The 72,089-nt window shown below is 44.1% G+C and overlaps 2 protein-coding genes, 3 long non-coding RNA genes and 1 other non-coding gene across 7 annotated transcripts; 4 read left to right on the top strand and 2 right to left on the bottom strand.

Annotated features, from left to right (window-relative positions):
- Window positions 1-3,157: 3,157 nt before the first annotated feature.
- Window positions 3,158-3,999, bottom strand: LOC139838229 (cis-zeatin O-glucosyltransferase 2-like). Its single transcript, XM_071827612.1, has 2 exons — window positions 3,682-3,999; window positions 3,158-3,574 (listed from the first exon to the last, which is right to left on the bottom strand). The coding sequence occupies exons 1-2, from the start codon at window positions 3,997-3,999 to the stop codon at window positions 3,158-3,160; spliced, it is 735 nt and encodes a 244-aa protein (XP_071683713.1).
- Window positions 4,000-10,562: 6,563 nt separating this feature from the next.
- Window positions 10,563-13,558, top strand: LOC127345267 (uncharacterized). Its single transcript, XM_051371712.2, has 9 exons — window positions 10,563-10,717; window positions 10,794-10,886; window positions 11,299-11,403; window positions 11,526-11,678; window positions 12,187-12,285; window positions 12,359-12,487; window positions 12,625-12,804; window positions 13,034-13,150; window positions 13,234-13,558. The coding sequence occupies exons 1-9, from the start codon at window positions 10,631-10,633 to the stop codon at window positions 13,381-13,383; spliced, it is 1,113 nt and encodes a 370-aa protein (XP_051227672.1). The 5' UTR covers window positions 10,563-10,630; the 3' UTR covers window positions 13,384-13,558.
- A 617-nt stretch (window positions 13,559-14,175) lies between these two features.
- Window positions 14,176-14,335, top strand: LOC127346381 (U1 spliceosomal RNA). Its single transcript, XR_007879546.1, has one exon. It is a non-coding gene; the product is annotated as a U1 spliceosomal RNA (small nuclear RNA).
- A 1,026-nt stretch (window positions 14,336-15,361) lies between these two features.
- On the bottom strand, window positions 15,362-28,873 carry LOC127345268 (uncharacterized). Of its 2 annotated transcripts, none has more exons than XR_007878607.1 (3): window positions 28,572-28,873; window positions 16,896-16,984; window positions 15,362-15,764 (listed from the first exon to the last, which is right to left on the bottom strand). It is a non-coding gene; the product is annotated as an uncharacterized lncRNA (long non-coding RNA). The 2 variants fall into 2 exon arrangements; XR_007878606.1 differs by having other exon boundaries at window positions 16,883-16,984.
- On the top strand, window positions 18,387-21,413 carry LOC139838619 (uncharacterized). The gene is made up of 4 exons (XR_011756188.1): window positions 18,387-18,991; window positions 19,096-19,185; window positions 19,268-19,364; window positions 19,432-21,413. It is a non-coding gene; the product is annotated as an uncharacterized lncRNA (long non-coding RNA).
- Window positions 28,874-35,985: 7,112 nt separating the features above from the next.
- LOC127338809 (uncharacterized) lies at window positions 35,986-36,679 on the top strand. Its single transcript, XR_007874514.2, has 2 exons — window positions 35,986-36,153; window positions 36,260-36,679. It is a non-coding gene; the product is annotated as an uncharacterized lncRNA (long non-coding RNA).
- Window positions 36,680-72,089: the final 35,410 nt, after the last annotated feature.

Raw genomic sequence — 72,089 nt, forward strand, 5'->3', positions numbered from 1 at the left:
CTTCTGTGGAAAATGTTCGAGTACCCATTGTGAAGCTATGTGCGTTCCTCAATGCAATTTCTCGAGAAGGTGATCAATCCACTTACTCTACAAAATTACGAAGGATGTGGTCCAATGTCTAGTCGGCTTCGAGTTGGTGTTCCCACCATCCTTCTTCAATATTATGACACATCTCCTAGTTCACACAGTCGAAGAGATTGGCGTTCTCGGTCTGTATTTCTACACAACATGTTCCCCTTTGAGAGATTCATGGGAGTCTTAAAGAAGTACGTCCATAACCGTGCTAGGCCCCGAGAAGGAAGCATCTCCAAGGGCTATGGAACAGAGGAGGTCATTGAGTTTTGTGTTGACTTTATTCCTGACCTTAAGCCGATCGGTGTTCTGAATCGCGCTATGAGGGAGGCTGCGTGGAAAAGGCACGCTAGGAAAGAAATCAGCAACGTGTATGGACGGACATTCTTTCACTCAAGCACACTACACAGTTCTACATAATTCCATCTTGGTGGCTCCGTACAAAGAGGAACACAAGGAGATCTTACGCTCTAAATACCCGGAGCAACGTGAAGATTGGATTGATGGAGAACACATGAAGACTTTCGGCGGTTGGTTGCAAACACGTCTCATGAATGTCACCGATGACGAGCAGCTGTACTTGTTGGCCAAGCAACCATCTTCTACTATATCGACTTTTCAAGGGTACGAGATTAATGGGAACACATTTTACACTTTCGCCCAAGACAAAAAGAGCACCAACCAAAACAGTGGTGTCCGCTTTGATGCAGAAGATGGCAATGGGAACAAGGTCACATATTATGGGTACATAGAGGAGATATGGGAACTTGACTATGGACCTAATTTCAAGGTCCCTTTGTTCCGGTGCAAATGGTCCAACTTTGAAAGACGAGTGCATGTAGACCCGCAGTACGGAATGACTATAGTGGATTTCAAGAATCTAGGGTACGACACCGAACCATTCGTCCTAGCCAGTGAAGTGGCTCAGGTTTTTTATGTGAAGGATATGTCTAGCAAACCGAAAAAAAGAAAAGAAAGGCAAGAGGACACATCATACGATGAGCCAAAGCGGCACATAGTTCTTTCAGGAAAAAGAAACATCGTGGGAGTAGAGGACAAGACAGACATGTCAGAAGATTATAATAAGTTTGACGATATTCCACCCTTCAAGGTAAAAATTGACCCAAGCATCATCTTAAACAATGAAGTTTGTCCATGGTTGCGTCGCGATGAAGAAGAAAGGGAAACGGGCGAAGAAAACTCAGAAGAATAGCTAGCTAAATATAGGGATCATAACTTGTGTATCTCAATATGGAAATCACTTTTGTGTAATGATGTTACTGTATGTAAGATATTAACAATGGAGATGGTTGGCTTGTTTTACTAGTTAAGTCACGGGCGTCGTGCGCTACATACTTTATCTCATCGAGCAGAGCGTCCTTATCCCGCCGACAGCTTTAGTACCGGTTGCACCCACCAACCGGTACTAAAGGTTACCCACGCGTCCTTATCCCACCGACAGGGCGTCGTGCGCTACATACTTTATCTCATCGAGCAGGGCGTCCTTATCCTGCCGACAGCTTTAGTACCGGTTGCACCCACCAACCGGTACTAAAGGTTTGCCTCTGTCTTCCCGCCTATTTTCTTCCCGCGCTTTCCACCGGTTCCCGCCTCTGTCTTCCCGCCATTTTTTCACTATATATATGTAGGCTTGGCCACCATTTACATATCACATCTAGACTCATATCTGCAAACCTCATCATTCTCTCCCATGGCTTCCATCGCATCTCTAACCCCCCGGGAGGCGGAGGCGCTTTGCGCCTCGAACTACCCCTGCCCGCCGGGCTACCGCGTCCCGACCGGCTGGTTGCTAAGCGTCGGAGGCGTACCGGTCCCTCCAGTCCCTCTAGGTGTGGCGCGCGAGATGGCCATCACGAACCACTACTACTTCGAGCTCACGCCAGAGCAGCGGAGGAATCCCCAGTGGCATCCCGACTACAGCCCGACTTGGGAAAGCTTCTTCATCAATCGGCGTGAGAGGGCGCTTGCCAGGCATGAGGAGGGCGGCCCGCCTCCTTCGAACTTCAACGAGGCCGGCCGTCGGCTGTGGTGGCGCGGCCGGACTCTCCAGGGCGTCATGGCCTACCGTGGCCCCCGCCTGCGCTACCCTCAGTCCCAGCCCACGCGTGCTCTCCCGCCGAGGTTCGACTACCGCGACCCCGATGCCAGCGACGATGATGACGGCGACTACGACGACTACAGTGGCGAGTACTATAGGGCTAGGCACGAGTATGACTGAATCTTAAGGTGGCGGTCGGCTATGTGTACCCAAATCTGGCCATGTATCTTAATTTTCAGTTGAGCTATGTACTTTTAATTCGAGTTCAATCGTAATAAATTTTTATTCCCGCCTTTTTTCTCCCACGCGCGGCGTCGTGGCGGGAAACTTAAAAGAGAAGGAACATAAAAAGAAAAAAGAAAAGAAACATACAAGAAAATAAAAAAAAGAAAAGAAAAAGAAACAGAAAAAAAGAAAAGAAAGAGAAAGAGAAAAGAAAAAAGAAATAGAAAAGGAAAAGCAAAAGAAAAGAAAAAAAGAGAAATAGAAAGAAATAGAAAATAATAAATAGAAAAGAAAAGAAACATAAAGGAAACGAAAAAAGAAAAGAAAAAGAAACAGAAAAGAAAGAAGAAACAGAATAGAAAAAAGAAATAGAAAAGAAACATCAAAAGAAAAGAAAACAGTAAAAGAAAACAAAAAACAAAAAAAACCCTTTGGTACCGGTTGGTACCACCAACCGGTACGAAAGACCTTTCGTACGGTTGGTGGTACCAACCGGTACCAAAGGGGTTCGCCTCGTTCCCTTAGCCGCGCAGCACCAATTTTGGTGCCAGAACACCACACATCCCACACACCGAAGCCGCACGCGCCGCCGTGTCCGCCGTCGTCGCCAAGGACCCCGAAGCCTCGCCATCGCCGCCGTGTCCACCGTCGTCGCCACGCGCTCACCGTCGCCACGAGGACCACGCCGTCGTCACCCGCCGCTCCCCCCTCCGCCGGCAACCAGGTGAGCGTTTCCCCCACTCGATCCCCTTCTTCTCCCCTCCTCCGGCCGGCGGCGCCTCCCGCCACAGCGGCCACCGCCTACGCCGCAGCGCCTCCCTGCTCCAACCGCCGCCGACGCCGCAGCAATGGAGCAGCTAGCGCCCGTCTGCGTGCAGTGGCGCGTGCCGCGGCGCCCTCAACCGCGGCCGCCCACCAGTTGTTCGACGAAATGGCCGGCTGCCCCTCACCTTGCCGTCGACGCGCCCCCGAGACGTACAACACCGAAGAGACCGGCTGCTTGTCAAGCCAGTCCATGCACTCGTGCCGCGGCTGCGCCGACGGGGCGGGTCTGGTCGCGTCGAGGTCAAGGTCCATCTCGGTGAAGAAGAATTCTGGCGGCGGGACGGGTAGGCCGAGCGCGCGCACCAGGCAGTGCCCGGGGTCCTTGAACCCCGCGGCGAACGACTGCGCCCCGCACTGGAAGGCGTACGCCTCGCAGTTGGGCAGCCGCGACGCCTAGGACGCCGGGAAGGCCGTGATGCCGTCGTGCACGACCACGACGCCGCGGTTTGTCGCGGCCAGCTCCTGGAGGAGTCGCCCGAGTAGGGCAGCGGCGTGGTCGCAGAAGGCGTCGAAGAGCGGCTGCAGGTGGACGGGCCGGGGTACGCGATCGGGTTCTCGGGGTCAGGCGGCGGCATCTCGTAAGGCGGGATGCCGAGGGCGGTGAAGTGGAGGTGGAGCGAGCGGACGGTGCGCGCGTCCCAGCCCGCGCGCACCTGGCAGACGTGCGCGGCCGTCGCTGCGTAGTGCACGTCCAGGCCACGGGAGGCAAGCAGCAGCGACAGGTGCAGCATCTGGTTCAGGTGGCCTTGCGCCGGGAACGGCACCGCCACGATGGCCACAGCCGCTGCTGGTGCAACCTCCGTTGCCGCCGGAGCCATGCTGCAGAAGAGTCCCGTTTCGAAGTTGTTATCCATAATGTTCATATATTGCCGACGTGCCCCTCACCAGTTGTTATCCATAATGTTCATATATTGCTAAAACGCATCCATTCTACATTATTTGAGCACTGAATTTCGAAGTTGATTTTGTCTCTGCAAATGAACTGCAAGATTGTTAGGAGGTATGGTCGTGCCGAGTTCTTTTATCATGAATATTAAACTAAATAAAAAAAAATGTAGGGAAACAGAGCAAAGTGTTCTATTTGTTGGCATGGATTGGAATTGATAGTTCTTGAAGTACATAAACATATGAACATCACAAGGTGAAATCTGGATAAATAGAAAGTACCACAACTAAGTTTTTTTAAGGGCATGCTTGTGTTTTTGTTTGGCATATTCATTTCAAAAGGAGGGCATATGTGTTTGTATTTCACAGGATTATGCTATTAATTGCTTTCTTCATTTTGCAGTGACATTGAGGTATGGAGGACGGCACCTTCGTCCGAGATGAGGAGGGGGAAGAAGCAGTGCAGAAATTGATCTATGAGAGTGCCCGTGGTCCGGAACCCGACGATGGAGATGACAACGAGTTCCAAGACTTTCTGAATGATTTTGGCGAGGGACTTGAGTCTGAACAAGTTAGAAAAGACAATGAAGTGTCCATCACAAACTCCGGCGAGGTGTATATCTATGTATCAATTAGTCTGTGTTCATCCCTAGATGCATTCATTTATTTGTATTGCACTTATTAACGAATAATTTTTTCTTTTAGCCTTCTGGATCATCGAGCAAGTCTGTTAGAACAAAACGAGGCCCGACGCGGGTGCTAAAGGGCGAGGGCAGGTTAGCCCTCACGGCATTCAAGGATAATGGTGAACCAGTTCATCCTAAGGAGTTTTGCCGCAAATTTACAAGTCAATCCGGAGTTATTGTTAGGGACCATGTACCGATCAGCATTCAAGAGTGGCATAAGCCGAAGAACCCGGAGAGTGGTGCTAGTTATGTCAACGACACGATGAAAAAATTTCTTTGGGACACGCTACTGACAAAGTTCAGCCTACCGGAAGACATGACGGAAGGCCAGAAGAATAAAGTCAAGGAATGGACATTGAAGAAGATGGCCATACAATTCCAGAGCTTCAAGAAAAATTTATGGGACAAATATAAGAATGAAGATCCAGTATTCGATGATAATCTAGTGAAGATAAAAGATCACTGGGCCGCATTTAAGGAGTATAAGAAATTGTCTACTTTTGTGTCCCGATCGAAGAAAAATACCGAAAATGCTGCAAAGAAGAAACTTCCGCATCATTTGGGGTCAGGTGGCTACAAGAGTGCCATTCCGAAGTGGACAGCGTTTGAGAATAAACTGATGGATCATGGAATCACTCCACAGACATGGGACTGGCCCGAACGGTCCAAGTTATGGTTGTTCGCTCATGGGGCAGGGTTGGACCCAAAGACAGGGCTGATCGTTGCGAAGGGAAAATAGAAGGAAAAAATTGAGGCAATTGTACCGAAGCTTGTAGATGCAATTGAAAAGGTCAGAAAGGGAGAGTACATTCCCGATCGAGAGAATGACGAGCCGACACTCGCTACGGGAACCACTGAACATGTTGGACGGGTACGAGCTCGCCTGGTCTCACCATGAAGGAAGCGTGGCCGGACAGCCGACACTTATAGAAGCCGTTCGCGAAAGAAGAAGAAGGACGCCGACATTGTAACGGAATTGTTAACTAGGGTGGAGGCTCTTGAGAGAAATCAGAGGGCACCTGATCAGCCGCTGTTTCTACAGGATCCACAAGCCGATGCTGCTCCATCTCGCCGAAGAAGCCGTGTCGGTTCCTCGCATCTTGACGGATGTGGAGGAAGCTACCCCGTGGATTATGTCACGGAGAAGACAGATTACGAGCTACATATGTTATTCAGGACCGCGTCCGTTAAGGTGTGATCGGCTATGTGTACCCAAGTGAAGATGGAGCAATGCACCATCATATGCCCATTCCACCTGGCTGTGTTCATGTCGGGGTGGATGAAGTTGTTCGGGTTTTGAAACAAGTGGAGCTTGATATTCCTAGAGGAGAAGATGAGAGGACACGGGCCGATGTCAAGCACGGTTTCGCCCTATGGCCGAAGAAGTACGTCGTCCTTTTGCAAAGGCCACCGACTCCTACACATGAGCAGCAAATGCCATCGACTCCTCCTGGTGGCAGTCCTGGTGAGCAGCCAAGTCCACACCTACCTGAGAGGGACCCCAGCGTGAGTCCACCATCTCGAGATCCTCCGCGACGTAAGACAGCGTCCGTTAAGCGGAACGGTACGCCGCCTAGGAAGAAAGCTAGAAAGGAGAAACAGCGCCGCCTGCGAGAAGTTACCTTGGGAAAAAACTCCGGAGGAAAACGCGGAGGCCGTTCAGGCCGAGTTGAAGAAATGGTTTGCACCGAAAGTGCAGAGATACCTTTCGAGAAGACACTAGATCCGGTGAAAGTTGTGCGTACCGTTGACAATCTATATGACCCTGTACCATCGTCGCCATCTGACTATGCGCGTTCTATTGAAAGGTCGTATGACAAGATGATCGAGGCGACAAAACCCGTTCAATCGGGTATCAGGGAGATAAAAGGGATACACAGTGTCTACCAGCTCGGACAACAACCCGTTCAATCGGTCGCCCCTCTCAAGGTGTTTGACGGGAAGACCGTTCAAAGTTCTCGACAAGACGCAACTGATTACGCCTTCGCTGAACGAGGCATATCGGTTTGTTCAAGGGAAAGATTTGGTCGAGAATCTCAGGAAGGTACCAACATGTATGCGTAACTTGCATTCGTGGTACCTTAAGGCCTCAAAGGAAGGGATCGAGACTATCATGGTGCGAGTTAGGGAAGAGCACTACTTCCAGAGTACTGTGTGAACGTTGACTTCGCCGAACTCTTTCGGTTATACAATCTCCGGGCCCTCGACAAATCAATCATCGGTTGCTATTGTCTCAGTAAGTGATTTATTTATTTAATTTGAGAAGTCTTTAGCTCAGCTCGTTCATTGTCTGCAGATTATAATCTTTTGTGCGCTATATTATGCAGATCGAAGATGCTCGAATGCAAAAGGGACGATATCACAGACATTGGGTTCATTGACCCGCACACAATGCATGTTAAAACCATAGAGAATCCCCTCTATAACAAGGATACACCGCAGACTTTGCTAAGGTTTTTGAAGCGACAACGTGACAAAAAGCTAATAATTTGGCCTTACAACTTCGAGTGAGTCTTCTTGTCTTATAACACATTATATTTTGCTCACCGTATGTCAAAATTTTAACTAATGACTTATATATATGACACTACATATTGAAACGTGCGTAGGTTTCACTTTATTCTTCTCGTCATCAATTTGGAAATTGGAGAAGTTGAAGTCTTTGACTCACTAAGCAAAAAATCGGAACTATACGTGTCTTGTTTTTTAATGCTCAGAAGGTAATTTTAATTCTTATCAGTTTGTTTCGTTAATTTCCTGCTTTGAACTAATTGATGACTCTTTTATGCATTTTCTTTTGTCGAACAGCGTATGGCAAACTTTCATCAAGGAAGATACGTCCCGTGAATGGACACCGAAGCTGCGATGGCGTGCGAAAGTAAGTAGTACTACCTAGGTCCACACACCTTTTAATTATCATACTTGACTATTGTTTGATTGAATTATATTCTTGTAAAGAAATGCCCGCAACAACCTCCGGGGACCGATCTCTGTGGATTCTTCGTTTTGCAGTACATCCCAGAATTGTCACGAGAGAACGAATAATGAAAGAAATAAAGAGGTACAAAAACAATCTTCACAAATTTGTTTTGTTATCATAAGTTGTGCTGAGTTTCAGTAATAGTTGTTTCATGTATTCATTTGTATCTTATTCTTTTATAGTTGGCAAGAAAGCGGAACAACCTCTCAATCGATGACCGCTTCATAGCAATAGGCGAGGAATTGGCGGGATTTTTCCTTCGGGACGTCATACCACCACTCGCAGAGTACCACTATGAATGAAGATGTACATGTTACATATATAGTTGGCTCGAAGAGTACCACTATGCTACATGTAATAGACATATATAGAGTACGCCTCGGAGAGTACCACTATGCATGAAGATCGATCTTCATGCATAGTGCTACTTAATTTGCGATCTTATGTAATAACATGTGTGTTATATTATATGCACCAACTTGCTATGCATCATCTTGATCTTCATGTACTACCTAAACCCAAACGCGTTTCTGGTGCATCGACGCGATATGAAACAAACCGATATCCCTAAACCCCTCCAAAAACCCTAAAAAACCAATTCTCTGCCGCGGCAGAGATTTGGGCAAATTCCCTGCCGCGGGTGGGAACCTTTGGTACCGGTTCGTATTACCAACCGGTACGAAAGCTCCTTGGCCCTGAGCTCCTTTTATACTGGTTCGTAAGCAACCGGTACGAAAGGGGGGGGGGGCCTTTAGTGCTGGATAATTAGTACCGGTTGCTCAACCGGTACTAATGCCCCTCTGGAACCGGTACTGATGAGAGATTTTCTACTAGTGTGAGAAGCATGTCAACTATTCCATATGTTGGTCATATGAAAACCTGACAAGCAAACCGCTACCCTAGGACTTTGAGAAGCATGTGGACTACAAATATGATTTGCCTCCTCATATAAGGGATGTCCTATCAAAAAATCCTAAGCATGTCGATTAGTCCATCTATTGGTCATAAGAAAACATGAGAAGCAAACCGCCGTTGTAGGACTCTGAGAAGTATGTGGACTAGTTTACATATGGACCGTAACAAAATGTGAGAATCAAGTTGCCACCGCAGCAATGAACCTTTTTTCTCGGTCTCGCATATCATTTTTGTCTTTCATGGGCTATCAAGGAAAATCATGGGTGAATTTTTCAGTCGTAATAGTCCAGTCATTTTTTACAATGTTGTGTTTTGAGGTATTGGTGCTATGTCACACGAAATAAAAGTTGCAGAACTGCTTTTCAGTCCTATTTGGTGGGCATGGCCGAACATTTAGCACAAATAGCTTTGTTGTTTCAATCCTACCAATCTACGGTACTTATCCCATAGATCCTCATCAAGTAGTTCGTCATCGTCTTGGATGCGATGGTAGCCTCGATCAAGTGTGTTTTGGTATGGACTCCTCTGTGTCGATATTTTGTGCTACCAACTTCGTTCATGTTTACAACAAGGAAACACTACAATAAAAGATGTGTTTCCATAATTGTTGAACCTAGTCGTTTCACTTACTTAAGTGGGAATTTGATGGATCCTTAAAACTTTGGAAATTAGTTAAGATTGGGCAATTTTGTTCTCCTACAATTTTGTTCCTTTACCGAGGCATAACCTAAGAGGAGATGCAAAAAAAGGCGATTCTAGAGATGCGACCTTCAAAAGCATTTATTTAAATTTTAGTTTTTTCCACTGATCTATGTCGTTTGAATTTTTTCTGGGTTCATGCCGTTTCAGTAGATGTATTCTATTACGTTTACTAAGACAACAAAGTTCGACTGATCAATCCAAACGAAGAATGTGGGTCCTTGTTTAGTAGTTGAGAGAATAGACACAATATACCACTATTGAAAATCTAGAGTTCCAAAATACCACTGGAAAAACCAAAGTAGCCAAAATAGCACTGTCGTTAACGTTTCGTTACCAAAATACCATTCACATGAGAGTTTAAACCATTTACGTTAGTCAACCTGAAAAGTTCTTGTCAATTATTTTAGAATGGCAAAAATACTCCTGTGTTACTGTGTAGACCCCCAAAACAACAGGAATCAAATCGACCTCCCTACCGGACATGGTCTTCTCTAATCCAGATGTGCCATGGCGGCATACCCGACCGCGCATCCCACGCGCCTGAGGTCCCTCATCCCTGCTAGCCGTTGTTGATTGTAAGGTCCGTCATGCCCTACCTTGCTCCGTCGCCGCGACTTGCTCCTCCGTGGCGTCTTATCCCGCTTTTCCGCCCCGTCCTCCGCCGTGTCTGAGGTCGCTCCACCGCTGCGACCTGCTCCTCTGTGGCGTCCCGTTCTGCTCGGCCGCCTAGTCCTCCGTCGTGTCTCAGGTCGCTCCGCCGCTGCTCGTATGTGGCGTCATGTCCTTCTCGATCGCCCCCGTCCTCCGCCATACTTGATCCTATGTGGCGTCATGTCCTGCTCTGTCGCCTCGCCTGCCGTCCCTGCACGCCCCCGACATCGACAGGCCAACGCGCCACCCCTGCCTAGCTCACAGCTTTTCAGTGTAAATGAGAAATTTGTGGTGTGAAGAGATAAGGGCATATAACTCTTCTTTGCAGGTGCTAGTCCCAGTTAGTGCATAGTGGTATTTTAGCATGAAAAGCTGAATTGTAATGGTATTTTAGCAACATTTGTTTTTTGAGTGGTATTTTGGAACTCTTGATTTTTACTAGTGGTATTGTGGCTTTTCTCTCTTATTAGTTGTTCTACAGCATGGTAACTCTTCGGATTATCTGGGACGTTCATTAAGATGATCCGACAAATCGACGGTCATGGGAAGATTGCAATACATGTCCAAAAGTGTCCCAAACAGTTCCGAAACCAAGGACGAGTGTGCCCCTATCTTGTGGAACCCAAATCCATGGCGAGCTCGCCGCGATCCCCGCAGCCGGCGGCTCCGGCGCAGGCGGAGCTCGAGATCTCGCGGCAGTCCCGTATACTCGCGGCGGTGAGTTCACATCCTGCTTTCGCACTCCTTAGGTTTTGCTTCTTGGTCTTTTGTCCATCTTGTCGTTCTGATGCAGTTGTCGAAGAAGGTGATAGATCTCGATGAGCTGAGGATGCTTTCAGCTCAGGGCGTCCCTGACGGTACCGGCGTCCGGTCGACTGTGTGGAAGGTACCCCATTAATAGCAGGCTCTTCGTTTTGTTATTTCTAGATGTGTTCTGTAGTCTCAAAGCTGAAGATTTAGGAACTTCTAAGGAAGTGCCTGTGCAAAACTGCAAATGAGATCTTCTTTTGATGTAGGCCGGCCTTAATTTAGACTCACAATTGTTCTACCGTACTGATGTTTTTGATTAATGTCACAATATGCATACATGTCCTTAGTCTATATCCTTTTGCCTTTTCATGCCAATGTCAGGTCAAAAATCGTCTGCATTTTTGTCCCTTTGTGTTCATTCACTTGCTACTACTATCAGTCCTTTTTTAGCAATTGTCTAGATATGGTCAGTATGAGGAAAAAGATGCTGTCAAAAGTGTATTGCCTGTTCTGGTCACAGACTCACTGTACATGTTTTGGTTGCTCAGCTGCTACTGGGTTATTTGCCCAGTGATCGTGAACTGTGGGAGCAGGAGTTAACAAAAAAGAGATCACAATATGAAGCCTTCAAAGACGAGTTCCTTGGCAACACTGTATGTCATTACACATTCAGATTATCAATCTTGATTGCCAATTAATAGTTACACATATCACACATGATACCTAGTGTAGATCCTTACTAGGAAACAAAGATCCTGAATCCTAGCTCTGCTAGGTAGGTGGAAATAGCGCAACTAGAGGATCAGAAGACCATAGCGACGGAAATGCAGAGCATGTCGAGAGTGGGTTTCTTGATAGGTCGGTGATAGCCCAAGATGAGCATCCTCTGAGCCTTGGGAAGACCAAAGAATGGGATCAGTTTGTTGAGGTATGCTCTAGTGCCTCTGAATGTTACATTTTAGCTGTGTTGCGTGTGTTATTTTTGTACTTAGATATTCTGCTCACATATTGCAGCTAGTTTCATTTGTTGGTATTGCATGAATTCTATGCCGGTGACACTGGTGGTTGTGCTTACATTTTTTTCAGAGATCCACACTGACATTAGCATGAATTCAGAGCAGTTATGCTTTGACAACAAAGGGCAAGTGTAATTATGTCAATTTAAACCACACATCTCAGTATATCTGCGTTAAATTTATGCTCGTTTCATTTCAATTATTTGTATCTATCGGTGTGTTTTGAGAAATCGAATTGCAAAAAATCCTGGTGAACTGTTGAAGCAATTGTTGTCAACTTCAAACATGTAGATTTACCTTTTTGTTCCAGAAGCACGCACATTTTCTATGGGTCGAGTTAGTGTACGGGTGAGTCATTTCACCACTTGGCATCACTCTAATATTGATACTTTTTTTTCTTTAACTATATCTTTCATACAGAATTCAGAGATGATTGAGCAGGTTGACCGTGATGTGAAACGCACTCACCCTGACATGCATTTTTTCTGTGGAGACTCGTCTTTTGCAAAGTCAAATCAGGTAAATCTGTAGTATCGAAATCTAAACATTGTTCTGGTTGGTTACATGGCTGATTATTTGTGATTCTCACCAGGAATCACTGAAAAATATTTTAATTATCTTTGCCAAGCTGAATGCTGGAATAAGATATGTGCAAGGAATGAACGAAATTTTGGCGCCGCTCTTCTTTGTATTTCGAGATGATCCGGATTATAAAAATGCTGTATGGAGTAAGCAATTGTTATACTGCTTCCAATCGTTTGCTGTACAGCAGATTGTACAAAAAGTTCATAATTTTTACTCACGAGTCATGACTTTGCGGCTATATATCATGATATTGCTAGCTGGATTCCCTTGCAGAACTTCGCAGAAGCCGATTCTTTCTTTTGCTTTGTGGAGTTACTTAGCGGGCTTAGAGACAACTTCTGCCAGAAGCTAGACAACAGCGCTGTTGGCATTCAAGGGACGCTCTCCAAATTAATGCAACTCCTAAGGAAGTATGATGGAGAGCTTCAGCACCACTTGGAAATAACGACAGAAGTAAGTTTCTGTGTAGTAAACTGCTCAATCTTTAATGCTGTACTTTACGGTTGTCCTTTGACTTGCGAAGTTTCGATGTGAACTGACCTTGTGCTGTTTCAAGTTCTTACAGTAGCTCCGTTATAATACTTGGAAGCATTATATAAGGTTCCGCATAGTGCAGATCCGCCATGCTTATAGTAGTGAAGAAGTGGTTGCAGTATTATTAACAGAAGCATGGTTTCTGCAGGTTAATCCCCAGTTCTACGCATTCAGGTGGATAACACTGCTGCTAACCCAGGAATTCAACTTCGCTGATACCATTCACATATGGGACACGCTATTAAGTGACCCAGATGGTCCTCAGGTAACAAATGAACGCACTATGGTTTGTTCTGCAAACCTTTGGTTTGAGCTTGATGACTGAAGATCTGTCTGACGAAAACGCAGGAAACCTTGCTGAGAATATGCTGTGCAATGCTTATCCTCGTCCGGAAACGCCTCCTTGCTGGGGATTTCACATCCAACCTAAAGCTCCTGCAGAGCTACCCCCCGACGAACATCGGCCACCTCCTCTACGTCGCTAACAAGTTGCAGTGAACAAACCGGTTCACTAGGGAACAAATTGCTGTGAACATATCTGTTGGCTTACAAACTGTAACTGTAATACCAGCATACTATTACTTCACCGCAATCTGTAACTTTATTACCAACGGTTCAGAAATAAGCTACTGTTATGATTTTTTTATCAAATATCCAAGTTCATAGTATGAAATTCCCGTCTGCTGTAACTGAAAATACCATCACGGCCACTACTTGTCCAAAGTTACTTTTTTTTTGTTTGACCCAAGGGCGGTTCTACTGCCTAGGCGGCCACCCATCCTGCTTCGCAGATCTAGCTCCGTGGAGCTGTCCTGTTAGGAATCGGATTTCTGGGAAGCTGGATTGATATTGAGCACGGCCTAAGATGCATCTGATGAAAATACTTGTGTGTTACATGAAGATACAAGCAATATTTTCTCAACTTTCTGCACAAATACCGACACTAAAATCTCTGTCTTCTGTGTATGTTGGGATTTCTCACTCCTGTAGCTGCGTGTTGTTTTATAACATTTTTTTTTCCGAGATAATTTTAGAACTTGTTATGTGGCTGCGTGTGGCTTCACATTGCTTACACAGCGATGGTTCTTCTATGGGCCATAAAACTGATGGCGCGTTCTGAGGAACTTGACTTCGTTGGCTCCTAACATGGGCTGCGAACTAATGACGCTCCTGAATCCGGATGCAGTGCTAACGATGCGCGGTCATCGTACTGTTTAGTCCCACCTCGATGCTGCAAGCTGATTACCAGGGGCAAGCCTACATATACAGCGTCCCCGCCAACGATGAAAATTACTTACCTGGATGGGGTCAACGGACGATCAATAAGGTCCGTGGCCTAGGCCAATGATCCACATTGCACTTTGTAGGGTGTGTTGGCTTACCATCTCCTCTAGGGGAGAGTGGACATCATAATTTGTGATAGAGGGGGTACGCGTCCGCGCGGCCCCTGCTAATTCAAATTAAAATTTTGAATTTGAATTTAGTTTGCTGGTTTTATCTGTCGTGTCTATTCATCAAATTTCTTTTGCAAATACTAGCATTGCCCAGTTTCTTAGAACTGGGCCTCAATGCGGCATTGCCCACATGTCTTTGTTATTAAATTGGGCCTTTTCTAGTTAAATGGGCCTGTGCTAGTCATCTCCGGTTTAATCACATGTGCCAGACCATGGAAAAAATTCATAAACTACTTTTTGGGAGATTTGCAGTTTCCTTTAGGGAACGTCAATCTGTGATTTCTGCATGCACAATGCCAACATGGCAATTGACGCTATAATTAGGAAAAATGGGCAGCCCAGAAGAGTATAGCGTTGGTTTGGTACGGGCGTAGCCGCGTAGGGGAGGGGAGAAAGGATTCATCTCGAGAAGACGCCAGGTGCAGGAATTCGTGATCTCTATCTGGGGCAAAATATACAGAGAGATACTGTGAAGGGACGTACCGTGGGCGTAGGCTGTAGCTAAGCTAGGACTAGTTGTTACCTAGGGCGCTTCGTGATCGGTAGATGTCAATCCCGCGTAATCCCAAGGCTGGAGCAAGGATGATCATAGAGGTAGCTTTCTCAAGTAGTAGATCCCTTAAAAATGCCCGATCCTCAAAACGACCACCATTTTTAGGTTTTCCTACGAGGATCTCCTAAACTTCTTTAAAAACTAGTTAAATGCCCGTGCGTTGCCACGGAAAAACAAAATATGTTGAAAGGTGAATTTATTTTGTTGGACGTATGGAAATATGGTGACTTATAGTTTTTAAAACACATTTTTATCTTCTTACTAATCCTTTGAGGACCAACAACTATACTTTTTTCCCTTTTTAACATGTTATGTTTCTTCTTCTATAGCACACAATCTAGCAATTTTCACCATATTGGCCATTTTTCCGTAGGACAATTATTGGTATTTTCATTACCTAAGTGTGTAAGAAAAACTTTGTTGATCCTAATTCATTGTATAAATCGATTACAAAAGTGCAACATGACACTGAATGTGAAGCATACTACTTTTTTTATACATTGACAACAATTCTTTTATAAGAATAAGTTACAAAGTAACGTATACAAAAATACGTATAAAATTTCTTGCAATGCATACTACGTAGTAAAAACCCATCCTCATTTTTCTATCCTCCAAGGAAGAATTTGGTTCGCATATTTTCACCGATTACATTGTTACCTCTTTCCGTTAATCGTGTTTGATTTAGTTCCTCCAAAAACAAGTATCGTGTAATCGAGTCCCAGCGCAGCTCAAAACTGTTACCGGCCAGTCCCCACCGAAAACGAAACATGTTACCAGAGCTAGCCGGGTTGAGCGTCCGCTTCTGATCTCGACCCAGCCGGCCAGCCGCTACCGATATCGGTCCTCCTCGGCGTCCTCTGTTTCGGTACCTAAAGTAGCATAGACTAAAGAGCATAAGAGCATCTGCGCCTCAAGGGCAAGAGAAGCACGAGGATCCCTCATATGGCAAATACCAAATATTCTTGATCTTTTAAAGACTGTAAAGAAATATAGATTTATAATATTCTTTTCTGTTCCTCTTAGATTGTAAAGTTAAGATGTACATAAGGTAGGATAATTTCCTCTTGTTTCCAGCACCGAAAAAATAATCGATCACAACTACAATTCACAGCCATGTTTCTGCAAAATACCAAATGAAGAAGCAGCAACTATACTACGAACTATGACAACGCAATAACCAACATAGCTATGAGTAGGCATACTAAAACATATGTACCGTGCTCTTCTTAAAATCATGTATTCAATAAGAAGCACCAAAGAACACGGCAATCATCACAATGGGATGCAAAATCTGTTCAATAGCTATGAGTACTAAAAGATGTGTACAGTGCTCTCTTGAAAATCATGTATTCAGTAAGCAGCACCAAAGAACACGACAAGCATCACAATGGGATGCAAAATCTGTTCAATAGCTATGAGTAGGCATACTAAAAGATGTGTACGGTGCTCTCCTTAAGAAGAAGAAAAGACTTAATACCTAGGTAGAGAGGCCAGAGGAGGATTTGAACCTTTGTTTGTGGTTAGTGGAGTTTACTTTGATCTGAAGACATATTCTACCAACCTACCCCGATGTTGTTTGTTAAAACCTCCAGCTCCATATATTAGAAAAGCAAGAGGAACTTTTTTAAGTTGTATTATTCAAGAAGAAAGCAGAATAAAGATATCCTTAATAAAAAAACAAAAAGAAATTTGCATCAGACTTAATACATTGTTCAACAAAATCCAATGTCCATAAGAAAAAATTTATACTGCCTTATTCACAATCCACCTTTGGTTTCACTTCATTTAAATGTTCGTGACATGCTCACAATGAACAAAAGTAACCACATCAAGTTTCTCCTATTCCGAGACCAATTCATAAGAACAGAATGTCAGAATAACAAGAGCAGGCTTTGGAGGCCCTGAATAGTGATATTCTATCACACATTGGAACTTAACACCTCTTTATGCTAAAAAAAAAGTATGATTATATACTGAGTATACTTACCAATGAGATTTACCTGTTGTCTCAATAACCGCATGATCAACCTTGACCCTCTTTTCATTCACCAACTTCAGAAGCATCATATGGTGAGTCGTCTTTTCTTTACTGCAATTTATGATAGCATAGGATGTCAGTGAAATAGACTGGAAATTCACGAGACCTAAAGTTGCACGGTTTTGCATCAGGGAGTAGAAATTCAGCGGGAAGCATCATGGGGTCTAGCTTCATTGCCTTTAGATTGAAGGCCGCATGAACTGTCTACGGCAGTGTCGGGGGTTCTAGATACGGCGGTGCTTCCTTCTGTCGTCGCGGCCACGACGGGCATCGTCGGCAGCGGATTCCTAGAGGATCTCGCGTGCTGCCGTTCCCCTACTCGCGTCAGGCCTTCCAGCCGACGTGCCATCGGAGGGGCTCGCCGTGCACGTGCTCGTACGCTGCTGCGGGAATATGATCAACTTATCGTGTTGGTGCCACTGCCCTTTTGATTCACCAACTTCAGAAGTAGCAGCACAAACACGTCGAGCGACGCCCATGTGGGGCGGTACGGATGCCGGAAAGCTTGGAACATAGGTTGACCGAGGAGCCGACGGAGTGAGGCGACGGGGGAGGCGGCCAGAGTAGGCTGTGGCGGCGGCGATGGGTGCCGCACGCCCGCGCCGCAGGCTGTTGACATCCTCCCCGTAGATCACGAGATCGTCAGGAGGGTCGGCGGCGGCAACAGTCAAGACTCAAGAGCGGCCGAGTGGGTCGTGGAATCCACGGAGGGGAGCAGGATTTCTAGGGGGGCGAGGGTTTCAGGTATTGGGTTTCCGTTCCTGTCACACGAGATAGTTGGGCTTGGCCCAGTTGGCCGCGTGCGGGACGACGGAATCGATCGACGAAACGAAACGATTTGCGGACGAAGGACCAGACGCGACGACGAAAGGGTAAGACGTATTGGCAGAATTTGGAACATGTTCCTTCTTTTTAAGTAGTGTAGATGTAGAAACAAACCTCATGGGCAAGTTTGGTTGCCTGCATGGATTTTTCCCCAACAGTAAAACATAGCCCGCTAAAAGTTGTATGAGTGAAAATTTAATTTAGGAATATTTATGGATTACGATTGGACGGCAATAAGCACATTTGCGCACCATGGCAGAAAAACATGCATGAGGATTTGTTACCGGTATGTAGCATTATATTATTATTATACCCTATATCAAAGCCGAAGGACTTTGCTGAAACCACGTTTTTTTGAGCAATTTTTGGGTATTAATTTCATTACAGATTTGTTACTGTACATAGCGCCTGGTACTGTAGATCTGGGAGAGGTAATTCAACTGCCTTTTTTTCTTGCATGCAAAACATTTAATAACCGGAAGTTTCCGGTTGTGTCTTCCGGTTATCTCTCCTCTCCACACATTTTTTTTTTTTTTGCGTTACTGCTTTTTCCTTGAGTTACCGGCTGCCTCCCATGGACTCCTTAATTCACGCCCGTTCCCATTGGTCAAAGCGGTGCGGAGGCCTCGAACAGTCTGGACTCCACGACTCCACTTCTTCCTCTCTAATTTCCACCGCCCCGGTGAAAGAAAACTGGCCGTTGCCGCTCACGTCCTCCGCGGCGCACTCCTCTCCCTCCCTTCCGCACCTCCCGAGCGAGCTCCCGAAGCCGGTGATGGCATCGCGGCGATGCGTGCCGGTCGAGGCGCTGCGCGAGGGAGTTGGGTGGCGGCGGCTCCACCGGCGTCGAGGCGGAACGGCGAACAGGGATCACCGAGGACGGAGACACCCACGTCGACCAGAGGCTAAGCGCGGCGGTGCGTACGTACGCCGCCTGACCTCTCCCTCCTCTACTCTCCTCTCCCTTTGTCCGGCCTCACTTCTTCTTTCTCTGTTAGCGAGCGCAGCGGCGGGCGCACTGGAGGATCTCGACCTACGCCGGCGCGTCCTTTACTCCACTGCTTCTGCCAGCGGTGTACTTTGTCCGCCGCCGCGATCTTGGATCCACTATCACATACGAATGGTGAAAGGATCGGCAGGGATCCGGGACAAGCAGCACGGCAACTCGCCATGCCCGTGCTGGCTTCTTCAAATGAGACTCGAGATCCTCAGCCTGTTTTGTTGCAGAGATAGGTATGAACCTATACATCCGATTACTCATTGGATCCTTCCATTACTTTAAGCATCACTAACTTTTTTCCTCTTTAACCAATCTGACAACTACTCATCAATTACAGGCAAGTGATGGACTTGCAGAGAGCCGAATGAGGAAATGTTGCTGCTTGGAAAAAACACAAAGTGCGGGATGTGCATCTCAATACACCAAGGTTCCCTAATTAATATGGAGCATCTCTTCACAAAGCATGGATGTATTTGGTTTTGTTTGGTTGATTTATTTTAAACTTGCAGTTAAAATCTTGGGAAAATATCTTCTTACATGACCTGCAGGCCATACCATGGAAGCAAGAAATGACACCATGTGTAGGTATTTGCAAAAAACCTTAAGGTAATTCGTCTGTTTTTCTAATTTTGGATTTGCTGTTGTTGTCATTAGGCTTTTTCAATGCTTGCAGGAAACTGTGCCTTAGAGGGGTTTGAATTGCAAGGTTGCTTCTTAGATGGGTCACATGTTATGAGGAGTACTCCTAAAACCCATTACTTGCCCTCTGAAAATAATATTACCATGCCTGCTTGCTAACTTCAGTTTTGGATTAGTTTTTTTAAAGGAAAATCGTGGGTGCTAAATCTTTAACATTTCTTCGTTATTACAGTTTGATTATAGAAACGGTCTGGATATATATGGATTAATTAGTTCCATGTAAATATTAACCTTAAATATTTTTTTTGCTGCAGATTGACACAAACAGTGGACTGCCAATATCAACTACCAGATTGATCTACATGTCATGACATCCATTTCGTTAGAGAATTTTACTGCCAAAATATATGCAACATCACCTGTAAGTAGTGCTTTGTAGGCAGGTATTCAATATATGTGATAGCATGCCCTTCTTATATATCTTTTTGCAATGATGGGATTTTAGAGAGCCTTTGCATAAATATAAAACTTAAATCTAAGCAAGCAAATCATATGTGTTCAGAGTCCAGTCAAGGTGAAGGTGATCTTGACTGAAATTTTTAGTTCTTTTTGTTTTATTATTCTCTGACACACAAGCTCTATTCAGAAATTATTTGATGCTCTTGGTCATATGTAATAGTATTTAAATTTGAATGAAAGGCAGAATTGTATTTTTATGATGGGTTGTTGGTCTCCTCGACAATACTAAGTACTGACCAGGCTAAGCTTGGCATTATGTTTTCAAGGGATTTTTCATGTGGCAGTTGTATATGCTGGAAAAAACAGGTAGGCGACATTACCTATCTACATAAAACCTCAGAATTTCTTAAATTTGAGTGTTGAAAATATGTTTCAGTGTGCTCCTAAAATTCAAATAAATAGTGGAACCCCATGCTTACGTGAACATCAGGTTGTTCAGTGTTCATGAGTGTTGATGTATCCATCGCATTTTATAGAGTTCTTTAGTGGCCTAACACTAAGGCTTACTTTAGTCTCCTCTCTATGTCGCCATTACCAAGTGAAAATGTATCAGCATCAAACACTTATGTTTTTATTCTGCATTGGTGAGAGAAATAGCTGCAGCAAGCATCAATTTATTCTTTATGTGCCCTTATATAGTTACAGTGCAGTTAAGTTGTTATTGGCATGTTTAGTCAAGGTGGCATCTATATAGATGGCCACTGTGTGCACCATGAATTATGTGGTTGATTGTATTTCCTCTTTCCCGTAAATTAGTCTGATTTCATATGATCTTATCTTCCGATTCCTCTTATAACCAGGTTGTGGGATATCAGGATATGGTACTCTATTTTTTTTGTGAGATGTATGGTACTCTATATTGATATCCAACATCATTTACTTGAAGATCAATACCATTTTAGGGTGCATGGTCACTTTGGTGAGAATATCATTTTGTATATCAATCAGTCCGGCTTCCGAACCACAAGATCAATTGTGTTGGTTTTCATTGTGTTACCTGCAACACTACAGGTATGTTCTGTTTTCAGTTTGAAGAACCGTCCGTTTTGCTATTGTGATTTCAGTACCACTCATGATGTGCCAAGCAAGCAATGCAGGATCACTTGACTGGATATTTGTGCTTCCATTTTTTGTATGTGTATGTGCTTTTCTTCTTGGTTTCCTAAGTACACGTTGTACAAGTACACGTTGTACAAGTGTAATTGTAATCGCTGATGCTATACTACTTTTGCCATAGTTCAGTGTTCTGGTGTGTGTGCCTCTATCAGACAGTGGTACCTTAGACAAGGCAAGCAAAATTATTGATTACATACTCGGGTTAGTTCCCCAAGCTTCCATAACTTTCACACTATAGCATCGCACATTTCAGATAAGCGCACCAAATCCCTATGGGGCTTCTCAATCTTGCCAGTTTTCCTCTAGACTGTTCCCTTCGTGCTCTGTATTGTGCGTTCTCTAGATCTTAGTTCATTGCACAGCCTCTTCTTATTCACAACTGTTAGTCTTTTATCTGCCATTGCCAGCAGTGGAGAAGATTTTTCCATTGAAAAGAGAAAAATGCAATTTCTGCGAAGCCTACATTAGTTAGATTTATTTTCCTATATCTAAAGTGTCCCCTACTTAATAGGGTCATATGGTGGTGCTTAAGAACATTCTTTGTTCCGCTGGGTTCAACCTACTTTGTTCAAAGACGACCAAATCGGGGGGCTTTGGTTGAAGATCTCAGATCTTTCGCGCATATGGAGTCAGCCCATCCCGAGCAACACAAGCTAAACCTTTTCATGCACACAGTTATGAGCTTCCAAGTTCTCAAAACATGTTTTCATGTATTTTTTAAATTCAGAGGAATGGTACAACTGTGTACTTAGATAAATATGAGATGGTTTGATCCTGCCTTGCATTGTTTAGGATGGTGAACATATAGAAGTTTCGAATCTATCATAGAAGGTCAAATATCAAAAGAGTAAAATATTTAACTCACTTACAATGAACACACTCAGAATTACACTTCATTATTCGATTTGGTTTTGTTTGAAGATCATGCCTTTTTTATTTTCTTTAAAGCTTATCTAAATAGAAGCTACAGAATAGTGCATGCTTAATTACTTACTGTTCTATATCCTATCGTACATATATTCATGTGTACATATCCAGTCGCAGATCAATATGCCATTTCGAAGGTTCAGTTTCAAAGAACATTCTAAGTTATGACCTTTCTTTGCGGGTTCTAGCGATATATGCAATGAAGTCAGTCTCTACACATCATGATTAAGCAATGTGTTTCTGAATATCGATTTTATGATATATGAGGTGTTTCAATATCGGGGTGATGTTGATTGCACCAACCCAACACGAAAGGGAAGTATAGGCATGTGCCTAATATGAACTCACAAATTCTCGACACTATTTTCAAGACGATGGATGATATGGCAGATGCTGATTTGCTATGTCCTCAAGAATTTCTCCACAAGGTGGATCCTAGAAATTTTCGGCATCATAAGATCTCGCTAAAAGTTGCTGCCTCAATAATGTTACTACAGAATATTAATCAGTCTATTGTACTATGCAATGGTACCAGTCCCATGGTTACTAGATTGGGTATTTGGGTGAATGGGTTCTGGAGGCTAAGATCATTACTGGTAGCAACGTTGGCCACCGCATATATATCAATGATTGTATTGCATGTACCATCCATCAAATGGCCGTTTACATTACAATGATAGCAGTATCCAGTTCGACCTTGCTATGCAATGACAGTTAATAAGAGCTAGGGGTTGACACTTGAACAAGGTTGTTGTTTATTTGCCAAAATTTTCCTCACGGGCAACTTTATGTGTTGTCTCAAGGGTGACCTCCGGGAGAGGATTAACGGTTCTTGCACTTGACGAAAGCGGAGGTCCAACTGAGGATCCGATAAGTATAGTGTACCATGAAGTGATTGATGATCACTAAGTGATGTTGTGTTCTTCTTTTGTTGAAGCTGTGTTTCATTTCTGTAGACTATATTATAAGTTGACGTACCTCCAATTGCTGAAGAGTTTATTTAAGTGATGAAATGCTAAGTTATCATATATTTTGTTGTAACTGAAACCTCCCCTGGCAGTGTTGTATTTTTCTTTTGGCTAAGCCTTATTTCGTTTCCCTAGACTATTATAAGCTGTATTTCCTTTCCCTGACAGTAATCTTTATCTCCTCTAGATTTTACTTATTTTACATTAGTAGTATTTTTTTTCTTTTTAGTTTATTTTCTGTCGTTGTGGATCGATCTCACTCTCTCTAGTTTTTCGTCAGAACTGAAGAACAAACAGGAGACAAGTAGTTTTGGTGCTGCGTGCGTGAATGCAGCTTTTCTGTTTCTTGCCTTTTATTCAGTGATTACAAACTGATCCAAGAAAAGAGGATCATGACCGAGAATAGTGGAGCTGCCATCCCAACCCCTCTCGCTCACGTCCTTGACTAAGCATGCGGTGATCATCAGATCGTGCCATCCCACGACTTGATCAGCGCAGCCACTAACTAATCTAGCTACAGATAAGGATCCTAGACTAGTTGATCTGTCAGTGTACAGGCACATGTGGCAGATCCTTTTATTTGAACAGGGAAAGGAAAATATAACTGAAGATGCAGCCGTTCGTCAGAGTTCAAAGTGCAGGGTTTACGCCAACACTTCACCCCCTTAAACCTGCACCGAAACAACTCCAAGCTTCACCCTCATTTCAATGAAACGAGTTCTTCCCAGTGCCTTGGTGAGAGCATCAGCTAACTGAGCGTCAGTCCTGACGTGGTAGACGTCCAGCTTCCCTTCCTCAATGCACTGCCGAATCTTGTGAAACTTGATGTCGATGTGTTTGGTCCGATCATGATGTACTGGATTCTTGCAGAGGGCAATCGCGGATTTGTTGTCAACATAGAGCTTGAACTTCTCCCGCGACTTGCCTGTCAGATCAGCAATGAGGTTACTGAGCCACACTCCCTGACAAGCACCAGCCCCTGCAGCTATGTACTCTGCCTCGCAAGAAGACATGGCCACCACCTTCTGTTTCTGCGAGGTCCATGAGATTGTGCTTCCGCCGAGGAAGAAAACCACGCCTGAAGTGCTCTTTCGATCGCTCACATCTCCGGCGTGATCACTGTCAGTGTAGCCAACCAGCTCCGGTGACCCAACTCCTTTCATGTATCTGCACCCATGGTTAAGCGTACCACTGACGTACCTCAATATTTGCTTCACCGCTGCCCAATGGATTGTGCTTGGTGATTCCATGAATCTGCTGGCCACACCCACCGCGAGTGCGATGTCTGGACGTGTGTTGACGAGGTACCGAAGACAGCCGATCACACTTCTGAATTCAGTTGCGTCAACCTTCTGTGCCCCATCCTCCTTCTTCAGCTTGAGCCGCGCCTCCATTGGCGTGTGGCATGCATTGCAGCCTGCCATGCCTGCTCGCTCGAGGATCTTCTCTGCGTAGGCGCGCTGGCACACTGTGATCTCACCATGTTCTTGCCTGACCTCAATGCCAAGGTAGTAAGACAACAGCCCGAGATCGCTCATCTTGAAGAGGCGGTGCATCTCAGCCTTGAACGACATAATCTCTTCGACGCAGGTGCCCGTGATGATCAAGTCATCGACGTACACTCCTACTAGCAGATATTCCTTGTCGTTGCCTCGCCGATACACAGCATGTTCCACTGGGCTGCGCGTGAAGCCAAGATCGACGAGTGAGGAGTCTAGCTTGGCGTACCACGCGCGCGGAGCCTGTCGAAGGCCGTAGAGCGCTTTGCTCAGCTTCAGCACGGCATGGCGATCCTCCTCGACCACAAAGCCGGGTGGCTGCTGGACGTACACTTCCTCGGCGAGCTCACCGTTGAGAAACGCCGACTTCACGTCCATGTGGTGGACCTCCCAGCCACCGTGCGCCGCGAGAGCCAGTAGGATCCGCACGGTTTTCCATGCGCGCGACAGGAGCGTACACTTCATCGAAGTCCACCCCCTGTCGCTGTGCGTAGCCCTTTACAACGAGCCTCGCCTTGTACTTGACAACATTGCCATCGGGGTCCTTCTTGAGTTTGAATACCCACTTCAGGCCGATCGCGCGGTGACCTGCAGGAAGCACGGTCCGCGTCCAGGTTTTGTTGTCAGCGATGCAGCTCATCTCCTCCTCCATAGCCCTCCTCCACTCCGGGGTTTGCAAGGCTTCCTCGACGCTCGCTGGCTCCTCAGCAGCCACGAGTCCGAGGACCTGAGTGTCAACGATCTCATCATCGGGCTCATCAGACTCATCGGGCTCGACGTCCGGCGCGGTGGTGTCGTAGATGTTCGCGACGCGCCTGTACCGGTGCACCTCATTTCCTTCGTCAGCAACATCCAGGGCGCTGTCCCGCGACGGTGGCGTGCACCATTGTACAGTGGGCAACGGCGTCGGCGAGGGAGAGGTGGTCGGCGTGGACAGCGGCGTCGTGGCTGGTGTCGTGCTCGGCGTGCCCCTGGACGGCGGAGGGAGCGAGCCTGGGCTGGTGTTCCCGCTCGACTCACTTCCGTCGTCGGTGAGACTCGCGCCAGCTTCGGTGACGTACACCACCGAGAACGTGGATGGCGTGCTGGAGTTCTGCTCCGGCTCCCAGCTCCACGGGCGGCGCTCCTCGAACACCACATCGCGCGTGACATAGAGCCTCGCGCCGACAGGATCGTACACCCTGTAAGCTTTGGAGCCTTCCTCGTACCCCACGAAAACTGTCAGCAGCGAGCGGTCTGACAGCTTTGTTAGGCCTGGTCCAGTTTTCTTCATGTGAGCGACGCAACCGAATGTGCGGAGGTGCTCGACTGTGGGCTTGCGACGATTCCAGGCTTCATAGGGCGTGACACCATTCAAGCTGCGTGTTGGTGCGCGATTGAGAATGTACACCGCACACTTCACTGCTTCGCCCCAAAACATGGCTGGCATTGCCATACTCTTCAGCATACACCTGGCCATCTCCACCACAGTTTGGTTCCGGCGTTCGACAACGCCATTCTGCTGTGGTGAGTAGGGTGCTGTGGTGAAGTGTTGTATCCCCTCCTTGGAGCACCACTGGATGATCTCGTTGGAGTTGAATTCCCCGCCACGGTCAGAGCGGAAAGCCCTCAGCCGACAGTGTTGTTTTGCTTCAGCTAGAGCCTGCACTTTTCTGAATTTACTGAATGCCTCATCCTTGGTCTTCAGTAGCTCGAGCCACATGTATCTGCTGCAGTCGTCAACAACCAGGAGGAAGTATTGGTTCCCTGCAGCAGTGGCTGGTTTGATTGGACCACAAAGATCAGTGTGTACCAGGTCAAGGGCATGCTCTGAACGGTGCTTGGTCGCCTGAGGGAAAGCCAGCCTGTGTTGCTTGCCGATCGTGCAGCCATCGCAGATCTCATCGATGTGATCGAGCTGCGGCATTCCGCGTACCATCCCGCGTTTCGACATGGTGTTCACTGCCCGGAAGTGCAGGTGGCCAAGGCGTGAGTGCCAAAGCCACGCTGGATCATCTACCCTGGCCAGGAGACAGACAGGAGCAGCGATGTTCAGGTTCAGAACATACAGGCGATTTGCCGCCCGCTTCACACGAACAAGGAGTCGACGCTGTTGATCGTAGACGCGCAGGTAGCCTTCCTCGATCACAGACTTGCATCCGTTCTCATCCAGCTGACCCAAGGAGACAATGTTCGTCTTCAGCTTCGGGATGAAGAACACACCGGCGAGCACCCTCTGATTGCCATCAGTGCACCGGAACAGCACGTTCCCTTTTCCGCCAATCTGCACCAGGGATCCATCACCAAAGCGCACGGACCCTGTCACGGACTCGTCGAGGGTGACGAAGGCGTCCTTGCTGCCTGTCATGTGGCTGCTAGCTCCAGTGTCCATGTACCACACGCCGGCAGCGGCGGGGACTGGGACTACTTTCTCCTCATTCAGGTGCACTGCCTGCTCTCCTACCATGGTCACCAAGGTGGTGTCGTGCTCCGCGGTCGCTCCTGGCGCGTCGCTGGCGCCCTCGATCGCCGCCAGAAGGAGGGCAGGGGCATCGACCTGTTCTTCGGCGACATGCGCCGCCTCTCCTTTCCGCTCGCGATCTCGCTGGGCCTTGCGACATTCCTTGGCCCAGTGTCCAGCCTTGCCGCAGTAGCGGCAGTTGCCGGCGCGGCGCGGCGCGCCGTTTCCGCCGCCGCCGTTGGTGCCGCTGCCACCTTGCTGGGGTTTTGCCTTAGCGTTCTGCTTCTGCCCCGTAGACGGCGGTCCGTGCCCGCGCTGCTGGCGAGCGGCCCATTCCTCCTCCATGAGGAGAAGTTTGCTGCCGACGCCGTCGGTGACGTCGTCGAGCTCGTAGCCCTCCTCGGCGGTGGTCAGGCGACCAGTGAGGTCCTCGATCGTCAGATCGCGGAGTTTCACCGTCTGCTCAATGGCCATGACCATCGGCCTGAACTTCTTTGGGACGACGCGGAGGAACTTGAGGACGGCTCTGTACTCATCTTGGGGATCGCCGAGGAGCTCAAGGTCGTTGACGATGGCCGTGAGGCGGATCGAGAACTCCTCGATCGATTCCCCTGGCTTGAAACGAAGTTCCTCGAACTCGCGTCGTCGCGTCTGCGCCTTCGCTTCCCGCACACGCTCACAACCAAGACGCATGGTCTTGATCGTCTCCCATGCCGTTTTGGCACAGTCCTTCATCGCCAGAGTGCGCACGAGCTCCGGCGGCACGGCGCGAAGGAGCGCGGCCAGCGCCGCCCGGTCGTCCTGCTCGTCGTCGGCGCCGTACTCGATGACGTCCCACAGGCGCGCGGCCTGCAGCTGCACACGCATGACCATGGCCCATTCTGCATAGTTAGAACGGGTCAGCGTCGGGTAGTTCGCGTTGCCGGAGCTCTCACGAACCACCCGCTCCCGGACCACAATTTCGCCACCACCACGTCGAGAGGGGCTGCGGCCTCGCCGCGGAGCCGGAGATGTGGAGGGACGCCGGCGCTGGGCCGGCGGCGGCTTGGACCCGCTCCCCTCGGCTGCAACCTCCTTACTCTTCTCGATTGTCGATGGTGACTTCGACATCTCGCTCTGATACCAAATGTCGTTGTGGATCGATCTCACTCTCTCTAGTTTTTCGTCAGAACTGAAGAACAAACAGGAGACAAGTAGTTTTGGTGCTGCGTGCGTGAATGCAGCTTTTCTGTTTCTTGCCTTTTATTCAGTGATTACAAACTGATCCAAGAAAAGAGGATCATGACCGAGAATAGTGGAGCTGCCATCCCAACCCCTCTCGCTCACGTCCTTGACTAAGCATGCGGTGATCATCAGATCGTGCCATCCCACGACTTGATCAGCGCAGCCACTAACTAATCTAGCTACAGATAAGGATCCTAGACTAGTTGATCTGTCAGTGTACAGGCACACGTGGCAGATCCTTTTATTTGAACAGGGAAAGGAAAATATAACTGAAGATGCAGCCGTTCGTCAGAGTTCAAAGTGCAGGGTTTACGCCAACACTTTCTTTAGCAGATAGAGAAATTCAGAGAAGATCCATGCAACAAGCTGATGTTCCAGTTTATTTTCTTTAGCAGATAGAGAAACTCAGAGCAGATCCATGCAATCAGCTCACGCATGTAAAAGAAATCCAATTCTAACAACTCATGGAAGAGGAACATACCAGTTTGTAGCAGATCAGCTAGATTTGCTTCTTGCTGTTCTCTGTAAGCTGCAGGCGCCCACTAGCTGTCCTCCGTCTAGGGATGTTTCCCCTTATCTGCAGTCCACCTTCCCTGACCTTGCGCGCGCAGACCAAACTGGATTTTTGGTCAACTACTGGACTCCATTGTTCCGTGTGTGCAGACAGGATGGAGAGCGATTTCGCTTCTTCTCTGCGATCTACCATGTGCGGTGACAGAGCCGAGCCCCTCCCTTTCTTCACTTTGGCCTATGCTCCTCTACTGACCCTTCATTCTGGATCATTCTCTACCTTTTTTTTAGAACCACTCCTACATCCTACTCTCTTATTTTCATTGTGCAAACAGAAGACTCCAACGGGCCGAAACAACAAAGGTGGTTCAGCCCATCAAGGACTCCTTTAAGCAATTAAGCCAACGATCAAGAAATAAAAGCACTCCACCATCCGCCGCCTATTTCACTGGCACTTCCATGATACTTCAGCAACCCAAATATTGTATATTTCCACAAAATTCTAACCAACTATCTTGATACCAAGGACGTGGTCAAGTTTTAGATATTTCTTTAGCTGTTTTTGAAAAGGAATCCCGCACTCTTAAACCTAAAAACACCGTTTTTAAACAAGAATGTCGCACCATTGACAACACGGGCGCGGCGTGCGCCACGCCGCAAACTTCCTAGTGAGCCTTTAAGTGCATTGGGTTTAAGCAAACTAGTTCATTTTAATCCACTCTAACCTACACAATCATGATTTAATTCAAGATAATGTGTACATAAAAAAGATGTATCTTGACGTTGTGATTTCATTCCCGTGATTGGTTAATGGTTTCGTTGAGTGTTTAAAGTAAGGTATTGTGTTCCCTTTAAACCTTATTTGAATGAATTTAGTTAAATTCGTAGTAGGTTGATCGTTTGAAATTTCCCCGGAGGAATAGTTTCACCAAGCCGTTTCACACAACTTGCGTGTTCAAAGTTTTTGGTCTTGACATTCGTAGACAAGTAGATCTACAACTCCGTACAAAGTTTTAGGGAGATGAAAATGCACTGATCTATCAACGTTAAAACGGAACTACGAACACGGAAGTTGTGTAAAACAGTTCGGTCGATCCTGTTGCATGAATTTGACAAAATTCGACAAAAAAGTTCCAAATGGAACACAAAATAGAAATTCAAAAACTCGACTAAACCCCAAACTAGTTGTGGGAATGGATTCGCAATATCAAAACACATCTTTTGTAATATAGAGCTCATCTCGAATCGAAACACCATTATATGGTTAGGAGGAGAATTAAGATATACTAGATTAGATGCAAGTTTACATATAAAATGTGCACGCATAAAATTGCGAAGGCTATACTCTTGCGCTCACCAGCGTCTGCCCCGCCAAGAACACCTGAATCGAGCGCGCTAAGGGAGCTAACTTTTGGGCCGCTTTAAGAATCATGGGACGTTCGTGAAATGTCGTGCTGAATCAGTCGGCCCAAACTTAACCCAGCGCATGTGGGAAACAACATTGCGAGGAACCAAAATCGCTCCAAAAATCATACCACGAACCTACCAAATCTTCAGTTTTTGCCCACTCATTTTCAGTTCCGCCCATCGAGAGAAAAGCTGCTCCAACGGATAATGTACCAGCAACGATGCCTGCAGTTTGCTGGATGTGAGGTATTCGGTCGTGCGTACCCATACTTTTATTCCGACCGTTTGGTTCTGGAGGGAGTGGCGCGAAGCTCTTTTTCTGTGTTGACATCAAGTGACTATGGATCCATGATGAAAGTCGGAAGAAGAGAATTTCATGAAAGCCGGAGGGGAGGACTAGCTAAGGGAGGTTCAAGTCTCCGCGCTGCTGAGGGGCTTGCTTGGTGTCCGGGTTTCATAACAGCGGTATGAAAGTGGGGGCAACAACACATGTGATGCGCAGAGTCCTACCTTTCAGGGTGAAAACCCAAGGTCTGGCCTTAACTGGTTGTGCCTGGCAGTGACTTGGTGGAGGCATTGTTTTGAGAGTGGGGACTATCTTCAGGGTGAAAACCTAAGATCTTTGATCGGGCGACGACGGTGTTGGAGTACTGTTCCCTTCTTGGAGGCGTCGTTTTTTGGAGAGTCTGCAATTCAGGTGTTGTCATGGTAGTGGATGTATTGCTATTGTTAGGCCCGAGATACTGTAGCGGGACTTTTGTTTCTTAGTTTTCTTTTCCTTTTTTTGGCTGTGTGCATCCGTAGTGCCATTAGGGTGGTGCGTTATTGCAGAGGCTGGGTGTAATTGGTATCTCTCGATATTAATATATTCCCTTTATCGAAAAATCGGGAGAAAAGCTTGGTGCAGCTGCCATTTCGGCGCACGACCTTCGTTCCGCCCATGCCCTTCCGCAGTCCATTTGAGCTAGTATTCCTAGCAGTCTGCGCTGCCTAGTGTACATCCCTCGAGGTCCACAACTTCATTCCCACAAGATCCGCCTAGTAGCAAGATTGTGGCTAGTTGTTGCCCTCCGGCTTGAAGATCATCACAACCGTCATGGATCTATCGTGGGAAATTTTGACAGATCAGACCACCTGCCCCAGTAAAATGACAAAAAAGACCACCTCTGAGTGCAAATGTCAAAACTACCGTGGCGGCACGCGGGCCAAGCGACACGTCGCACATGCCGCCGTAGCCGGTGGCGGCAGGACTTGCCGCCGTGAGTGGTGGCGGCACGTTGGATAAACGTCGGGGTGGTGGGCCTTGCCACCACCGGCTGTGGCGGCACGATGACGTGGCAACATGTCGCCACCGGCTGTGGCGGCACGTTGACGTGGCATGTCAGGCCACATCAGCGTGCCGCCACAGCCGGTGGCAGCATGTTGCCACGTCAGCGTGCCACCACAGTCGGTGGCGGCAGGGCCCACCACCCAGCGTCGCGGACGAAGCTGCCCAACGTGCCGCCACCACTCACGGCGACAAGTCCTGCCGCCACCGGCTACGACGGCATGTGCGACGTGTCACTTGGCCAGCGTGCCGCCACGGTAGTTTTGACATTTGCGCTCAGAGGTGTGATACGTATCTATAATTTCTTATGTTACATGCTAGTTTTATGACAATACTCACATGTTTTATATACATTTTATATCATAATTATGCATTTTCCGGCACTAACCTATTAACGAGATGCCGAAGCGACAGTTCCTGTTTTCTGCTGTTTTTGGTTTCAGAAATCCTACACAGGAAATATTCTCGGAATTGGACGAAACAAAAACCCAGGATCTTATTTTCCACGGAGCTTTCCAGAAGACCGAAGGAGATACGAAGTGGGGCCGCACTACACTCCTCCACCAACAACCTTCACGTGGCCTTCATCTCCTACTGGTTCGATAACCTTGGTTTCTTACTGAGGGAAAACTTGCTGCTGTACGTATCACACATTCCTCTTGGGGTTCCCGACGGACGTGTGCTTCACGCGTTATCAAGGTGATCCTTTCTGGCATTTCACTGGGGCAGGTGGTCTGATCTGTCAAAATTTCCTATCGTGGAGATCCACGAGAGGACCCGCAATCCTCGGAAAGGGCGTGCTGGCCTTTCGTAAGTCGCTACTTTATCGTAGCATGATCATCGAGGATGAGAGAGATTTGAATTTTGATTTTTTTCTTTGATAATGTTGGTAATCATGTCAAACTTTTTCAGACATACCGACAGATTGTGGACAGAGGTACACCAACCCTACTTTGTGATGATCTCGACCATCATTGGTAGTTATATGGGAGATAGTCTCCAAATATATTCATTTGATTTGCTTTCTATCTGTGTGTGATTTGGACCATTTTTTTGCATTTGAAACAATTCATTATTTCTTAAATTATTTGAATTCAAACTATTGATGTAATTTGGACCAGTTTTTATTGTGTGATGTTAAAACATTAATAAGTTTTATTTATATTGTGGTTATATTGAGATTTTGTTGTATAAAATCATAAATGTGGGATAAATCCCCTGACTTGTCTTTGTGCTACACCGTGGCCTCAGGTGGAAAAGATCCCCAAAAACTCATATGATAAAAAGACATGATCGAGTTTTCGGTTTTTTTCCGCCTAAATCTTGTGTGGACTGTTGTGGTATATGCTTGAGATATTTTATCATGTCATCTATAGCAACCTAATTTTATTTGATGAAAGGTACTTTATTAATCTGATAAGAAAGCTGCACACTGATATTATATGGGATTAATTTGGTATTATGGATGCTAATGTTTTTTCCTATCTTCCTACTACTCGGACTTTGTAAATTTTGAGTCTCACTAAACCTAGAACGCAAAAGTAAATAAAAACGAAGGGAGGGGCGTGGCCCTAAGAGCATCTCCAGTCGCGTCCCAAAAACCATCCCCCTAAACGATTTGGGGCACGCCAGACAAAAAAACGTTCCCAGCCGCGTCCCCCATAGTCTTTTTTGTCCGGCACGCCCCGATGCGGTTTCCTGCGCCCCGGGCCCATCCCCGCCCCACAGGAGACGCACCAGGGCCGCCGGACACACTGAAAAGTGAGGCAGGGAGTGGAGGGGCCGACCAGTCAGCGGCGCATTGAATTTTAACCTAACAATCGCCTATCTCTTGATGGAAGTTATTGGCGCGCAGCGACGGTGCAGTTCCCGCAGAGGCGCAGCGAAGCATCTCGTCGCGCCTAGCTTTAGGTGTCGGCTTTAATGAGCGTCACCGCTCCCCCGCCTCCCTCCGGCCTATAAAAAGGGCCGCCTCCCTCCGGCCTATAAAAAGGGCCGCCTCTCATCGTCCCTCTCATACACAAACCCTAGCACCTCTCTCCTCAACCCTAGCCGCCACCATCTCAAGAGTCGACCTGATGGTTGGTAGAGGCGGAGGTCGAGCTCGCGGTCGTGGTCGTGGCCGAGGCCGCGGCAGAGCTGCACGCGAGCCGTCGCCTGTGACGCCATCGTCGTCCTCATCGTTGGACATGTAGGACGAGGAGGGGCCCGTGCTGTTCGAGTTCATCGTCGTCCTCAAGGGCGACCCACACGGCATCCAGAGGTTGCCGGACACCTTCGCCGACTTCGTCGCCGGCGACGAGCGCCCGGGCTCACTACATCTGCGGGAGGATGACTGCCGCTCCTGCCAGTGGATCGTCGACGTGATTTACCACGCGCGCGGCAATATGTACCTCCACATCGGCTGGGACAAGTTCGCGCGCTACCACCGCCTCGAAGCCGGCTTTGTGCTCGTGTTCTCCTACTTTGGCGACATCGACATGAGCGTCAAGGTGTTCGAGGAGACGCGTTGCCGCCAGAACTACCACGGCGACAACGCCAATGACGACGACGACTGAAGAGTGTTGTTTCTTCGCAGCGAATATATGCACGAAGGTTTCTGGATGTTCTTCCTTGGAAGAACCAACAGGGGCACCCTCACCAGCTGGATTTTCCAGTTTGGGTGACTGGGTGTGCCCGGCCTAGTTAGGTATAGTTTTTTTGCAATATTTTATATTTGTGTCAACCATGGTTTAAACTATGTATTAGTTTGTGGAAAACCATGTTTCAAACTATATCTTCATGTAAACCACGTTCCAAATTGTGTATTAGTTTGTAAAATATTTCTTCTCTTTATTAAAATAAAAATGTAAAAAACAAAAAAATATTTTAATGTTTGGGGGCGGCGTCCCCCGAGGAGCGACGTCCCCTAAACGTGGCACGAACGAAACACGTCCCCAAACGCTCAGTCCGGCACCGTTTGGGTGACGATTTGGGGAACGCGACTGGAGATGGAGATGCTCTAATGGCCTAAAACAGTAATACTTGTTGGGTGCAGCACGATCTACCTGTAACTCAATGTGAATTAAGTTTTTAATGAGAGAAGATATTCTCTTCATGTATAATAGATGTCTTAAATTTGATGTAAATTCACGAAATAGTGTCTGTACATACATACATGCAAATTTTCACAACCACACACATGTAAATTTCACAAATCTAAAACATCTACAGTATGTATGAACAGCTAAAATAATCCTCATAATCATATACACGTTTGTTGAGCAGTACTAGCTGGTGACTAGTGACAACCTACGGGTCACTCGGCAAGTAAGTGTCATGTCGCCACATTTTCACACAATCTTCCATCGCTGGTGCATTCCCGGCTCCCGATGCGCGGTGCAACGCACGGATAGCTAAGCCTAGCTATACTACTAGCTGCATGCTGCACTGTCGTAGCCCAAGCCTACGCAAGGCAAGTCTCCGTTTTCCAAGGCTGGAAAGACGAACAAACAACGTCTACAACGAGTGCTAGCTATAGACAGAAGCAAGCTCTCCTATCTAGCTAGCTAGCATAAAAGTTTGACCCAAACCGGGACAAATGTAAACACGACAGTCAAAGCGCAAGTCAACTGTCATCTCGTCTCCCATCCTTGCTTCCCACAGTTCGCTGGAGCAGATAAAAGCTAGGGCGAACACGTACGCTTACACGTGGGATCCACGTGGTCCTGGGCTCACACACCAGTGGCAGAGGGTTGTCGTCTACCTGGAGAAGCCATGGTGGAGAGAGAGGGTGCAGGCTATTACCCGGGTCGAAGGGTGCTCCCCCCAGGCAAAAGGGTGGTGCGCGAGGCATGCAAACCCCAATAAAAGAGGAGAGAGATCGAACCAGAGCGCGGGAATCGTTTCGGGTGGCTCGGCTTCCGAGGAGTCGGAGAGAGAGGTGGCTGCCAGGGTACCCGCCACGTAGGACGACGGGAACCAATGACATGGCGGTCCGCGCCGTTGACCGCCTCCGTACGCCCACCGCCTGTCCCGTTCCCGGTAATGACCTGCCACACAGAGGGAGAGGGAGAGGAGAGAGAGGGCTTAACTGGATGCTTGTAACATGTCAGTGACTGGGTTGTGGGTCCTCCCAGTCACTACTTCTGCTCAGGGCGCCTTGTCAGTGGGTCCCTGCTTCATTGACCGTGCAATTGTGTAGGTGTGCCTCATTGATTCACTGGATCGGCGCTCAGCAATTCAGTTGTCTGTGTGAAGAAAATTTAACCGACGTGTGAGGAAATTTTGACGACCAATAGTTCCAGCCAAGAAAAAAGTTGCCATCATTTTACGGGACAAAAAGGTTGATGCCCGTATAACGAACTGAGCACGATCCGTTGGTTGAATTGTACTAGTACTTCAAATTGCAGGATTCGCATGCGATCCCTAGCCACTTTCTGATGTCCACTTTAAATTGCAGGATTCGCATGCGATCCTTTTAGGATTTCAATCTTTAGATTAGAATCCTTTTTCTACACAAATAGTATTACCAGACCGGAGGGAGTAATGGTCACTAATGTATGAATTATTACGATTAGTTCGTTCCATATATGCGCACTAATTAGTCTGTCTATATATAACGTTTTCTGCAGGGAGTTTGCCTATATATATACCACGATTCTAGAGTGATTCAATCAGAAGAAGAAATTAGAAAGAACTATACTGAAGAAAAGAGAAATAGCCATAATCATCCTCATGGCAATCTTCAAGAGGAACATGAGCGTTGTGGGCTTGGTTGCCCTCATAGTCATGGTTACCGTCCTCTCCTCAACTTGCCACGCAGACAGAGGAATTCTTGGTACAATTACTACTTTATCAGTTCCTCTTTTAGTCACTTAATTTCACATGTATTTTGTATTTGCTTTAGTAAATAGTTATCACATCGTATTTTCGTTTTCATGTAGCTGAAGAGAAATGCTTCGCGCCTACTCCAACTCCCACTTGCGACTTGGAACTTTGCAAGAAGTTGTGTGGGAAGGATTCCACTCCACATTGCTACCTTCTAGCGGCAGAACCTTTGGGGATATCCTCGTGCTGCTGCGGGCCGCTCCGTACAAGGCACCTTGCGCCTGAACCCTCTCGCCTTCTATAATTCCCTGAAACAAAGAAGACATAAATGTGGCATGCATCATTGAGTTTTGATGCATGCCTATATATATTATGTGTCTTAGTACCGTTGATTTTACGACGTGAGCTATCTCGTACCTTTCTTTTGCTATAATAAAACACTAGTCTCTCTCTATTTGTGTGTGGAAATTTCAGTGTCTCCTTCTTCCTCCCAACAAAGGTTAAAGAACGGCATTTCTGAGATGAGATTAACATCACATCGTTGTACGTACACGCTGGCATGATTTTCCCATGCATATGGTAAAAAGTCGTTGGTAGGACATGTTGGTTTAAGATGTAAACATATGATTCTCCCGTGATCATTTCTTGGAACATGACCCGTAGAAACGTGTAAGAGCCCACACAATAAGGGTTTAGGATTTATAAATATGTCTTGACCATTGCCGATCATTTTGCACGTCCCATCTAGCTCTTAATTTTTCTTGCCACAAGCCAACTTAAGGAAGATAAGACATTTACCAAAGCTGGCAAAATTATAGGAAAGATTTATGGTCAAAACACAAATGTACCGATGCGACCAATTGAAAACGGAGGAGGTGGAAGGACTACCCGAAAGGGCAGCTAGCGGAGCATTATGAAAATATACTGACATTGAAACATAAGAGATGGGGGGAAGGGTCATTGGACACTTTTGGTATGCTATGTTTATGGTATGTTTGTAAGAAATTGAAACAAAAGGGTAATAATTAAGGTTGTATTAATTTACACATAAAAGCCTCCAGATGGTGTCAACCTTCATTTGGCCTAATAATTATTATTTGAATTAAATCTTAAATATTACTACCTTGTTTCGATGAATAAGGCAACCTGTATTTTAAGACAAACTTCGATTAAAAACCTGGGCAACAAAATCTTGATTACATTGTTCGTAGTTTGTATCGGTGGATTCGTATTGAAAAACACTTTCTAATGATACTAATTCCATAGAAAAAATCTGTATATATTTGGAACAATTCTTAGTCGAAAATACACGAAAAAGAGGCACCTTATTTATTGGAATAGAGGAAGTAGACACATGTGATTACTCATATTGGGAGTATCATGCCTAATATCATGCAATCCTTATCTAAAAAAAGATGATGTGATACTGTAATTAATCAAGAGAGAGGTGATAATGGGATCATGTTATGATACCGTATCATAGCATTTAAACTAGAAAATTAAATACAAAATAGATCTTGTACATAAATTTGTACTATATGATTTTCAAAAACAAACATACCTTAGAGTACCATGATGCTAGCATATAATGCATTGCATTATAGAGGTAGTATCACAATACGAATAATAGGAACGATACTAGTGTTGACTAGCTTGAAAATATATATTCGTAGGATTATTTTTGGAACGGAGGGAGTGTAATTATATCATGGTCGCTCATCTACGCGCATTAATTAGTGCCATATATATACCCACACATGATACTACCTCCATTCCAATGAATGAATAAGGGCTATATTATTTTTGAAAAGTCAACCCATCTAAAGTTTGATCATTTTTTTACTAAAAATCACTAACATGCAAAATGCAAAGTTATTATATTCAGATACATCATGAAATATATTTTCATATGATATCTATAGAATATCATAGTTGTTGACAGGTTTTTCTAAACGTTTAGTCAAAATTTACTTGGCTTGACTTTTAGAAAAAATATAAGTCTTATTTATTGGAACGGAGTCTCTGTCTAAGATATTACTCCCTCCAGTCCAAAATTAGTATCTTGATATTTTTAAAATATCTCAAAATTAAACCTTAACCTTGATATTTATTTTTATCAGAGGGAGTACTTAGAGCATCTCCAGTCGCGTCCCCAAATCGTGCCGGATCGAACGTTTGGGTGATGTTGTTACTTGCTGCCACGTTTGGGGCGCGTCAGTCGCGCCCCCATTTAAAGCCCCAAAACAATAAAGATGTATGATAATAAAAGTTCTAATTCAAATTTGATTATATTTTATAAGTTTGAATAAAAACGGCTAGGTCATCTAAACCCTAGCCTATTGGCCACCCGGCAGTGCGTTCGATGGCCCCGCCTCGTCGTCACCTCCCCTCTGGCGCTTCTCGTTCCCCGCGCGCCGCCTCTCCCTACGGAGCGTGACGAGAAGACGTCGTCCCGTCGCATCGTCGCCTCCCCTCCGTCGTTGCTCAGGATGGAGGGAGAGTTCGACGCCACAGAGAACCCGCGCATCGTTGTCCTCCTCGCGGGCACGGGCATCGTCCTGCAGCTTCTTCTGCGACTCGAAGGTCTTGACGATCGCCCGCTGGTGCGCCGCCTGCTCCTTCGGGTCTGGTCCGTCGTCTAACAAATTGAGTTCGTCATCGTCGTCCTCGTCCTCCTCCTCCACTTGCGCCGCCGCCATCGCCAACGCCGTCGCCTCCACCCCCAGGTCGCCGCTTCCGTTGTTGCCGCCTCCTCCCGCCGCTGCCATTGATGGAGCTCCCGCAGCCGCAACCGCTCCCGCAACTCCTCAATGTGCCGCCGCTCGTGCAGCTCGTTCGCACGCCGCCGTAGCTCCATCTTGCCCGCACACCGCCGCTTGCCCATATCTTCCCTCCGGCGGAGGCGCGTCTCTTCTGCCACGGCGGCGTCGAACGCCTCATTGGCAGCCACTTGCACCGCCGCCTCCCACTCCTCGTTGTCCGCTAGCTGCGGGTCAACTTAAAACTCCGCTGCCGGTGGTGGTGGAGATGGAGGTGGAGGTGTAGACGGTGGAGGAGGAAACTGGCCGCCGTCGGCACGGCTCATCATCTCGAAGGTGGTGTGCAGGCGACGAGGCATGTTTTTGCGGTGGAGAAAGGGATGCCAGTGGCTATGGCGTCCATTGAGCGGAGACACATTTTATAGGCGGTGGCGACGCGAGAAGAGGCGGGAAGAAAGTGGGGGAAGAGGCGAGAAGCCGCGGGAAGAAAGCGCGGGAACAAGCAGTGGCGTAGGAACGGCGGCGACACGTGGAGGAGGCGCATCGCCGACGGGACGTCTCGTCTGCCCCTCCATCGCCATTAAGGCAAACCTACAATGCTTCCTTCATGTGTCAATGAATCATCGGGCCCGCCACTCTCCGCATCGCTTCTGGATCTGTCTTGCATGCCCGAAGCATCCCTTGTGGAGCGGGGACGGCCTCGGGGCGCCGGACAACGTATTGAACCGCGCCGGACGGAAAGGGCCTTTAGGGAGCACGACTAGAACCGGTTAAATGGCCGGCGCACCTCGAAGAACTTTGGGGGCCATTTTGGAGACGTGACTGGAGATGCTCTTAACTGAAGAAATGAACATTGATCCACCACATAACAAATTCAGAAGAACATGAGCGGTAGATGCTCAGTTTTTTTATAACCCATTTTCATTTATAGACCACAAGGTGGCATGGATATTTACAATGGCAGGAATAGTCCAAAGCAAAATTATTTACAACATATCAAGCCATTCTTGCATACCCTCTTTAAGACTAGGTTTAACTCTATGTCTAATATCTTGAATACTACTCACTCTGTTCCATTCTATAGTGTATATAGTTTTTTACACAGAAATTAGCGCAAGAGTATTTTTTACATAAGACCCCCTGGCTTAATGATTTGAGATTTTAGTAAAATAAGGGAAATCCATAACTTCCTAAATTAACATAACAAATCCCACAAATCTCTCTGGTTGACTCTTCATATTTGTGCAGCCAGTTTCTACTATTAAGGAAAGAAAAATAATGCTTCCTAAATCTAAGGAATCGTTGGGGTCATGCATTAGGAATCTCAATTAATTGTTTCCCTTTTGTATGGATTTTTTTTTTCATGTATGTCGAGTGGGAGCTGACCGATAGAGGGGGTAATTGAAAAAAGTCAAGCTACAACCTGATATTCTGAAATAAATGCCAAAAATCTATAGGCATTATAAAAAGGAACGGAGGGAGTAGTGATACGTCTCGAACGTATCTATAATTTCTTATGTTCCATGCTAGTTTTATGACAATACCTACATGTTTTATTCACACTTTATAATGTTTTAATGCATTTTCTGGGACTAACCTATTAACAAGATGCCACAGTGTCAGTTCCTGTTTTCTGCTGTTTTTGATTTCAGAAAAGTTGTATTACAAATATTCTCGGAATTGGACGAAACAAAAGCCCACGGCCCTATTTTCCATGGAGTGTTCCAGAAAACCGAAGAGGAGTCGAGGAAGGCCAGCAGGGGGCCCTCCCCATATGGCGGCGCGGGGAGCCCCACTGCCGCGCCGAGACGTGGGGAGGGAGCCCCCTGGCTCCCCCGACGCTGCCCCTTCGCCTATTTATTCCTTCGTCCCCGAACGTTCCAGAGACGCCGCCGTCAACCCTAACTCGGGGGGTTCAGAAGATCTCCTCCGGCACCCTGGCGGAGAGGGGAATCATCACCGGAGGGCTCTACATCACCATGCCCGCCTCCGGACTGATGCGTGAGTAGTTCATCCTTGGACTACGGATCCATAGCAGTAGCTAGATGGTTGTCTTCTCCTATTGTGCCATCATGTTTAGATCTTGTGAGCTGCCTATCATGATCAAGATCATCTATTTGTAATGCTACATGTTGTGTTTGTTGGGATCCGATGAATATGGAATACTATGTCAAGTTGATTATTGATCTATCATATATGTGTTGTTTATGATCTTGCATGCTCTCCGTTGCTAGTAGAGGCTCTGGCCAAGTTGATACTTGTGACTCCAAGAGGGAGTATTTATGCTAGATAGTAGGTTCATGTCTCCATTGAATCTGGGGGAGTGACAGCAACCCCTAGGGTTGTGGATGTGATGTTGCCACTAGGGATAAAACATCAATGCTTTGTCTAAGGATATTTGTATTGTTTACATTACGCACAGTACTTAATGCAATTGTCTGTTGCTTGCAACTTAATACTGGAAGGGGTGCGGATGCTAACCCGAAGGTGGACTTTTTAGGCATAGATGCATGCTGGATGGCGGTCTATGTTCTTTGTCGTAATGCCCTAAGTAAATCTCATAGTAGTCATCATGATATGTATGTGCATTGTTATGCCCACTCTATTTGTTAATTGCCCAACTGTAATTTGTTTACCCAACATGTTATTTATCTTATTGGAGAGACACCACTAGTGAACTGTGGACCCCGGTCCATTGTTTTACATCTGAAATACAACCTACTGCAATCATTGTTCTCTTTTGTTTTCTGCAAGCAAACATCATTTTCCACAGCATACGTTTAATCCTTTGTTTTCAGCAAGCCGGTGAGATTGACAACTTCACTGTTAAGTTGGGGCAAAGTAGTTTGATTGTGTTGTGCAGGTTCCACGTTGGCACTGGAATCCCTGGTGTTGCGCCGCACTACACTCCTTTACCAACAACCTTCACGTGATCTTCATCTCCTACTGGTTCGATAATCTTGGTTTCTTACTGAGGGAAAACTCGCTGCTGTACTCATCATACCTTCCTCATGGGGTTCCCAACGGGCGTGTGCTTTACCGTCAAAAGCAGCTACTTTTGTGGCACCGTTGCCGGGGAGATCAAGACACGTTGCAAGGGGAGTCTCTCACACCCAATCTCTTTACTTTGTTTATTGTCTTGCTTTTTTTTTCTGTCTTGTTTGCTTTCTTTATATCAAAAACACAAAAAAATCAGTTACTTGATTTACTTTATTTAATTCGGTTTTGCTTTATTTATTTTTATTATTGCTAAAATGAGTACTCCTGAGAACACTAAGTTGTGTGACTTCACTAGCACAAATAATAATGATTTCATATGCACTCCTATTGCTCCACCTGCTTCTACAGCATAATTTTATGAAATTAAACCTGCTTTACTAAATCTTGTTATGAGAGAGCAATTTTCTGGTGTTAGTACTGATGATGCTGCTGCCCATCTTAAAAAATTTGTTGAACTTTGTGAAATGCAAAAGTATAAGGATATAGATGGGGATATTATAAAACTGAAATTGTTTCCTTTCTCCTTGAGAGGAAGAGCTAAAGATTGGTTGCTATCTTTGCCTAAAAATAGTATTAGTTCATGGACTAAATGTAAAGATGCTTTCATTGGAAAATATTATCCTCCTGCTAAAATTATATCTTTGAGAAGTAGCATTATGAATTTTAAGCAATTGGATAATGAACATGTTGCCCAAGCATGGGAGAGAATGAAATATTTGGTAAAGAATTGCCCTACCCATGGACTAACTACTTGGATGATCATCCAAACCTTTTATGCAGGATTAAATTTTTCTTCAAGGAACCTATTGGATTCAGCTGCTGGAGGTACTTTTATGTCCATCACTTTGGGTGCTGAAACAAACCTTCTTGATGATATGATGATCAACTACTCTGAATGGTACACTGAAAGAACTCCTCAAGGTAAGAAGGTAAATTCTGTTGAAGAAACCTCTTCCTTGAGTGATAAGATTGATGTTATTATGTCTATGCTTGTTAATGGTAAATCTCATGTTGATCCTAATAATGTTCCTTTAGCTTCATTCGTTGCTCAAGAAGAGCATGTTGATGTGAACTTCATTAAAAATAATAATTTCAACAACAATGCTTATAGGAATAATTTTGGTAACAACAACTATAGGCCATATTCTTTTAATAGTGGTAATGGTTATGGTAATTCTTATGGTAATTCTTACAACAATAGTAGGAGTGTACCCTCTAATCTTGAAGTCATGCTTAAAGAATTTATTAGTACACAAACTGCTTTTAACAAATCTGTTGAGGAAAAGTTTGGTAAAATTGATGTTCTTGCTTCTAAGGTTGATAGTCTTGCTCTTGATGTTGATCTTTTGAAACTGAAAGTTATGCCTAATGAAGTTAAAGATACTAAGTCATTTTCTACAGCAAATGCTATCCAAGTTCGAATTAATGACAATATTAGAATGATGGCTGAATTGCATGCTAGGTGGGAAAGAGAAGAAAAACTTGCTAAAGAGAATAATATAGCTAGAGTTTGGACTATTACCACCACTAGTAATATTGATGCTTCACATGTTGCTAAACCTCCTACTATCAATGGTAAAATAATTGGTGTTGGCAGTGTTTCTACTTCTACTACAAAGCGTGCAAAATTGCCTGAAACTGCTGAAACTGTTTGTGATAAAAGTACCGAAATTTTTCAAAGTGTTGGGGACAATGGTCCCATTGCTTTAGATCATAATGGTTTTGATTTTGATAATTGTCATATTTCTGAAGTTATTAAGTTCTTGCAAAAACTTGCTAGAAGTCCTAATGTTAGTGTTATAAACTTGGCCTTTACAAAACATATTACAAATGCTCTCATTAAAGCTAGGGAAGATGAATTAAAACTTGAAGCTTCTATCCCTAGGAAGTTGGAAGATGGTTTGGAGCCCATCATTAAAATGAAGGTCAATGATTTTGATTGTAATGCTTTATGTGATATTGGTGCAAGTATTTCGGTTATGCCTAAGAAACTTTATGATATGCTTGACTTGCCACCTTTGGAATGTTGTTATTTGGATGTTAATCTTGCTGATAATTCTATAAAGAAACCTTTGGGGAGAATTGACAATGTTCACATTACGGTTAACAATAACCTTGTCCCCGTTGATTTTGTTGTTTTGGATATTGAATGCAATGCATCTTGTCCTATTGTTTTGGGAAGACCCTTTCTTCGAACCGTTGGTGCTATTATTGATATGAAAGAATGAAATATTAAATATCAATTCCCTCTTAAGAAAGGTATGGAACACTTCCCTAGAAAGAGAATGAAGATGCCTTTTGATTCTATTATTAGAACAAATTATGATGTTGATGCTTTTTCTCTTGATGTTACTTGATTTTCACTTTCTGCGCCTAGCTGAAAGGCGTTAGATAAAGAAAAAGCGCTTATGGGAGACAACCCATTATTTTATTTCTGCAATTTTTGTTTTATATTTGAGTCAAGGTGCTTGTTACTACTATAGCAATACCTTTGTATCTTTATTTTCTTGCATTGTTGTGCCAAGTAAAGTCTTTGATAGAAAGTTGATACTAGATTTGGATTTCTGCGTAGAAACAGATTTTTAGCTGTCACGAATTTGAGCTTTTCTCTCTGCAGAAAAATCTAAAAATTCTAAAAAATTCATGAGTAATCCTCAGATATGTACGCAACTTTCATTCAACTGGAGCTTTTCCATCTGAGCATGTTAAGTGCCTCAAAAAAATTCGTCTTTACGGATTGTCTGTTTTTGACAGATTCTGCCTTTTATTTCGCATTGTCTCTTTTACTGTGTCTGAGTGGATTTCTTTGCTCCATTAAATTTCAGTAGCCTTGGGTAATGTCCATAAGTGTTGGGAATGATTGTGTCCTTGCTGAACATGTGAATTTTGGTTATGCACTAACCCTCTAATGAGATTGCTTTTAGTTTGGTGTGAAGGAAGTTTTCAAGGATCAAGAGAGGAGGATGATATAATATGATCAAGAAGAGTGAAAAGTCTAAGCTTGGGGATGCCCCCGTGGTTCATCCCTGCATATTTCAAGAAGACTCAAGCGTCTAAGCTTGGGGATGCCCAAGGCATCCCCTTCTTCATCAAACTTATCAGGTCACCTCTAGTGAAACTATATTTTAATTCCGTCACATCTTATGTGCTTTACTTGGAGCGTCCGTGTGCTTTTATTCTTGTTTGTTATTTAAGTTTTCTTAATAAATCGGATCCTAACATGCTTGTGTGGGAGAGAGACACGCTCCGCTTTTTCATTTGAACACTTGTGTTCTTCGTTTTATTTTTCATGTTTGTGGCGAAAGCTGAAAGCCGCAGCACTTATTGTTATTTGATTGGAAACAGAAAATGCTTCATGTGGTAATTGGTATATTGTCTTGAATAATTTGATACTTGGCAATTGTTTTAAGCTCTCAAGTAGATCATGTTTAAGCTCTTGCATCATGTAGTTTAAATCTATTAGTGGAGAACTACCGTAGAGCTTGTTGAAATTTGGTTTGCATGATTGGTCTCTCTAAGGTCTAGATATTTTCTGGTAAAAGTGTTTGAGCAACAAGGAAGGCAGTGTAGAGTCTTATAATGCTTGCAATATGTTCTTATGTAAGTTTTGCTGTACCGGTTTATACTTGTGTTTACTTCAAACAACCTTGCTAGCCAAAGCCTTGTACTGAGAGGGAATGCTTCTCGTGCATCCAAAACCTTGAGCCAAAACCTATGCCATTTGTGTCCACCATAACTACCTACTATGTGGTATTTTTCTGCCATTCCAAGTAAATACTTCATGTGCTACCTTTAAACAATTCAAAACTTTATTACTCCTTATTTGTGTCAATGTTTTATATGTCATGAGGAAGTATGTGGTGTTTTATCTTTCAATCTTGTTGGGCAGACTTTCACCAATGGACTAGTGGCATATACATCCGCTTATCCAATAATTTTTCAAAAAGAGATGGCAACGGGGTGCCCAGCCCCAATTAATTAACTTTCATTAATAATTCTCTTCACATGTTTTGCCCTGATTTATCAGTAAGCAACTTAATTTTGCAATAGACACTCCTCCATGGTATGTGAAATGTTGGAAGGCACCCGAGGATTCGGTTAGCCATGGCTTGTGAAAGCAAAAGGTTGGGAGGAGTGTCATCTATAAATAAAACTAAAATACATGTGTAAACAAAAGAGAAGATCGAGGGATGATCTACCTTACTGGTAGAGATAACGTCCTTCATGGGAGCCGCTCTTTGAAAGTCTGTTTGACAAGGGGGTTAGAGTGCCCACTACCATTCGTTGACAACAACAAACACCTCTCAAAAATTTATTTTTATGCTCTCTTTATGATTTCAAAACTTAAAAAGCTCTAGCACATGATTTAATCCCTGCTTCCCTCTGCGAAGGGCCTTTCTTTTACTTTATGTTGAGTCAGTTTACCTACTTCTTTCTATCTTAAAAGCAAACACTTGTGTCAACTGTGTGCATTGATTCTTACATGCTTGCTTATTGCACTTATTATATTACTTTGTGTTGACAATTATCCATGAGATATGCATGTTGAAAGTTGAAAGCAATTGCTGAAACTTAAATCTTCCTTTGTGTTGCTTCAAAACCTTGTATTAAGAATCTATTGCTTTATGAGTTAACTCTTATACAAGACTTTTTTATGCTTGTCTTGAAAGTACTATTCATGAAAAGTTTTTGCTATATGATTCAGTTGTTTAGTCATTATCTTTTTGTTAGCAAACTATAGACCATTGCTTTGATTCACTTCATTCATCGCATATGCTTTACAATAGTATTGATCAAGATTATATTGGTAGCATGTCACTTCAAAAATTATTCTTTTTATCGTTTACCTACTCGAGGGCGAGTAGGAACTAAGCTTGGGGATGCTTGATACGTCTCCAACGTATCTATAATTTCTTATGTTCCTGATGTCTACGGGTGCTTCTATTCTTGTAGACAGTGTTGGGCCTCCAAGAGCAGAGGTTTGTAGAACAGCAGCAAGTTTCCCTTAAGTGGATCACCCAAGGTTTATCGAACTCAGGGAGGAAGAGGTCAAAGATATCCCTCTCAAGCAACCCTGCAATCACGATACAAGAAGTCTCTTGTGTCCCCAACACACCTAATACACTTGTCAGATGTATAGGTGCACTAGTTCGGCGAAGAGATAGTGAAATACAAGTGGTATGAATTAATATGAGCAGTAGTAACGGTGCCAAAAAAGTGCTTGCTGGCGTGCAGTTGATGGTAGTAATATTGCAGGAAGTAAACAAGCAGTAAAACAGTAAACAAGCAGCGATAGCAGTATTTAGGAACAAGGCCTAGGGATCATACTTTCACTAGTGGACACTCTCAACATTGATCACATAACAGAATAAATAAATAGATGCTAGACTCTACACCCTCTTGTTGGATGATGAACACCACTAACTGTGTAGGATTACACGAACCCTCAATGCCGGAGTTAACAAGCTCCACAATATTCAATGTTCATATTTAAATAACCTTAGAGTGCATAACAGATCAACATAACCAAACCAAGTACTAACATAGCATGCACACTGTCACCTTCACACTACGAAAGGAGGAATAGATCACATCAATACTATCATAGCAATAGTTAACTTCATAATCTACAAGAGATCACAATCATAGCCTACGCCAAGTACTACACGATGCACACACTGTCACCATTACACCGTGCAGGAGGAATAAACTACTTTAATAACATCACTAGAGTAGCACACAGATAAATTGTGATACAAAACACATTGCAATCATAAAGAGATATAAATAAGCACTTCACTATGCCATTCATAACAGCGAATAAGTATTCTGTGAAATATAGCCTAAGAGACCCACACGGTGCACACACTGTCACATTTACACACGTGGGACAAGGAGTCTCCGGAGATCACATAAGTAAAATCCACTTGACTAGCATAATGACATCTAGATTACAAGCATCATCATATGAATCTCAATCATGTAAGGCAGCTCATGAGATTATTGTATTGAAGTACATAGGAGAGAGATGAACCACATAGCTACCGGTACAGCCCCGAGCCTCGATGGAGAACTACTCCCTCCTCATGGGAGACAGCAGCGTTGATGAAGATGGCGGTGGTGTCGATGGAGAAGCCTTCCGGGGGCACTTCCCCGTCCCGGCGGCGTGCCGGAACAGAGACTCCTGCCCCCCCCCCCCAGATCTTGGCTTCGCGATGGCGGCGGCTCTGGAAGGTTTTCTCTGGTTTCGTCGAACGTGGTAGGGTTTCCGCGACGGAGACTTTAAGTAGGCGGAAGGGCAAGGTCGGTGGAGTCCTGGTGGGGCCACACACTAGGCCGGCGCGGCCAAGGCTTGGGCCGCGCCGCCCTACTGTGTCCCCACCTCGTGGCCCCACTTTGTTTCCCCTTCGGACTTCTGGAAGCTTCGTGGAAAAATAGGACCCTGGGCGTTGATTTCGTCCGATTCCGAGAATATTTCCTTACTAGGATTTCTGAAACCAAAAACAGCAGAAAACAGCAACTAGCCCTTCGGCATCTCGTCAATAGGTTAGTTCCGGAAAATGCATAATAATGACATAAAGTATGCATAAAACATGTAGATATCATCAATAATGTGGCATGGAACATAAGAAATTATCGATACGTCGGAGACGTATCAACATCCCCAAGCTTAGCTCCTGCTCGTCCCGAGCAGGTAAACGATAACAAAGATAATTTTTGGAGTGACATGCCATCATAACCTTGATCATACTATTGTAAGCATATGTAATGAATGCAGCGATCAAAACAAAGGTTATGACATGAGTAAACAAATGAATCATAAAGCAAAGACTTTTCATGAATAGTACTTTCAAGACAAGCATCAATAAGTCTTGCATAAGAGTTAACTCATAAAGCAATAAATCAAAGTAAAGGTATTGAAGCAACACAAAGGAAGATTAAGTTTCAGCGGTTGCTTTCAACTTATAACATGTATATCTCATGGATAGTGTCAATGTAAAGTAATATAACAAGTGCAATATGCAAGTATGTAGGAATCAATGCACAGTTCACACAAGTGTTTGCTTCTTGAGGTGGAGAGAAATAGGTGAACTGACTCAACATAAAAGTAAAAGAAAGGTCCTTCAAAGAGGAAAGCATCGATTGCTATATTTGTGCTAGAGCTTTTATTTTGAAAACATGAAACAATTTTGTCAACGGTAGTAATAAAGCATATGTATCATGTAAATTATATCTTACAAGTTGCAAGCCTCATGCATAGTATACTAGTAGTGCCCGCACCTTGTCCTAATTAGCTTGGGTTAACACGGATTATCATTGCATAAGATATGTTTCAACCAAGTGTCACAAAGGGGTACCTCTATGCCGCCTGTACAAGGGTCTAAGGAGAAGGTTCGCATTGGATTTCTCGCTTTTGATCATTCTCAACTTAGACACCCATACCGGGACAACATAGACAACAGATAATGGACTCCTCTTTTAATGCTTAAGCATTCAACAACAGTTAATATTCTCATAAGAGATTGAGGTTTATGTCCAAACTGAAACTTCCACCATGATTCATGGCTTTAGTTAGCGACCCAATGTTCTTCTCTAACAGTATGCATACTCAAACCATTTGATTGTGAAAACCGCCCTTACTTCAGACAAGACGGACATGCATAGCAACTCACATGATATTCAACAAAGAGTAATTGATGGCGTCCCCAGGAACATGGTTATCGCACAACAAACAACTTAATAAGAGATAAAGTGCATAAGTACATATTCAATACCACAATAGTTTTTAAGGCTATTTTGTCCCATGAGCTATATATTGCAAAGGCGAATGATGGAAATTTAAAGGTAGCACTCAAGCAATTTACTTTGGAATGGCGGAGAAACACCATGTAGTAGGTAGGTATGGTGGACACAAATGGCATAGTGGTTGGCTCAAGGATTTTGGATGCATGAGAAGTATTCCCTCTCGATACAAGGTTTAGGCTAGCAAGGTTATTTGAAACAAACACAAGGATGAACCGGTGCAGCAAAACTCACATAAAAGACATATTGTAAACATTATAAGACTCTACACCGTCTTCCTTGTTGTTCAAAACTCAATACTAGAAATTATCTAGACTTTAGAGAGACCAAATATGCAAACCAAATTTTAGCAAGCTCTATGTATTTCTTCACTAATAGGTGCAAGGTATATGATGCAAGAGCTTAAACATGAGCATAAAAATTGCCAAGTATCACATTATCCAAGACATTTTACCAATTACTATATGTAGCATTTTCCGTTTCCAACCATATAACAATGAACGAAGCAGTTTCAACCTTCGCCATGAACATTAAAAGCTAAGAACACATGTGTTCATACGAACCAGCGGAGCGTGTCTCTCTCCCACACAAGCATTTATTCAAACAAAAACACAAACAAAAGCACACAGACGCTCCAAGTAAAGTACATAAGATGTGACCGAATAAAAATATAGTTTCAAGGGAGGAACCTGATAAATTTGTCGATGAAGAAGGGGATGCCCGATGCCTTGGGCATCCCCAAGCTTAGACGCTTGAGTCTTCTTAAAATATGCAGGGGTGAACCACCGGGGCATCCCCAAGCTTAGAGCTTTCACTCTTCTTGATCACATTGTATCATCCTCCTCTCTTGACCCTTGAAAACTTCCTCCACACCAAACTCGAAACAACTCATTAGAGGGTTAGTGCATAATCAAAAATTCACATGTTCAGAGGTGACACAATCATTCTTAACACTTCTGGACATTGCCCAAAGCTACTGGAAGTCAATGGAAGAAAGAAATCCATCCAACACAGCAAAAGAGGCAATGCGAAATAAAAGGCAGAATCTATCAAAACAGAATAGTCCGTAAAGACGAATTTTAAAATGGCACCAGACTTGGTCAGATGAAAATGACCAAATTGAATGAAAGTTGCGTACATATCTGAGGATCACGCACGTAAATTGGCAGATTTTTCTGAGTTACCTACAGAGAATTCTGCCCAGATTCGTGACAGCAAGAAATCTGTTTCTGCGCAGTAATCCAAATCTAGTATTGACTTTACTATCAAAGACTTTACTTGGCACAACAATGCAATAAAATAAAGATAAGGAGAGGTTGCTACAGTAGTAACAACTTCCAAGACTCAAATATAAAACAAAAGTACTGTAGCAAAATAAACACATGGGTTATCTCCCAAGAAGTGCTTTCTTTATAGCCATTAAGATGGGCTCAGTAATTTCAATGATGCACTCCCAAGAAATAAGAGTTGAAGCAAAAGAGAGCATCAAAAAGCAAATTCAAAACACATTTAAGTCTAACATGCTTCCTATGCATAGGAATCTTGTAAATAAACAAGTTCATGAAGAGCAAAGTAACAAACATAGGAAGATAAAACCAGTGTAACTTCAAAAATTTCAGCGTATAGAGAGGTGTTTTAGTAACATGAAAATTTCTACAACCATATTTTCCTCTCTCATAATAATTTTCAGAGGCATCATGAACAAACTCAACAATATAAGTATCACATAAAGCATTCTTATTCACATGCATAAAAGTATCATTACTCTCCACATAAGCATAATCAATTTTATTAGTTGTAGTGGGAGCAAATTCAACAAAGTAGCTATCATTATTATTCTCATCAAGTGTAGGAGGCATAGTATAATCATAATTAAGCTTATCCTCCATAGTAGGCGGCACCAAAAGACCACTATCATTATAATCATCATAAATAGGAGGCAAAGTATCATCAAAGTAAATTTTCTCCTCAATGCTTGGGGGACTAAAAATATCATGCTCATCAAAGCCAGCTTTCCCAAGCTTAGAATTTTCCATATCATTAGCAACAATGGCATTCAAAGCGTTCATACTAATATGTTCCATAGGTTTTTTAATTTTCGCATCAAACCATCCATGTCTTAAATCAGGAATTAGAATAAGAAGCTCATTGTTGTCCATTATGCCTAACTAGTGTAAACAAGAAACAAAAAGATGGAATTGCAGGATCTAAAGGAAATAGCTTCGAGCACACACACAACGGCAACAGAAAAGTACTTTACCTGGGACCGGAGTATGAGTGCCTTTTACATTTCCTCCCCGGCAACGGCACCAGAAAAGTGCTTGATGTCTACGGGTGCTTCTATTCTTGTAGACAGTGTTGGGCCTCCAAGAGCAGAGGTTTGTAGAACAGCAGCAAGTTTCCCTTAAGTGGATCACCCAAGGTTTATCGAACTCAGGGAGGAAGAGGTCAAAGATATCCCTCTCAAGCAACCCTGCAATCACGATACAAGAAGTCTCTTGTGTCCCCAACACACCTAATACACTTGTCAGATGTATAGGTGCACTAGTTCGGCGAAGAGATAGTGAAATACAAGTGGTATGAATTAATATGAGCAGTAGTAACGGCGCTAGAAAAGTGCTTGCTGGCGTGCAGTTGATGGTAGTAATATTGCAGGAAGTAAGCAAGCAGTAAAACAGTAAACAAGCAGCGATAGCAGTATTTAGGAACAAGGCCTAGGGATCATACTTTCACTAGTGGACACTCTCAACATTGATCACATAACAGAATAAATAAATAGATGCTAGACTCTACACCCTCTTGTTGGATGATGAACACCACTAACTGTGTAGGATTACACGAACCCTCAATGCCGGAGTTAACAAGCTCCACAATATTCAATGTTCATATTTAAATAACCTTAGAGTGCATAACAGATCAACATAACCAAACCAAGTACTAACATAGCATGCACACTGTCACCTTCACACTACGAAAGGAGGAATAGATCACATCAATACTATCATAGCAATAGTTAACTTCATAATCTACAAGAGATCACAATCATAGCCTATGCCAAGTACTACACGATGCACACACTGTCACCATTACACCGTGCAGGAGGAATAAACTACTTTAATAACATCACTAGAGTAGCACACAGATAAATTGTGATACAAAACACATTGCAATCATAAAGAGATATAAATAAGCACTTCACTATGCCATTCATAACAGCGAATAAGTATTCTGTGAAATATAGCCTAAGAGACCCACACGGTGCACACACTGTCACCTTTACACACGTGGGACAAGGAGTCTCCGGAGATCACATAAGTAAAATCCACTTGACTAGCATAATGACATCTAGATTACAAGCATCATCATATGAATCTCAATCATGTAAGGCAGCTCATGAGATTATTGTATTGAAGTACATAGGAGAGAGATGAACCACATAGCTACCGGTACAGCCCCGAGCCTCGATGGAGAACTACTCCCTCCTCATGGGAGACAGCAGCGTTGATGAAGATGGCGGTGGTGTCGATGGAGAAGCCTTCCGGGGGCACTTCCCCGTCCCGGCGGCGTGCCGGAACAGAGACTCCTGTCCCCCAGATCTTGGCTTCGCGATGGCGGCGGCTCTGGAAGGTTTTCTCTGGTTTCGTCGAACGTGGTAGGGTTTTCGCGACGGAGACTTTAAGTAGGCGGAAGGGCAAGGTCGGTGGAGTCCTGGTGGGGCCACACACTAGGCCGGCGCGGCCAGGGCTTGGGCCGCGCCGCCCTACTGTGTCCCCACCTCGTGGCCCCACTTCGTTTCCCCTTCGGACTTCTGGAAGCTTCGTGGAAAAATAGGACCCTGGGCTTTGATTTCGTCCGATTCCGAGAATATTTCCTTACTAGGATTTCTGAAACCAAAAACAGTAGAAAACAGCAACTGGCCCTTCGGCATCTCGTCAATAGGTTAGTTCCGGAAAATGCATAATAATGACATAAAGTATGCATAAAACATGTAGATATCATCAATAATGTGGCATGGAACATAAGAAATTATCGATACGTCGGAGACGTATCAGTTCCATGCTAGTTTTATGAAAATACCTACATGTTTTATTCACACTTTATAATGTTTTTATGCATTTTCTGGGACTAACCTATTAACAAGATGCCACAGTGCCAGTTCTTGTTTTCTGCTATTTTTGATTTCAGAAAAGTTGTTTTACAAATATTCTCGGAATTGGACGAAACAAAAGCCCATGGCCATATTTTCCACGGAGTATTCCAGAAGACCGAAGAGGAGTCGAGGAAGGCCAGCAGGGGGCCCTCCCCATATGGCGGCGCGGGGGGGGGGGGGTGCACTACCGCGCCGAGACGTGGGGAGGGAGCCCCATGGCTCCCCTGACGCTGCCCCTTCGCCTATTTATTCCTTCGTCCCCGAAAACCCTAGTACCGAGAGCCAAAATACCAGAACAGTTCTAGAGACGCCGCCGCCATCAACCCTAACTCGGGGGGTTCAGAAGATCTCCTCCGGCACCCTGCCGGAGAGGGGAATCATCACCGGAGGGCTCTACATCACCATGCCCGCCTCCGGACTGATGCGTGAGTAGTTCATCCTTGGAATACGGGTCCATAGCAGTAGCTAGATGGTTGTCTTCTCCTATTGTGCCACCATGTTTAGATCTTGTGAGTTGCCTATCATGATCAAGATCATCTATTTGTAATGCTACATGTTATGTTTGTCGGGATCCGATGAATATGGAATACTATGTCAAGTTGATTATTGATCTATCATATATGTGTTGTTTATGATCTTGCATGCTTGATACGTCTCAAACGTATCTATAATTTCTTATGTTCCATGCTAGTTTTATGACAATACCTACATGTTTTATACACATTATATGTCATTATTATGCGTTTTCCGGAACTAACCTATTGACGAGATGTCGAAGTGCCAGTTCCTGTTTTCTGCTGTTTTTGGTTTCACAAATCCTAGTAAAGAAATATTCTCAGAATCGGACGAAATCAATGCCCAACATCCTATTTTTCCACGAAGCTTGCAGAACACCCGAGAGCCAGCAGAGGGGGGCCACAGGGCCACCAGATGATAGGGCGGCGCGGCTAGGGCCTGGGCCGCGCCCCCCTATTGTGTCAGCGCCTCGTCAGCCTTCCGACTCCGCCTCTTCGCCTATTTAAAGGTCCCTGACCTAAATCTTCGAGACGAAAAAGCCACGGTACGAGAAACCTTCCAGAGCCGCCGCCATCGCGAAGCCAAGATCTGGGGGACAGGAGTCTCTGTTCCGGCACGCCGCCGGGACGGGGAAGTGCCCCCGGAAAGCTTCTCCATCGACACCACCGCCATCTTCATCACCGCTGCTGTCTCCCATGAGGAGGGAGTAGTTCTCCATCGAGGCTAAGGGCTGTACCGGTAGCTATGTGGTTAATCTCTCTCCTATGTACTTCAATACAATGATCTCATGAGCTGCCTTACATGATTGAGATTCATATGAGTTTTGTATCACTATTAGTCTATGTGCTACTCTTGTGATGTTATTAAAGTAGTCTATTCCTCCTTCACGGTGTAATGGTGACAGTGTGTGCATCGTGTAGTACTTGGCGTAGGTTATGATCATAATCTCTTGTAGGTTATGGAGTTAATTATTACTATGATAGTATTGATGTGATTTATTCCCCCTTCAGAGTGTAAAGGTGACAGTGTGTATGCTATGTTAGTACTCGGTTTAAATTGCAAAGATCTATTATGCTCTAAAGGTTACTTAAATATGAATGCCGAATGTTGTGGAGCTTGTTAACTCCGGCTTGAGGGAGCTCTTGTAGCCCTACACAACGAATGGTGTTCATTATCAAACAAGAGTATATGTAGCACAAAGGAAGAGAACTTATTTATTATGTGATCAATGTTGAGAGTGTCCACTAGTGAAAGTATGATCCCTAGGCCTTGTTTCCAAATACTGCAATCATCGCTTGTTTACTGTTTTACTGCATCTTTACTTCCTGCAATATTACTACCATCAACTGCACGCCAGCAAGCACTTTTCTGGCGCTGTTACTACTGCTCATATTAATTCATACTACTTGTATTTCACTATCTTTTCGCTGAACTAGTGCACCTATACATCTGACAAGTGTATTAGGTGTGTTGGGGACACAAGAGACTTCTTGCATCGTGATTGCAGGGTTGCTTGAGAGGGATATCTTTGACCTCTTCCTCCCTGAGTTCGATAAACCTTGGGTGATCCACTTAAGGGAAACTTGCTGCTGTTCTACAAACCTCTGCTCTTGGAGGCCCAACACTGTCTACAAGAATAGAAGACACGTAGACATCAAGCACTTTTCTGGCGCCGTTGCCGGGGAGGAAAGGTAAAAGGCACTCATACTCCGGTCCCAGGTAACTAAGTACTTTTCTGTTGCCGTTGTGTGTGTGCTCGAAGATATTTCCTTTAGATCATGCAATTGCATCTTTTTGTTTCTTGTTAAACACTAGTAAGGCTTAATGGAAAACAACAACACAATGAGAGATCTTTATGAACTTTATCTTGAATTAGGACATGATGTGTTTGAAGAGAGAATTAAAAAACCCATGGAACTTTATATGCATGCTAATGGGAATGTTATTAGTATGAATTCTTTGAACACCATTGTTGCTAATGCTATGGAAAATTCTAAGCTTGGGGAGGTCGGCTTTGATAAAAATGATCTCTTTAGCCCTCCGGGTATTGAGGAGAAAGTTTATGTTGATTATGATATGCCTGCCATATATGATGATTATAATGATAGTGGTCTTCTGGTGCCACCTACTATGGAGGATAAATCTTATTATGATTATACTATGCCTCCTACACTTGATGAGAATAATAATGATAGCTACTTTGTTGAATTTGTTCCCACTACAACTAATAAAATTGATTATGCTTATGTGGAGAGTAATAATTTTTTACATATAGCTCATGATAAGAATGCTTTATGTGATACTTATATTGTTGAGTTTGTTCATGATGCCTCTGAAAGTTATTATGAGAGAGGAAAATATGGTTGTAGAAATTTTCATGTTACTAAAACACCTCTCTATATGCTGAAAATCTTGAAGTTACACTTGTTTTATCTTCCTATGCTTGTTACTTTGCTCTTCATGAACTTGTTTATTTACAAGATTCCTATGCACAGGAAGCATGTTAGGCTTAAATTTGTTTTGAATTTGCTTCTTGATGCTCTCTTTTGCTTCAACTCTTATTTCTTGGGAGTGCATCATTAAAACTGCTGAGCCCATCTTAATGGCTATAAAGAAAGCACTTCTTGGGAGATAACCCATGTTTTTATTTTGCTACGGTATTTTTGTTTTATATTTGAGTCTTGGAAGTTGTTACTACTGTAGCAACCTCTCCTTATCTTATTTTATTGCATTGTTGTGCCAAGTAAAGTCTTTGATAGCAAGGTTCATACTAGATTTGGATTACTGCGCAGAAACAGATTTCTGTCTGTCACGAATTTGGGCAGGGTTCTCTGTAGGTAACTCAGAAAAATATGCCAATTTACGTGCGTGATCCTCAAATATGTACGCAACTTTCATTAAATTTGAGCATTTTCATATGAGCAAGTCTGGTGCCACTTTAAAATTCGTCTTTACGAACTGTTCTGTTTTGACAGATTCTGCCTTTTATTTCGCATTGCCTGTTTTGCTATGTTAGATGGATTTCTTTGTTCCATTAACTTTCAGTAGCTTTGTGCAATGTCCAGAAGTGTTAAGAATGATTATGTCACCTCTGAATATATGAATTATGCACTGACCCTCTAATGAGTTTGTTTCGAGTTTGGTGTGGAGCAAGTTTTCAAGGGTCAAGAGAGGAGGATGATACAATATGATCAAGAAGAGTGAAAAGTCAAAGCTTGGGGATGCCCCCGTGGTTCATCCCTGCATATTTTAAGAAGACTCAAGCGTCTAAGCTTGGGGATGCCCAAGGCATCCCCTTCTTCATCAACAACATTATCAGGTTTCTTCTCTTGAAACTATATTTTTATTCGGTCACATCTTATGTACTTTACTTGGAGCGTCTGTTTGTATTTTGTTTTTTTTTTTGAATAAGTTCATCCTTGTGTGGGAGAGAGACACGCTCCGCTGGTTCATATGAACACATGTGTTCTTAGCTTTTAATGTTCATGGCGAAGGTTGAAACTGCTTCGTTCATTGCTATTTGGTTGGAAACAGAAAATGCTGCATGTGGTAAATGGTATAATGTCTTGAATAATTTGATACTTGGCAATTGTTGTGCTCATATAGATCATGTTTATGCTCTTGCATCATGTACTTTGTACCCATTAATGAATAACTACATAGAGCTTGTTAAAATTTGGTTTGCATGATTAGTTTCTCTAGAGTCTAGATATTTTCTGGTTAAGGTGTTTGAACAACAAGGAGACGATGTAAAGTCTTATGATGCTTACAATATGTTCATATGTGAGTTTTGCTGCACCTTTTATACTTGAGTTTGCTTCAAACAACCTTGCTAGCCTAGCCTTGTATTGAGAGGAATTCTTCTCGTGCATCCAAATCCTTGAGCCAAATACTATGCCATTTGTGTCCACCATACCTACCTACCACATGGTATTTCTCCGCCATTCCAAAGTACATTACTTGAGTGCTACCTTTAAAAATTCTATTCTTTTCCTTTGCAATATATAGCTCATGGGACAAATAGCCTTAAAAACTATTGTGGTGAAGAATATGTACTTATGTGTCTTATTTCTTAATAAGTTGCTTGTTGAGCGGTAACGATGTTTCTGGGGAAGCCATCAACTTTCACCTTTGTTGAATATCATGTGAGTTGCTATGCATGTTCATCTTGTCTGAAGTAAGGGAGATTTTCATGATCAAATGGTTTGAGTATGCATACTGTTAGAGAAGAACATTGGGCCGCTAACTAAAGCCATGATTCATGGTGGAAGTTTCAGTTTGGACACAAAACCTCAATCTTTTATGAGAATATTAACTGTTGTTGAATGCTTAAGCATTAAAAGAGGAGTCCATTATCTGTTGTCTATGTTGTCCCGGTATGGGTGTCTAAGTTGAGAATGATCAAAAGCGAGAAATCCAATGCGAACCTTCTCCTTAGACCCTTGTACAGGCGGCATAGAGGTACCCCTTTGTGACACTTGGTTGAAACATATGTCATGCAATGATAATCCGTGTTAATCCAAGCTAATTAGGACAAGGTGCGAGAACTATTGGTAATCTATGCATGAGGCTTGCAACTTATAGGATATCTTATACATAACACATATGCTTTACTACTACCGTTGACAAAATTGCTTCTATGTTTTTAAAATAAAAGCTCTAGCACAAAAATAGTAATCCATGCTTCCCTCTGCGAAGGGCCTATCTTCTACTTTATTGTTGAGTCAGTTTACCTATTCCTTCTATCTTAGAAGCAAACACTTGTGTCAACTGTGCATTGATTCTTACATGTTTACCTATTGCACTTGTTATATTGCTTTATGTTGACAACTATCCATGAGATATACATGTTATAAGTTGAAAGCAACCGCTGAAACTTATATCTTCCTTTGTGTTGCTTCAATGCCTTTACTTTGAACTTATTGCTTTATGAGTAACTCTTATGCAAGACTTATTGATGCTTGTCTTGAAAGTACTATTCATGAAAAGTCTTTGCTATATGATTCAGTTGTTTACTCATTGTCTTCATCATTGCTTTGAATCGCTGCATTCATCTCATATGCTTTACAATAATGTTGATCAAGATTATGTTGGTAGCATGTCACTTAAGAAATTATCATTGTTATCGTTTACCTACTCGAGGGCGAGTAGGAACTAAGCTTGGGGATGCTTGATACGTCTCAAACGTATCTATAACTTCTTATGTTCCATGCTAGTTTTATGACAATACCTACATGTTTTATACACATTATATGTCATTATTATGCGTTTTCCGGAACTAACCTATTGATGAGATGCCGAAGTGCCAGTTCCTGTTTTCTGCTGTTTTTGGTTTCAGAAATCCTAGTAAGGAAATATTCTCGGAATCAGACGAAATCAATGCCCAGCATCCTATTTTTCCACGAAGCTTCCAGAACACCCGAGAGCCAGCAGAGGGGGGCCACAGGGCCACCAGATGATAGGGCGGCGCGGCCAGGGCCTGGGCCGCGCCCCCCTATTGTGTCAGCGCCTCGTCAGCCTTCCGACTCTGCCTCTTCGCCTATTTAAAGGTCCCTGACCTAAATCTTCGAGACGGAAAAGCCACGGTATGAGAAACCTTCCAGAGCCACCGCCATCGCGAAGCCAAGATCTGGGGGACAGGAGTCTCTGTTCCGGCACACCGCCGGGACGGGGAAGTGCCCCCAGAAGGCTTCTCCATCAACACCACCGCCATCTTCATCACCGCTGCTGTCTCCCATGAGGAGGGAGTAGTTCTCCATCGAGGCTGAGGGCTCTACCGATAGCTATGTGGTTAATCACTCTCTCATGTACCCCAATACAATGATCTCATGAATTGCCTTGCATAATTGAGATCCATATGATGAGCATTGTATCACTATTAGTCTATGTGCTACTCTTGTGATGTTATTAAAGTAGTCTATTCCTCCTTCACGGTGTAATGGTGACAGTGTGTGCATCGTGTAGTACTTGGCGTAGGTTATGATCATAATCTCTTGTAGGTTATGGAGTTAATTATTACTATGATAGTATTGATGTGATTTATTCCCCCTTCATAGTGTAAAGGTGACAGTGTGTATGCTATGTTAGTACTCGGTTTAAATTGCAAAGATCTATTATGCTCTAAAGGTTACTTAAATATGAATGCCGAATGTTGTGGAGCTTGTTAACTCCGGCTTGAGGGAGCTCTTGTAGCCCTACACAACGAATGGTGTTCATTATCAAACAAGAGTATATGTAGCACAAAGGAAGAGAACTTATTTATTATGTGATCAATGTTGAGAGTGTCCACTAGTGAAAGTATGATCCCTAGGCCTTGTTTCCAAATACTGCAATCATCGCTTGTTTCTTGTTTCTTGCATCTTTACTTCTGCAATATTACTACCATCAATCGTACGCCGACAAGCACTTTTCTGGCGCCGTTACTACTGCTCATATTCATTCATACTACTTGTATTTCACTATCTCTTCGCTGAACTAGTGCACCTATACATCTGACAAGTGTATTAGGTGTGTTGGGGACACAAGAGACTTCTTGTATCGTGATTGCAGGGTTGCTTGAGAGGGATATCTTTGACCTCTTCCTCCCTGATTTCGATAAACCTTGGGTGATCCACTTAAGGGAAACTTGCTGCTGTTCTACAAACCTCTGCTCTTGGAGGCCCAACACTGTCTACAAGAATAGAAGACACGTAGACATCAATGCTCTCCGTTGCTAGTAGAGGCTCTGGCCAAGTTGATACTTGTGACTCCAAGAGGGAGTATTTATGCTTGATAGTGGGTTCATGTCTCTATTGAATCTGGGGGAGTGACAACAACCCCTAAGGTTGTGGATGTGCTGTTGCCACTAGGGATAAAACATCAATGATTTGTCTAAGGATATTTGTATTGTTTACATTACGCATAGTACTTAATGTAATTGTCTGTTGCTTGCAACTTAACACTGGAAGGGGTGCGGATGCTAACCCGAAGGTGGACTTTTTAGGCATAGATGCATGCTGGATGGCGGTCTATGTTTGTTGTGGGTATACTTCATGGGTGTACCATCGATAGTGCCTAGATCCGGCAAGCCCGAGTGGCCCATAGGCAGTGATGTGGCGTGTGGCCCATCGGGCGGCCCAGTTGCTGTTGATCATGAAGGATGAAGTCCAGCCTAGGATCAGTAAGCCGGATCCGGACCGACCTTCGGAGGAAGCCGGATCCAGGGAGGCCCATGAGGTACCCGGATCCAGTACAACGTATATGGAAGGCGGATCCTTGACGTACACGGCAAGACATTGTACCGTAGTTAGGCAATCTGTAATCCGGCTAGGACTCTCCATGTAAACCTGATGTCTACGGGTGCTTCTATTCTTGTAGACAGTGTTGGGCCTCCAAGAGCAGAGGTTTGTAGAACAGCAGCAAGTTTCCCTTAAGTGGATCACGCAAAGTTTATCGAACTCAGGGAGGAAGAGGTCAAAGATATCCCTCTCAAGCAACCCTGCAATCACGATACAAGAAGTCTCTTGTGTCCCCAACGCACCTAATACACTTGTCAGATGTATAGGTGCACTAGTTCAGCGAAGACATAGTGAAATACAAGTGGTATGAATGAATATGAGTAGTAGTAATGGTGCCAGAAAGGTGCTTGCTGGCGTGCAGTAGATGGTAGTAATATTGCAGGAAGTAAACACTACTAGGAAAAAGGCAATCAGTGGCGCACCACATATAGCCTTCAGTGGCGCACTAGTGGTGCGCCACTGCTATCACGCCACTGCTAACTCCTAGTAGTGGCGCACTAGGGGTGCGCCACTACTAGCCTGGATACTGATGGCGCCCGCGTGGTGCGCCATTGACATGTCCAGCGGTGCGTCACTATTACTCCAAAGTGGTGCGCCACTTGTTGGTCAATGGCAGTGCGCCACCACTGTCTAGACGAGGTGCGCCATCGCTACCGTTTTGCGTGCGCCACTTTGTTTCAGCGAGGTGGTGCGCCATCGCTGCGTGTGGACGTGCGCCACTGCTGTCTCCAGGACGTGCGCCACCGCTGAGGTTCCCGGTGCGCCATCGCTAGTCTCGGAGGATCACGGGCAGTGCGCCATCGGGATCCAGCCGATTGCGCCACTGCTACTTAGTGGACGTGCGCCACTGATGGGCCACTAGTGCGCCACTGCTACGAATTTCGAATTTTTTTTTGTATCCTGGCAGGTATTTATACGGGTTGTATATCACAGTACAATAGCACAATACAGGATATATAACACATATAAACAATAGCACAGCTTATCCATACATAGTTCTTCACATTAGCCCCACATGATTCACAAGATTTCACATTAGAGAAGTTACGAGGTTACAATGCAAGTTACGGGGTTACAAAGTCGCAAATGAGCTAGTGGTTACACAAGATCGATCATCTAAAGTACAATCACATAGAAGAGAGCTAGAGTCACTACTAGCCCCATCCCGATGATAGTGGTCTTCATCCGGTTCCTCCTCCGCTCCCTCCTCTCTCCCGCCAAATAGCGTGCGTATCTATCTTCGGCCTCCGCTCTAGTGGTGTACCCTTTGTAGCTGTTACCGCTAAAACGGTGAACCTGTCTCCGACACTCCTCCCAGTCGTTGTAGACTCCGGGAACCTTGCCCTTGTACACGACATACCACGTCATATCTGCACATATATGAACAAGCCAAAGAAACATTAGTGCACGCTCATAGATGTTTGCAACGAATACGAGCAAACTCAAAAACGATCCAAGTAGTATGAACTAAAAGGCATGCCTCATACATTGTTGGTCGGAACAAATATCAACATTTAGGGAAGGGGTTAGTGAAACCAAGTAGGATGCACAAGAGATTGATACTTGTGTCATCGCACCAGGTTCACTAGCCCCTCCCCCAAGTGTACAAGTGACCAAACATTCTAATCATCGGCATTTTGAAATACGAAAGCAAATGGAAGAATGACAAGGGCCTCATACTTTGTCGGTCCAAACAAATATTAACATTTAGGGAAGGCGTTAGCGAGGCCAAGTAGGATGCACAAGAGATTGATATTTGTGCCATCACACCAGGCTCGCTAGCGCCTCCCCCAAGTGTAGTGACCACAAAATTTAATCATCGGCCAATGCAATTAAGAAGTGCCAACTCAAATAAGAAACAAGTAGCTAGTATGAACTAAATGGAATGCCTCATACATTGTTGGTCGAAACAAATATGAACATCCCGGGATGGAGTTAGTGAGGCCAGGTAGGATGCACAAGAGATTGATATTTGTGCCATCACACCAGGCTCACTAGCGACACCCCGGAGTGTACAGTTGACCGAACATTCTAATCATCGGCACTAAAATGGAAGAAAGAGCCAAGTGGTATCAACTAAATAGCATATGCCTCATACATTATTGGTCGGAACAAATATTAACATTCAGAGAAGGGGTTAGTGAAACCAAGTAGGATGCACAAGAGATTGATACTTGTGTCATCGCACCAGGTTCACTAGCCCCTCCCCCGAGTGTACAAGTGACCAAACATTCTAATCATCGGCATTTTGAAATACGAAAGCAAATGGAAGAATGACAAGGGCCTCATACTTTGTCGATCAAAACAAATATTAACATTCCGTGATGGAGTAAGCGAGACCAGGTAGGATGCACAAGACATGGATATTTGTGCCATCACACCAGGCTCTCTTACGTCACCACGGAGTGTACAAGTGACCAACCATTCTAATCATCGACCAAATGCAATTAAGAAGTGCCAACTCAAACAAGAGATAAGTAGCTAGTATGAACTAAATGGAATGCCTCATACTTTGTCGGTCAAAACAAATATTAACATTCCGTGATGGCGTAAGCGAGACCAGGTAGGATGCACAAGACATGGATATTTGTGCCATCACACCAGGCTCGCTTACGTCACCACGGAGTGTACAAGTGACCAACCATTCTAATCATCGGCCAAATGCAATTAAGAAGTGCCAACTCAAACAAGAGATAAGTAGCTACTATGAACTAAATGGAATGCCTCATACATTGTTGGTCAAAACAAATTTTAACATTCAGGGATGGAGTAAGCGAGGCCAGGTAGGATGCACAAGACATGGATATTTGTGCCATCACACCAGGCTCGCTTGCTCCACCCCCGAGTGTACAAGTGACCAACCATTCTAATCATCGGCATATGCAAACAAAATTAACGACCAAATCAAGTGCGGAAAACGACAGAGCCATATATATAAGTTCACAAACATAGCTGAACTAGTAATTAATAGCAAGTAAAGTGCTGGATAAAGTTTATTACAACAGAAGCTCGTCTTTAGTTCACAACTACATAACTAGGCTCGCACATCAAGACTTTCTCGGAGCGTGGATAAAACCGCCGCCTTTCTTCAAGCACATCCATGAGCGGTAGTCGTCACCCTGCATTTGGAGCATTGTGTCTATGTCACTGTTTGACGGCTGATAGCCGGCGTAGAACTCCCCCGCGCTTCTAACGACATCTTGATGGATGATTTCACAAAACTCTACTTGGATGCGGAAGAAATCTTGCTTGATGCCGTTGTCAGGGACCCGCGACAATTTGTTGGCCCAGTCTCTGAGATGCTCAGGTAGCGTAAGCTGCTGCTGGTCCCGTATGAACTTATCCATGTGATAGAGGGCGTAGTAGGCATCCTTGTTACTAGAAGGCGGCTTCTTGACGCAGGGAAACTTTGTTTGGTGCTTGAACACATGCTTCCCGTACCTAACATTTGGCCTCTGCATGTTGCCTTTCGCTTTGACGTAGCCATTGAGAGCATCATCAAGTACGGCCTTGACATTCGTGTAGTCCGTGGTTGACTTATGATGTCTACGGGTGCTTCTATTCTTGTAGACAGTGTTGGGCCTCCAAGAGCAGACGTTTGTAGAACAGCAGCAAGTTTCCCTTAAGTGGATCACCCAAGGTTTATCGAACTCAGGGAGGAAGAGGTCAAAGATATCCCTCTCATGCAACCCTGCAACCACAAAGCAAGAAGTCTCTTGTGTCCCCAACACACCTAATAGGTGCACTAGTTCGGCGAAGAGATAGTGAAATACAAGTGGTATGAATGAATATGAGCAGTAATGTAACGGCGTGAAAAGTGCTTGCTGGCGTGCAGTTGATGGTAGCAATATTGCAGGCAGTATAAATGCAGTAAAACAGTAAACAAGCAGCGATAGCAGTATTTAGGAACAAGGCCTAGGGATTATACTTTCACTAGTGGACACTCTCAACATTGATCACATAACAGAATAAATAGATAGATGCTAGACTCTACACCCTCTTGTTGGATGATGAACAGCGCTAACTGTGTAGGATTACACGAACCCTCAATGCTGGAGTTAACAAGCTCCACAATATTCAATGTTCATATTTAAATAACCTTAGAGTGCATAACAGATCAACATAACCAAACCAAGTACTAACATAGCATGCACACTGTCACCTTCACACTACGAAAGGAGGCATAGATCACATCAATACCATCATAGCAATAGTTAACTTCATAATCTACAAGAGATCACAATCATAGCCTACGCCAAGTACTGCACGATGCACACACTGTCACCATTACGCTATGCAGGAGGAATAAACTACTTTAATAATATCACTAGAGTAGCACACAGATAAATTGTGATACAAAACACATTGCAATCATAAAGAGATATAAATAAGCACTTCACTATGCCATCCATAACAGTGAATACGTATTCTGTGAAATATAGCCTAAGAGACCCACACGGTGCACACACTGTCACCTTTACACACGTGGGACAAGGAGTCTCCGGAGATCACATAAGTAAAATCCACTTGACTAGCATAATGACATCTAGATTACAAGCATCATCATATGAATCTCAATCATGTAAGGCAGCTCATGAGATTATTGTATTGAAGTACATAGGAGAGAGATGAACCACATAGCTACCGGTACAGCCCCGAGCCTCGATGGAGAACTACTCCCTCCTCATGGGAGACAGCAGCGTTGATGAAGATGGCGGTGGTGTTGATGGAGAAGCCTTCCGGGGGCACTTCCCCGTCCCGGCGGCGTGCCGGAACAGAGACTCCTGTCCCCCAGATCTTGGCTTCGCGATGGCGGCGGCTCTGGAAGGTTTTCTCTGGTTTCATCGAACGTGGTAGGGTTTTCGCGACGGAGACTTTAAGTAGGCGGAAGGGCAGGTCAAGGGGCCACACGAGGTGGCCACACAATAGGCCGGCGCGGCCCAAGCCCAGGCCGCGCCGCCTTGTTGTGTCGTCGCCTCGTGGCCCCACTTTGTTTCCTCTTCGGTCTTCTGGAAGCTTCGTGGAAAAATAGGACCCTGGGCGTTGATTTCGTCCAATTCCGAGAATATTTCCTTACTAGGATTTCTGAAACCAAAAACAGCAGAAAACAACAACTGGCTCTTCGGCATCTTGTTAATAGGTTAGTGCCGGAAAATGCATAAATATGACATATAATGTGTATAAAACATGTAGATATCATCAATAATGTGGCATGGAACATAAGAAACTATCGATACGTCGGAGACGTATCAGCATCCCCAAGCTTAGTTCCTGCTCGTCCCGAGCAGGTAAACGATAACAAAGATAATTTCTGGAGTGACATGCCATCATAACCTTGATCATACTATTGTAAGCATATGTAATGAATGCAGCGACAGAACAATGGTAATGACATGAGTAAACAAATGAATCATAAAGCAAAGACTTTTCATGAATAGTACTTTCAAGACAAGCATCAATAAGTCTTGCATAAGAGTTAACTCATAAAGCAATAATTCAAAGTAAAAGGTATTGAAGCAACATAAAGGAAGATTAAGTTTCAGCGGTTGCTTTCAACTTGTAACATGTATATCTCATGGATAATTGTCAACATAGAGTAATATAACAAATGCAATATGCAAGTATGTAGGAATCAATGCACAGTTCACACAAGTGTTTGCTTCTTGAGGTGGAGAGAGATAGGTGAACTGACTCAACATAAAAGTAAAAGAAAGGCCCTTCGCAGAGGGAAGCATTGATTGCTATATTTGTGCTAGAGCTTTGGTTTTGAAAACATAAATAGAGCATAAAAGTAAAATTTTGAGAGGTGTTTGTTGTTGTCAACGAATGGTAGTGGGCACTCTAACCCCCTTGCCAGACAAACCTTCAAAGAGCGGCTCCCATGAAGGACGTTATCTCTACCAGCAAGGTAGATCATCCCTCTTCTCTTTTGTTTACACATGTATTTTAGTTTCATTATTTATGGATGACACTCCTCCCAACCTTTTGCTTACACAAGCCATGGCTAACCGAATCCTCGGGTGCCTTCCAACATTCACATACCATGAAGGAGTGTCTATTTGCAAAATTAAGTTGCTTACTGATGAATCAGAGCAAAACATGTGAAGAGAATTATTAATGAAGGTTGATTAATTGGGGGCTGGGAACCCCGCGCCAGCTCTTTTTGCAAAATTATTGGATAAGCGGATGAAGCCACTAGTCCATTGGTGAAAGTTGCCCAACAAGAATGAAAGATAAACACCACATACTTCCTCATGAGCTATAAAACATTGACACAAATCAGAGGTGATAAATTTTGAATGATTTAAAGGTAGCACTCAAGCAATTTACTTTGGAATGGCGGAGAAATACCATGTAGTAGGTAGGTATGGTGGACACAAATGGCATAGTGGTTGGCTCAAGGATTTTGGATGCATGAGAAGTATTCCCTCTCGATACAAGGCTTAGGCTAGCAAGGTTATTTGAAACAAACACAAGGATGAACCGGTGCAGCAAAACTCACATAAAAGACATATTGTAAACATTATAAGACTCTACACCGTCCTCCTTGTTGTTCAAACTCTTTACTAGAAATTATCTAGACCTTAGAGAGACCAATTATGCAAACCAAATTTTAGCAAGCTCTATGTATTTCTTCATTAATATGTGCAAAGTATATGATGCAAGAGCTTAAACATGAGCACAACAATTGCCAAGTATCACATTATCCAAGTCATTTTACCAATTACTACATATAGCATTTTCCGTTTCCAACCATATAACAATGAACGAAGCAGTTTCAACCTTCGCCATGAACATTAAAAGTAAAGCTAAGAACACATGTGTTCATATGCAACAGCGGAGCGTGTCTCTCTCCCACACAAGCATTTATTCAAACAAAAACAAAAACAAAAACAAACAGACGCTCCAAGTAAAGTACATAAGATGTGACCGAATAAAAATATAGTTTCAAGAAAAGAAACCTGATAAATTGTTGATGAAGAAGGGGATGCCTTGGGCATCCCCAAGCTTAGACGCTTGGGTCTTCTTATAATATGCAGGGATGAACCACGGGTGCATCCCCAAGCTTAGACTCTTCACTCTTCTTGATCATAGTATATCATCCTCCTCTCTTGACCCTTGAAAACTTCCTCCACACCAAACTCGAAACAAACTCATTAGAGGGTTAGTGCATAATCCAAATTTCACATGTTCAGAGGTGACACAATCATTCTTAACACTTCTGTACATTGCACAAAGCTTCTGAAAGTTAATGGAACAAAGAAATCCATCAAACATAGCAAAAGAGGCAATGCGAAATAAAAGGCAGAATCTGTCAAAACAGAACAGTCCGTAAAGACGAATTTTAAAATGGCACCAGACTTGCTCAGATGAAAATGCCCAAATTTAATGATAGTTGCGTACATATCTGAGGATCACGCATGTAAATTGGCAGATTTTTCTGAGTTACCTACAGAGAATTCTGCCCAGATTCGTGACAGACAGAAATCAGTTTCTGCGCAGTAATCCAAATCTAGTATCAACCCTACTATCAAAGACTTTACTTGGCACAACAATGCAATAAAATAAGATAAGGAGAGGTTGCTACAGTAGTAACAACTTCCAAGACTCAAATATAAAACAAAAGTACTGTAGCAAAATAAACACATGGGTTATCTCCCAAGAAGTTCTTTCTTTATAGCCATTAAGATAGGCTCAGCAATTTTAATGATGCTCGCGCAAGAAATAGTATTTGAGGCAAAAGAGAGCATCAAGAGGCAAATTCAAAACAAATTAAAGCCTAACATGCTTCCTATGAAAAGGAATCTTGTACACAAATGAATTCATGAAGAACAAAGTGACAAGCATAAGAGGATAAAACACAAGTAACTTCAAGATTCTCAACATAAAGAGGGGAAACTTAACATTATTAAGATGCATACAACCATGTTTCCCTCTCTCATAATAACTTTCAGTAGTGTCATGAACAAATTCAACAATATAAGTATCACATAAAGCATTCTTATCATGAGTCTCATGCATACAATTATTACTCTCCACATAGGCATAATCAATTTTATTAGTTGTAGTGGGAGCAAATTCAACAAAGTAGCTATCATTATTATTCTCATCATCAAATATAGGAGGCATATTGTAATCATAATCAAATTTATCCTCCATAACAAAGTACTAAAAGACCAATATCATTATAATCATCATAAATAGGAGGCAAAGTATCATCAAAGTAAATTTTCTCCTCAATGCTTGGGGGACTAAAAATATCATGCTCATCAAAGCCAGCTTCCCCAAGCTTAGAATTTTCCATATCATTAGCAACAATGGTGTTCAAAGCGTTCATACTAATATGTTCCATAGGTTTTTTAATTTTCGCATCAAACCATCCATGTCTTAAATCAGGAAATAGAATAAGAAGCTCATTGTTGTCCATTATGCCTAACTAGTGTAAACAAGAAACAAAAAGATGCAATTGCAGGATCTAAAGGAAATAGCTTCGAGTACTTACAACGGCGAAAATAGCTTAGTAGCCGAGATCCGGAGTGTGAGTACCTTTTACCTTTCCTCCCCGGCAACGGCGCCAGAAAAGTGCTTGATGTCTACGGGTGCTTCTATTCTTGTAGACAGTGTTGGGCCTCCAAGAGCAGAGGTTTGTAGAACAGCAGCAAGTTTCCCTTAAGTGGATCACCCAAGGTTTATCGAACTCAGGGAGGAAGAGGTCAAAGATATCCCTCTCATGCAACCCTGCAACCACAAAGCAAGAAGTCTCTTGTGTCCCCAACACACCTAATAGGTGCACTAGTTCGGCGAAGAGATAGTGAAATACAAGTGGTATGAATGAATATGAGCAGTAGTAACGGCGCCAGAAAAGTGCTTGCTGGCGTGCAGTTGATGGTAGCAATATTGCAGGCAGTATAAATGCAGTAAAACAGTAAACAAGCAGCGATAGCAGTATTTAGGAACAAGGCCTAGGGATTATACTTTCACTAGTGGACACTCTCAACATTGATCACATAACAGAATAAATAGATAGATGCTAGACTCTACACCCTCTTGTTGGATGATGAACAGCACTAACTGTGTAGGATTACACGAACCCTCAATGCCGGAGTTAACAAGCTCCACAATATTCAATGTTCATATTGAAATAACCTTAGAGTGCATAACAGATCAACATAACCAAACCAAGTACTAACATAGCATGCACACTGTCACCTTCACACTACGAAAGGAGGCATAGATCACATCAATACCATCATAGCAATAGTTAACTTCATAATCTACAAGAGATCACAATCATAGCCTACGCCAAGTACTGCACGATGCACACACTGTCACCATTACGCCGTGCAGGAGGAATAAACTACTTTAATAACATCACTAGAGTAGCACACAGATAAATTGTGATACAAAACACATTGCAATCATAAAGAGATATAAATAAGCACTTCACTATGCCATCCATAACAGTGCTTAAGTATTCTGTGAAATATAGCCTAAGAGACCCACACGGTGCACACACTGTCACCCTTACACACGTGGGACAAGGAGTCTCCGGAGATCACATAAGTAAAATCCACTTGACTAGCATAATGACATCTAGATTACAAGCATCATCATATGAATCTCAATCATGTAAGGCAGCTCATGAGATTATTGTATTGAAGTACATAGGAGAGAGATGAACCACATAGCTACCGGTACAGCCCCGAGCCTCGATGGAGAACTACTCCCTCCTCATGGGAGACAACAGCGTTGATGAAGATGGCGGTGGTGTTGATGGAGAAGCCTTCCGGGGGCACTTCCCCGTCCCGGCGGCGTGCCGGAACAGAGACTCCTGTCCCCCAGATCTTGGCTTCGCGATGGCGGCAGCTCTGGATGGTTTTCTCTGATTTCGTCGAACGTGGTAGGGTTTTCACGACGGAGACTTTAAGTAGGCGGAAGGGCAGGTCAGGGGGCCACACGAGGTGGCCACACAATAGGCCGGCGCAGCCCAAGCCCAGGCCGCGCCGCCTTGTTGTGTCGTCGCCTCGTGGCCCCACTTTGTTTCCTCTTCGGTCTTCTGGAAGCTTCGTGGAAAAATAGGACCCTGGGCGTTGATTTCGTCCAATTCCGAGAATATTTCCTTACTAGGATTTCTGAAACCAAAAACAGCAGAAAACAGCAACTGGCTCTTCGGCATCTTGTTAATAGGTTAGTGCCGGAAAATGCATAAATATGACATATAATGTGTATAAAACATGTAGATATCATCAATAATGTGGCATGGAACATAAGAAATTATCGATACGTCGGAGACGTATCAACTTGCCGTCCGCATCGAGGTATGTGGCCACGGAATGTTTCGGGGTTATGGAGATGAGTGTGCAGGTTTTGTCTCTGCGTAGAACACATAATGTTTAAGAACATGACGATTGAAATCTAAAAAAATCACGAGTTAAGACCG

The sequence above is a fragment of the Lolium perenne genome, chromosome 3, assembly GCF_019359855.2.
Source record: "Lolium perenne isolate Kyuss_39 chromosome 3, Kyuss_2.0, whole genome shotgun sequence".
NCBI classification, from domain to species: Eukaryota; Viridiplantae; Streptophyta; class Magnoliopsida; order Poales; family Poaceae; genus Lolium; species Lolium perenne.

What these genes read in the sequence shown, in the direction of transcription:
- LOC139838229 (XM_071827612.1), bottom strand. Translation starts at nt 3,999, where the DNA reads ATGGCTCCGGCGGCAACGGAGGTTGCACCAGCAGCGGCTGTGGCCATC. An exon ending in GCCGCTCTTCGACGCCTTCT is followed by an intron (nt 3,575 to 3,681) that starts GCGACCACGCCG and finishes CCGGCGTCCTAG; the next exon opens with GCGTCGCGGCTGCCCAACTG.
- LOC127345267 (XM_051371712.2), top strand. Translation starts at nt 10,631, where the DNA reads ATGGCGAGCTCGCCGCGATCCCCGCAGCCGGCGGCTCCGGCGCAGGCG. An exon ending in AGTCCCGTATACTCGCGGCG is followed by an intron (nt 10,718 to 10,793) that starts GTGAGTTCACAT and finishes GTTCTGATGCAG; the next exon opens with TTGTCGAAGAAGGTGATAGA. An exon ending in AATGGGATCAGTTTGTTGAG is followed by an intron (nt 11,679 to 12,186) that starts GTATGCTCTAGT and finishes TCTTTCATACAG; the next exon opens with AATTCAGAGATGATTGAGCA.